Raw genomic sequence first — 72,089 nt, 5'->3', positions numbered from 1 at the left:
GTTAAGCTCAGGAAGAAGGGAGAGGTGGAGGGAAGGTGTTTTAAGATTTAGTTTTTATTTCTCATTATCCTACTCTCACTTGATTGGTAACAAATTAAGATAATTTCCTCAAGTCAAGTCTCTTTTGCTTATGATGGTAATTGGTGAGTGATCTCTCCCCGTCCTTATCTTGACCCAAGAGCCTTTCATTATATTTTGTATCCCCTGTCCAGCTGAGGAGGGGGAGTGATAGAGCAGTTTTGGTGGGCACCTGGTGTTCAGGCAGGGTCAACCCACCACAGGGACATGGGTATTATTTATTTAGTGAAAGAAAGGGATTTATTTATTATTATTGCAGATGAATAAATTTTCAGGTGAACTCCCACAAAAATTTTTTTTTCTTACCATTGCTTTCAGAGGAAGAGTTTTGTGCATGAAATTTGTAAGTGCTAAACATGTCATGCTAGAATATAAAATAAATTTCATGCTGTACTTGAACACAGATAACCTCTGAATATGTAATTTATTCATGGTTATTTTAATAAACCTAAATATAATTAGGATGCTTCTGTAACTAAGAGTTTGCTATTATGAACAAAGACATTTTTCTATGTTTCTGTGAACAGCTTTCTATGAGAATTATTCATCTTAGTGGTAGAGATACATATATCATACATAAGATACTGAGTTATTGAACAATAAATCTGACAAAATGAGCTGTCAAAACATAAGAAAAAGATGCCATTAGCCACAAGTATAATATTTACTGGAAGACAGCATAATGATAAAAATATTTTCAAATGCTGCATAATTAAGTAATATAATCACTAATTTTAGCAGATGGCTGCTTTAAATGGGAGACAAAGTATATTGGGGAGAGGAAGGAAAACAGAGGAGAGAAGATTGTTAGATATAGAAATTAAGACAAGTTATCTTTGAAATGTTTCCCATTACCATAGTAATGAAATTCCAGCCAAATGGTGTTCTATAACTGGATAAAACCCCCTAAGTTAAGTGTTTGCTCTTGTTTCTATATTAGCACTTTCCATATGTATTAGTGCCTTTTAGATGAGAATCTTTGAATGCCATGGCAATGACTTAATGAACTAATGTTTGGGAAAGTATCATTGCCCTCTAACACCTACAATAAGAATTATGCTGTTACATTCTAGTAACTCTAAGTTGCTAAGTAGTAAATTTCCTTCAAATTCAGGTATAATGCCTTTGCTTCTCCTGTGGAAGGATATAAATTCTCCTCATTCTGTAACTTTAATTTTTTTATTTTCTAAAGATACCACTGTATAATTAAATTTAAATACAAGATATTTCTTCACAAATATTTTTGTCAATTATCACCTCCTCCTTATAGTTCGAATTCCCACTGGATTGTTAGAGTTCCAGTATCTCTTCTGAGATATTAAAACCCTAAATACTTATGTTGTATTTACAGGTTCAGTGTCTTACTTCTAATTTCAAATAGACAGCATCTGATAAATCTGCAATGTTTATTCCAGCCTAAAAGTGCTGTTAAATATGAATAAAAAGAAACACATCATAATTCTCTCCACAGATATTAACAGAAAGTATCTTGTCATGAAGCCACCTATTTGGGCTGTGTCAAAACAAAAGAATTTGGAAGGGAGTTCTAAATTCCCAGTGTTCTAATAACCCATCTTATATCAAAAACTTCAATTTTGTGTCAGGACACAAGAAAAGAAACATTCCCTCTGGTAGAAAAATAAGAGTATGATTGTACCATGGTTACATTTCTTTCTTTCACAGTGAAAAAGCACTACCACAGACTTCACCATGAGCTAGTTACCCAATATATATGGTCTAGGGAAGATCAGTAAAGCACCAGCTAAAATCTATCTTACCCAGTTTTAGTGTTATTTTTTATATATATGCTTCTTGGATACACAGGAACTATAGAAGAATGTGTACTACAGAGAAGTTTTTTCCTATGACTGATAAGTAATATTTAGAATAATACAATTTTGATAGGATATCTTTTATTTCTCATAATATACTTTGGCTCAGCGGAAGCTCCAGAAAAGGAGGGCATATGTTTTTGATAGTGTGTGGCAGAACATGCATAAAGACAAAATATATGAGTTGGCCAGAATAGCTCATATAGCTTAAATTTCTGAGGAATATCACAGCTTGTGTATCCTTGAGTACACAAACACTCTTGCAAGTTTTGAGTCTCTTTCACTATGCCAAAGCCTGGCCTATCAGTGGAAGTTCACTAAAATTATATTGGACTACACAGACTTGCTTTTACTTCAACAGTCTGGTCGGTACATAGCACTTCCAGTCACACAGTAAAGAGTGTCTCTATCTGAGCATGACAGGACTTTGTGCAGGTTTTTTCCCCTATTTAGAATTCAGCAGTTTTGTTGTTTGGTTGTTTTTTTTTAAAGCACCTCACTGTTTCTACAGTTAAGCAAATATTGATCTAAAAAACTTATGTCAAATGATGTGGGGAGCATTAAGAGGCAAAAAACTGAGAAAGCAAAGGAGTTGAAAAGCACAGACTGACTAATAAATAGCTAAAATTTCTGTAGAAGTTCCTCCCAGACTTCTTCACCACTGTTCCTTGTCATGGCCACATGACAGCAACACATTTGTTACGTCACTACCAGAACAAGCCTTTTGAGATGAATGATTTAGTTTAGCATAGATTCATGATTACTAACAGATCAATAGCTTCACTAGCCTCACATAGAAGAACAAGAAAAAAAAAAAAAAGAAAAACCTTGTCAATCAAAAAAAAAAAAAAGTTAATGAAAAGTGGATAAGTATATAATAAAAATGTTCAAACTAGTGAAGAGGTGCCCTATACTTCTACAGTAAAAAAATCAAGTAGAAACAAATACAGTTTCTGCAGAGAACAGTACTATTGTCAGACCATACATTTATTAAAGTGATTCTTAGAACAAAATATTACATAGTACAGGTAAACTACAAAAGATATTTCAAAGTTTGCAACAGAGGGGATTAAAATCTGTTACATCTCTTCAGGATGCGTGACCCACAGAAACACAAGACAGACCATGGCAAACGTCATGTGAAGCTGAGTAAAGTTAAGGGAAAGAAACCCATCAATAATAATGGTATTTGGATATGGCCCAGCAATTCTAGGAAGTTAAAAACAGAATTCTTGCGAGCTTTCTACGTGCTTCAATACCATTGGAAAATACCTTTTATAATTTTAAAATTGCATCTTAGCATCTGGCCTTTCCATCTTCACTAATATTTACATACACCTTTGAATACTTCAAATTCATTACCCATGTCTGCTATATTAGGTAACTTCCACATACATTTCCATTTGAAGACCGAGACGTGCGCTTATTGTGTCAGTGTCCAGTGAGTGTGAAGCACAACTGATAGGCACAGTCATCTTCAAAGCTCTTTCTTTACATGTACCTTATAGAATGGTAATACACAGTAATAGTTTACTTGTATTATAATGTCTTATTATCAACAATTCCCTCATTTCATATGGTTATCAAATATCAACTCAGAGTGTAAAATTGCTCCCATTGCTTATCAAGGTATAAGATAAGGCATACAGAATTTAGACAGTTCGGAAATACACAGAACTATTCTTAAATATTTCAGGAGAACTTTATACCTTATAGGATTCTGAAAGCAGGGGGAAGGGGAAGGATGACCCACACAAAATTAAGCATTCAAACTCTGAGGAGTTTTAGTAGCAGACTTTATGTTCCCAACTTCAGTTTTCGTGTGAAAGCTTAACAAACCTGGCATTTCTGAAATTGTTTTCCAATTCTCTAGTCTCGCATAGAGTCTTGACGACTCTATGCCTCTGGAATAATGTCTTTCCATAAAATTACTCATGGTAATGTAAACCTGGGATCTGCTTCCAGCTTTCCAGCCATACTTTCTTGACAACTTCAAGCTTTTTGTAGAACCTTCCTTAAAAGTCTGACATCTAAAAACATTCTTGCATTCACAGAATCACAGAATAGTCTAGGTTGAAAAAGACCTTGGAGATCATCTAGTCCAACCATTAACCTAACATTGACTGTTCTCAACTACACCATATCCCTCAGCGCTATGTCAACGCAACTCTTAAACACCTCGAGGGATGGGGACTCCACCACTGCCCTGGGCAGCCCATTCCAATGCCTAAAAACCCGTTCTGTAAAGAAATACTTCCTAATATCCAGTCTAAACCTTCCCTGGCGCAACTTGAGGCCATTACCTCTTGTCCTAACGCTTGTTACTTGGTTAAAGAAGCTCATCCCCAGCTCTCTGCAACCTCCTTTCAGGTAGCTGTAGAGGGCGATGAGGTCTCCCCTCAGCCTCCTTTTCTTCAGACTAAACAACCCCAGTTCCCTCAGCCACTCCTCATACGACATGTGCTCCAGACCCTTCACCAGCTTCGTTGCCCTTCTCTGGACACGCTCGAGTAATTCAATGTCCTTTTTGTAGTGAGGGGCCCAAAACTGAACACAATAATCGAGCTGCAGCCTCACCAGTGCCGAGTACAGGGGTAAGATCACTTCCCTGTCCCTGCTGGCCACACTATTTCTGATACAAGCCAGGATACCATTGGCCTTCTTGGCCACCTGGGCACACTGCTGGCTCATGTTCAGCCGGCTGTCAATCAACACCCCCAGGTGCCTCTCTGACTGGCAGCTCTCCAGCCACTCCTCCCCAAGCCTGTAGCGCTGCTGGGGGTTGTTGTGGCCCAAGTGCAGCACCTGGCATTTGGCCTTATTGAAACTCCTACAGTTGGCCTTAGCCCATCGCTCCAGCCTGTCCAGGTCTCTCTGCAGAGCCTCCCTACCCTCGAGCAGATCAACACTCCCACCCAACTTGGTGTTGTCTGCAAACTTACTGAGGGTGCACTTGATCCCCTTGTCTAGATCATCAATAAAGATGTTAAACAGGAGTGGCCCCAAAACCGAGCCCTGGAGGACACCACTCGTGACCAGCCACCAACTGGATTTAACTCCATTCACCACAACTCTTTGGGCCCGGCCATCCAGCCAGTTTTTTACCGACCAAAGCCTGTGCCCATCCAAGCTTGAGCAGTGAGTTTTGCCAGGAGAATGCTGTGGGAAATGGTGTCAAAGGCCTTACTGAAATCAAGGTAGACAACATCCACAGCCTTTCCCTCATCCAATAAGGAGGTCGCCCTGTTGTAGAAGGAGATCAGGTTTGTCAAGCAGGACCTGCCTTTCATAAACCCATGCTGAGTGGGCCTGATCATCTGGTTGTCCCACATGTGTTGTATGATGGTACTCAGGATGAGCTGCTGCATCAGCTTCCCGGGCACCGAAGTCAAGCTGACAGGCCTGTAATTTCCCGGATCATCCTTCCGACCTTCTTATAGATGGGCGTCACATTGGCCAATTCCCAATCTGTCGGGACCTCCCCGGTCAGCCAGGACTGCTGGTAAATGATGGAAAGCGGCTTGATGAGCACCCCAGCCAGCTCTTTCAGCACCCTCGGGTGTATCCCGTCCGGTCCCATAGACTTGTGTGTGTCTATGGGATGCAGTAGGTCACTGACTATCTCGTCCTGGAATGTGGGGGGGTCGTTCTCCCAGTCTCTGTCTTCTGGCTGAGGAGGCTGGATTCCCTCAGTGCAACTAGTCTTGTCATTAAAGACTGAGGCAAAGAAGGCATTAAGCACCTCAGTCTTTTCCTTGTCGCTTGTTACCATGTTTCCTCCTGCGTCTAGCAGGGGATGGAGGCTCTCCGTGGTCTTTCTTTTGCTGTTGACATACTTATAGAAACATTTCTTTTTATCCTTGATTGCTGAAGCCAGATTAATTTCTAGCTGGGCTTTAGACCTCCTGATTTCTGCCCTGCATAGCCTCACAGCATCTTTGTAATCATTGTGAGTTGCTAGCCCCTTCTTCCAAAGGCTGTAAACTCTCCTTTTCTCCCCGAGTTGCAGTCAAAGCTCCCTGTTTAGCCAGGGTGGTCTTCTCTGTTGCCAGTTTCTCTTACAGCACCTGGGGACCACCTGCTCCTGTGCCATTAAGACTTCCTTCTTAAAGAGTGCCCAGCCTTCCTGGAACCCTATACCCTTCAGGATCATCTCCCAAGGGATCCTGTCAAGCAGGTGCCTAAACAAGACAAATTCAGCTCTTGGGAAGTCCAGGATGTCAGTTCTGCTTAGTCTTCTCCTGGCCTCCCTAAGGAATAGAGAACTCTATTATTTCATGATCACTGTGCCCTAGTCGGCCTCCAACCGCCACATCATAGACTCATAGAATCATAGACTCAATTAGGTTGGAAAAGACCTTTAAGATCGTCAAGTCCAACTGTAAACGTGGCACTGCCAAGTCCCACTAAACCATATCCCTAAGTGCGATATCTACATGTCTTTCAAGGGACCTCAAAAGAAAAGGAGATTTGCTATGTATTATTTGAAAAACACCACCTTCAGTAACATAGTGTTGTCTAAAACCATGCCAGGGCACTGTATATCTCAAAACAAATTGTGAGAAAATACAGTCCACTAAATTATGAAGTCAAATGCTCTAAGCATGCCAAGTCATCCATCCAAGGTTTCCTTTTTTAAAACCCTCATTACCTCCTCTTAGCACTGAAAAGTACAGTACAATTAATTCTTTTCTGCAACACCTTTTATTTTTTACACGAGTAAAAGAACGTAAAAAGTACATTGCTATCGAACCATGGTATAATAGTGTATGCTTTTACCATCACAGATCTCGAGTAATCCCTATTACTTGATTTTTTTTTTCCTTTCTAACATCAGTTTAGAAGCTGATGACACATTCAGTACTCCAGCAGTCCTTCCCTGTTCACAAAGAGGAGGTCCAGCAGGGCACCTTCTCTGGTCGGTTCACTCACCAGCTGCATCAGGAAGTTGTCTCCCACACATTCCAGGAATCTCCGGGACTGGTCCTGCTCTGCTGTGTTGTATTTCCAGCAGATGTCTGGGAAGTTAAAGTCTCCCACAAGAACAAGGGCAAGCGATCATGAGATTTCTCCGAAGTGCTTATAGAATATTTCATCCACCTCTCTGTCCTGGTTGAGTGGCCTATAGTAGACTCCTACTACAATATCTACCCTGTAAAATTCGAATTCTTCTGTAATGCACAGTAATCAGGATGAACTGTAATCAGGATCTATAACCACTAACAGGAACAAAAGGAGAGTTTATGACCTTTGGAAGAAGGGGCAGACCACTCAGGAGGACTACCAGGATGTCACAAGGTTATGTAGGGAGAAAATTAGAAGGGCCAAAGCTCAGCTAGAGCCTAATCTGGTTACTGACGTAAAAGACAATAAAAAATGTTTATATAAATACGTTAGCAACATAAGGAGCACTAAGGAGAATCTCCATCCTTTATTGCATGGGGGGGGGGGGGGGGGAGACATCGTGACAAAGAATGAGGAAAAGGCTGAGGTACTTAATGCCTTCTTTGTCTCAGTCTTTAATAGTAAGATCAGTTGTTCTTTGGGTAGTCAGTCCCCTGAGATAGAAGACAGGGATGGGGGGCAGAATGAAGCCCCCGTAATCCAAGGGGAAATGATTTAGTGGTCTGCTACACCACTTAGACACACACAGGTCTATGGGGCCGGATGGGATCCACCCAAAAGGTACTGAGGGAGCTGGTGGAAGTGCTCACCAAGACACTTTCCATCATTTATGAGCAGTCCTGGGTAACTGGGTAGGTCCCTGTTGACTGGAGGTTAGCAAATGTGACACCCATCTGGGGAACTACAGGCCTGTCAACCTGACCTCGGTGCCCAGGAGGGTTATGGAGCAGATCATCTTGAGTGCCATCATGCGGCACATACAGGTCAATCAGGTGATCAGGCCCAGTCAGCATGGGTTTATAAAAGGCAGGTCCTGCTTAACTAACCTGATCTCCTATGACAAGGTGACCCGCTTAGTAGATGAGGGCAAGGCTGTGGATGTTGTCTACCTAGACTTTAGTAAAGCCTTTGACACCATTTCCCACAGCATTCTCCTGGAGAAACTGGCTGCTCATGGCTTGGACAGGTATACTCTTCGCTGGGTAAAAAACTGGCTGGATGGCCAGGCCTGAAGAGTTGTGGTGGAGTTAAATCCAGTTGGCGGCCGGTCACGAGTGGTGTTCCTCAGGGCTCTAGTATTAGGGCCAGTCCTGTTTAATATCTTTATTAAGATTTATTAAGTTTATTAACTTAATTAATTTATTAATTTATAAATTAATTAATTTATTAAGTGCTAGGTTAACGGTTGGACTAGATGATCTTCAAGGTCCTTTCCAACCTAGATGATTCTGTGATTCTGTGCTTAATGATCTGGATGAGGGGACTGAGTGCACCATTAGTAAGTTTGCAGATGACACCAAGTTGGGCAGGAGTGTTGATCTGCTTGAGGGAAAGAAGGTTCTACAGAGGGATCTGGACAGGCTGGATCAATGGGCCGAGGATAGCTGTATGAGTTTCAACAAAGCAAATTGCCAGGTCCTGCACTTGGGTCACAACAACCCCATGCAACCCTACAGGCTTGGGGAACAGTGGCTGGAAAGCTGCCTGGCAGGAAAGGACCTGAGGGTGTTGATCAACAGTCAACTGAATAGAAGCTGGCAGTGTCCCCAGATGGCCAGTAAAGCCAGTGGCATCCTGGCTTGTATCAACAGTACTGTGGCCAGCAGGCCTAGGGAAGTTATCGTCCCCCTGTACTCAGCACTGGTGGGGCCACACCTCTAATACTGTGTTCACTTTTGAGCCCCTCACTACAAGAAAGACATTGAGGTGCTGGAGCATGTCTGAAGAAGAGCAACGAAGCTGGTGAAGGGTGTAGAGTACAAGTCTTATGAGGAGCAGCTGAAGGAAATGGCATTGTTTAGCCTGGAGAAAAGGAGGCTGAGGGGAGACCTTATCACTCTCTACAACTACCTGAATGGAGGTTGAAGAGAGGTGGGTGTTGGTCTCTTCTCCCAAGTAACAAGCGATAGGACAAAAGAAAATGGCCCCAAGTTGCACCAGGGGAGGTTTAGATTGGATATTAGGAAAAATTGCTTCACCAAAAGGGTTATCAAGCATTGGAACATGCTGCCCAGGGAAGTGGTTGAGTCACCATCCATGGAGATATTTACAAGACTTGTGGATGTGGTGTTTAGGGACATGATTTAGTGGTGGAGTTGGCAGACGATCGTAAAGGTCTTTCCCAACCTAAATGATTCTATGACTGTTTATCAGACTCTTGCCCAGACACATTCATCTGCTTTCAGAAAAGCACTCCCTAAGCACCAGTTATGGGCAAAACAGTCTAATGTCCGGGTATTCAGTGCTGCCAGCAACACAAACTTCCCAGCTCTGTTGAGGGGAAAAAAAAAAAAAAAAGAACACAAACCATTAGATTAAAACTTATCCTTTCCTCTCCCCAGTCTGAGCTTCCCTTATTTTCACAGCAGGGAACGCTCTTAACATTGCTCCCATCCAGGCAACTGATAGTGTGGGTGGGCAGGGTGGCCTGTGTAACTGTTACTGCTCTCCCGAGCACTACAGCTCCCACCATCCCCCTTCTCCAATGGACCCTGTGCTGACAGGGGGTCAACTCCTGACTGCAACTTCCCAAGATGTTCCAGCTCTTCCGTGGAAATGTGTGCCCCCTTCTCTGACCGGATGGAGTCTGTGGTACCTGGCAGGGTATCTCCGGCAGTGGTACTATCGCCTCAGGGCTGGCTGGAACTGGTTTCCACAGGCACAGGGAGGTCTGCAGTGCATGCGTGCTCCCCTACTGCTGGGCAGTTTTAGTTCCCACCTGTGACACCCATCCCTTATAAATTCAGCCCCTCACCACCACAAAGCATGTTTTTAAGGTGAAAGTGCTTGTAACAGTCTGAACATATGCTGATTAGACTGCCCTGCTACAACTCCTGACAGTGTAACCAAAGTCAAGCCATAAGATGACCTCCTTTTATCTCCTTTTAGCAACAAATATACAGAGGATTTTTTTTTCCCCGGGCAATATATAGTTTAACTGTACTGTAAGTAGTCTTTTCACATCCCTCACACCAATACTTTTGAGCTAGACTATGGCAAAATTTTATTATTTTTTCATAAGTGTCAGCACAATCAGAAGCATATTCAAGCAGGCCTTGTCTTACAGTAGTTACATTTCAAGACTATATTCAAATTCCAAATTGGAATTAAATTATTGTAAACAAGCTCCTTTCTTGGAAAGGCAGGCAACCAGGACAGTGAAGGGCTCTACCTCGGCATTGCAGGGTGGCTGTGTGGGATGTAGGAGGGTGGGAGGAGTTGAAGGGAAAGGAGGCTAACACAAAGCATCAGCTTCCTTTGGGCAGGCCTGAAGGGCAGAAACATAGATATATGTTCCAGCTTGACATAACAGGTAAATAAAAGGCACCTGTCAAAGACAAGCAAATGCAGGTTCAATGAGGAGATGGGGTAAAAATGAGATGAAGGGATCTTGTGGTTTCCATTTACATCTAGCTGAAAGTAAAATACTATCAGACCTCTGTAACTAAGACGTTTGGGAAGTTTTACAAGGTGAATATAAAATGCCTTTATTTTAAAAATTAATATAAGAATTTCTAGCATGGGCAGTAAAATAAACATAGGATAATGAGGTAGCTATTCTGATGGCAGAAGATGAAATGACTATCCATAAAGCAAAAATAAGAGATGGCTAAAAAGAAAGCATTAATGACTTGTTACATTCATGTACATCTATACTTAGCTCTCATTTGGTGGTAGAAGCAGCTGAGTAAAACTGGAGATTAAACTTATGTCAGATGACTGAGGACAATCTGTTTGAGTTATCCAAGAGCAATCTGCTATAAGCAAAAGCTATGCTTACAAAAATGACATTGAAACTAATTCTGGTTTTGTGAAAGAAATCACAAGGGGGAAAAAAAACCCATGTTTTCTTACTGTCCTCCTGATCATTTGGGATAGGAAATATTGCCTTGCTCTTGCAGGTGAACAAGTCCTTCAATGGTCTCTGCAGACGACAAGAATAACTAATGTATACCAAAAGTTGCCAGTAAGGTGCTTCTGGCCATAGTTGCATTGGAAGGTTTCTACTCTGAGACCTACAACTTCACTGTCAGAAGGAAGTTCATACTTCCTGTGGCAGCTGCATGCCAGTAAGCATGTTTATAATTTATGTCCTCCGACTGTACTGTAGCAATATTACAAGAAGGTAAGGGAACAGAGTGAAGACAAGTAATTCTTCCAGGTAAACCTCTTCTCTGATTAGGTAAATCCAAGTTCTACTAAAATGTCCTATGCCAAACATTTCGATATCAATCCCCAAATCTTACAGGCCTAGCATAACTTTCACAGGTTCATCTTGCCCTTCCATCTTCTTCAGATTAAAAAGAAATAGTAGTTCAGACTGAGAACTAGACAGAAAACATTTTGAAGTATCCAGTCAAATTAAGTTCAAGGAAAAATTAAACTTGCAAAGGCATGCATCAAAGACAAAAGCTGCACTGCATTGGTATATTCTAGGCAATGAGTTTGTATTGACTTGAGTTCAAGACTAGGACATTCTGACGTCTTTGCTTATAAAATAAAATAATCATGAAACTAACTTTCTGTCTTCCCTGCCAAGGCCTGTAACTATAATCACAGTGAATTTACCAAGGGAGAAAAAAAAAGGTAATGCATCTTAGACTGACACTAAGCTCTTCAGGCTAAGAGAGACGGATTATTTAAAAATAGACATTGAAAGCTAGTTGGCCTCACTGCTTCCTTTTGAATTCCAGAATGCACTGAACATTTTCCCAGTGGTGGGCTTTTAATAAGGTATAAGCATACTGAGTGGAATTTAATAGCAGGTAAATGAAGCAAATGAAATTTTAAGAGATCAAGCTAATGAAACATTAAAAAGAGTCCGGTTTTAGATGCAATGGCTTTCTAAAACTGTATGTTTTGATCCGCATGCACCCTGTTCTACAAATAGGTTCTGTACCGGGTGGAGCTGCCCAGGTGCTGGCTGCAGCAGCAACCGCAGCAGCAGCAGTGAAGGGGCTGCTGGGACTGATTTGCTCATAATGAGGAAGATTTTGTTTTAGAAGGTACCAGTGATTAGAAATACCACATTTTTCCCTTCTTTACAAACCTTTTCAATCCAAAATTATGTTGCATTGGGGGCCGGTGTAGCGGGGCTCTGCCGGGTGGGCCCCTGCGGGGAGCGGCCGGGGCTGCCCCGCGCCGGACACAGCCGGTTCCAGGCGGCTCCAACGGCCCCAGCGCAGGGCACAGCTGAGCCCCTCAGCCCCGGGCGGGCGCCTCGGGGAAAGCCTGGGTAAGGAAGGGCAAAGCGCTGCCCGGCAGCCAGGGCTGAGGGAAACAGGGGGAGAAACAGCCCTGCGAGCCCCGAGGGGAGAGCGGCAGGAGGGCAGGAGGGGCTCCAGGCAGAGCCCCGGCAGAGAGGCCCCTGCGGCCCCGGCAGAGACCCCGCTGGGGCGGGTGTTTCCCTGCAGCCCCTGGAGAGGCCCCGGGCTGGAGCAGGGAGAAGCGTGAGGAGGAAGGAGCGGCAGGGAGGAGCTGGGGGGGACTGACCGCAGCCCCCCATTCCCCATCCCCTTGCTCGACTCAGGGGGAGGAGGTAGATGAGGCAGGAATGATGAAGTAAAGTTGAGCCTGGGAAAAAGAGGAGTATGTGGGGGAACATTTTGTTTTCACATTTGTTAAGTTGAGCCTGTTTTGCCCAAGACGGTAACTGATAAGGGATGTCTGTATCTCTATCTCAACCCACGAGCTTTTTTACCTTGTTTCCCCCGGCCTGATGAGGTGGGGGTGTGAGAGAATGGCTGGGTGGGCATCTGGCAGCCAGCTAAGGTCAACCCTCCACAGGTTCAAATAAACAAGACCCTTAAAGCTTATAATTTTCAAGTTGATATCCATGTAAACTGACTTTTCATCATCAGTGTTAATCTCTTTTAAGACTCATACATGATCTTCACATTTCTGATTTGTCAGTGAAGAACCTTGGGGACCTAACCATGAGAACATCAAAAGAGAAGGTTTAGCAGGGAGAGGAGTGGATAAGGAGACACATCTACAGCTGAGAAATAAACCTCAAGATACCACTCTATTAAAGAACAAAATTGATTTACATGTGCACCATTTAAAGTATTTTGTTTGAAACTTTACCTGATATCCTTATATTAAATTTTGGGAAAAACTATTGCAGTAGTTCAGGCAAGCTTACATAAACAAGTACAAAAACCTTTACTGAAAAAAATTACAGCAATCAACTTTGATAACACTTGACATACAGAAGAAAACAATTGGGCTGTGGTAGCTAGTCTGTTCTGGACCAGCAGCAGAAGGGTAACTTTCTTAACACCCTTAGGAGGACACCAGAACTCCATCTTAGGCCTTTTCAGTCAAATGTCATACAACTTGTCATGATCATTAACTCCTTAAATATGTCGAGAAATACATCTATTTCTTGAACTCTGATTTCTGAACTCAATTTTCCTGAAAACTGGAACTACTTATTAAACAGATATACCTAACAAGAAAAGGAAGTACTGGGTGTCCCCCACCTTCCAGCAGTGATTCCTTGCGTGGAATTCTGTAGAACTGAAGATTTTTAGAGTAACACTCATCTGTCCAAATTAATCAGCAACATATAGTATCCCTAAAAATGCCTGTTTCTCTCCACTGATCATAAACAGAGCCTTGAATAATATACTAAGATGTTGTGGCTTACACTGTTTCCATATACTTTTATTTCTTTTGTTCTTGTTTACATTGTTTGCTTGGGCTTTTTTTTCTTTTTCTTTTTTTTTTTTTTTTTCTAAACCTGTTCTGTTCTTAAATCCCTTCTTCTGAGTCTTTTCTTTGCTGTTCTTGTCTGACATAAGCAAGTTTATCCTACAGCTAACTCCTCTATTTTTTTTGTCTATAATACAAGGACTGAATGAATTCTAAAATGCTTGGCAGTGGACACAGGCATTTTTCTCACAATATTAGAAACAGGTTTTGAACTTTTTATCATACTGTATTTGCTTCACAGTAGTGCCATAGGAAAGAGAAGGAAGATACTTTAAGTAGTGGAGAAAAAACATCAGGCCTCATTAATTTATCTGTTTTGTTTCCATTATTGCAGTATAAATATCATACACATGAAAGTCTTTCTTTACACAAAAATTATTTTGAGGCGCTATGCCACAGTAAGAATAGTAAATGTAATGGTCCAATGCACGACAAAGCTGGTATAACATCCTTGCTAATCTCTCAAGTTAAGAGGAGTTATTTTTTCCCCACACATTGAAACATGAAATGTGTGACCTTTAAAATCAGTGACAGATGCTTTAGAAGGGGGAAAATAGTAAGCATAATGTGTAAAGTTTGTTTTGCTGATAGAATTGCTATTTATATTCTGCAATCTGTCACAATCATGTTAAGATGGTTGAAAGAAATAAATGCAATGGTTTTGCTGGAAAATGCTGTTTTGTCAGTATTTGTCAGCATGTAAAACAAAGGAAAAAACTCTAAAGATTCTAACTGGCATGAGTATTTTTTTTTTAGTTCTTGTGTCATTCTAATAAAACTATTACTTAGTTTTAATATTAAATGCACCTGCTAAACAATATTTTGACATTGCTGAAAGTAAGCACTTACTGTTATTTCCCTAACAAATTACTTTTGAATTTTAGCTCTGTATTAAATTTAACCATATTTTAGATTACATTTCTGTTTCTTTCATTTCACTAGTTAAAAAGGAAAAGTTTCACAAGGTGACTGCCTGCTCTTGCTTTGCATTGGTCTGTCTAAAGCAATTTTCAAGAGTGTTAAATTTCATATCCTGGAACTTACAAGTTCACAACTTTAACAGTGTCCTGCAGAAGCCAGGAAACTGAAGAGGGGACAGAGATGTTTTCAAGTTCCCCACCAAGATTAAATAATTGGGCTTGTTTAGAACAGGGTCAACCAAGGTGTAATAGGTGTCTTTCTATTATGTGAAATGATAACAAATTACAGTAGCAGGTTTTTCTTGTCTGCCAGAAGATAAATCATGATTGCCTTAATTTGCAATAAAAGAGATTTAGGTTGTTTATTAAAAAACAACATCACAAGACTGGCAAGCACAAGAAGGTGTCACCTACGAACAAGTCATCAGAGGTTTATAACCCAGTAAGTAAAAAATCCAGTTAAATATGCTTGACACTGCTTCAGCACAGGAAGGTGAAATAGATTTTAAAAACCTCTCAAAATAGTGTGTGCATTACTGTAGCAAACATACTTTTGAATGTGGGAAACCCTTCTACTTTCATCATTCCACTCTCCAGGCTACTTCTAGTCTGACAATGCTACCATCATCCCTGTTGTTTGGTGGTGGCAGCAAGAGGAACAGAGGTCAAGAATGTTTACTTATTAAACTCAATACCTAAAGGGAACTCTGTGCAAGTACTCATCTTGATGAATCCTTTCTTTCTTTTACAGGGAGAGATTTTTAATTTAGTTTCTAGGCTGTACTTTACAATTCATCTTCCTGAGATGTTATAATCTGAACTAGAAGTTCTGCTCTTTGACACTTCTCTATGTATTCTTCACTAATCTTGTTTCAAGAAACAAGTTGAAAAGACCTGCAAGCCTGTGTAAGTGCTTCTGAAGTTCAGTTGAAGTGAGTAAAGTGTGCTGCTAGCTCAATTCACCAAGTCTTTATGATCTCTCTTTCACCTAATTTCATGAAAGAAGGAAAATGTACAGTTTTCTGTCTTAGCTGGGTGTGAAACCAGATGTTCTTTTACTTGTTCAGGACTTCCGTCAGTCATCTCTATAGACAGTTTACAAATGTATAATCTACTGATAGATGCGCATGCAATAGTACATCTGTTTTTTTCATCTCTTATAAATGTCACTGACTTTTACTGTAGCAGGAAGTTTTAATTCTTCTTTCTCATCAGTCTGCCTTTAGTTTCACTGGGGATCTACCTAGTGTTAAAAAGTCTTATTTTTAACTGGTATGAACTACTATATTACTTTTTAAAAAATAAGTCAATTTTCATTTACAATATGACCTTAAAATATTCTTAGAATCTTGCATGTCTGTTTGAGAAAGCCTTGTTTTTTTTCTTAATGCTTTCTGTGGAAATAGCACCTCTTTTTGTGAAATTGTTTAAGCAATTCAATAAATATTCATTTAGTTCCAATAAGAGACAGAGGTATGAATCTGAAAAGGAGACAAGTTACATGCAAGTTTTAACATCTACAGTTATCTTTGATATAGTGAGTACTTCTAAAATATTTTTTAAAGGAAGGCTAAAATGGTGTGTTAAAACATGTTAAAAAAAATCAAGAATTACATTAAAAATCACTTAAAGTAATAAAAAGAGCTGTAGCAGTTGAAGGTGATTACATCTGCAGATCAGATCACCATGACATACAAACTACATTTATTCAAGGTTTTTTTGTATGTGTGGTGGGTTGAGTCCATCCAGCAGGTAAGCCCCCACCCAATTGCTTGTTCACACCGTCTCGGCAGGATGGGAGAGAGAATAGGAAGGGCAAAAGCAAGAGAAAACTCATAGATGCAGATAAAAACAGTGTAATGATTGAAGGAAAAAGGAAAAAAAAAAACAAGTGGTCTAACAGCAGTCACTCACCACCATCAAACCAATGCCCAGCCCAGCCCCAAGCAATGGCTCATTTGGAAAAACTCCTGCCTCAGTTTTGTTGCTGAGCATGATGTATGGTATGGAGTATCTCTTTGGTTAGTTTGGGTCAGCTGTCCTGGCTTTGTCGTATCCCAGAATCTTGTCCACCACCATCCTACTCACGTGGGAAACAGAGGTGACCTTGGTGCCGTGCAAGCACTGCTCAGCAATAAGTAAACCATCAGTGTGTTATCAACACTCTTTTGGTCACCAGTCTAAAACCCAGAACCATGTGGACTGCCATGAAGAAAATTAACTCCATCCCAGACAGACTCAGTACAGTGTAACTATTCTTCATTAAATACTAACACTGAAAACTTACGCTGCCAAAGCTGTCTCCTAGCCCCATAAAATATTGTGCAAGATTTTTAAAATTGCCATTCGAGGAAATAACACAGTTTAATTGTGTCCTGCCCATACAGTCCACTTCACACTTCTCTTAATTTCCTTTGTTGTTCTGTGGACACTACCTTTATGTGAATAAATCTGTACCACCCAGGTTGACATAAGGTGATTAAGAGTAATATTTGAATAAAATCTCTCTTAAAAAAAAAAGTAGGTAAGTGTCCTGCTTGAAATGTAGACAGAAAGATGTACAAAGAAAGTGAGAAATGTATGCATTTTGTACACAAATACAATGGAGTGGAAGAGATAGAGCAGTAAGGGCTACAGTCTAGGTTATTTTCCTACGCTGCCCTTTTAAAAATATGTCCTTCTTCTTAAAAATAGCAAAACGGATGCTCCAAAACATGAATTTTAGAGAAAAGATGACTGAAATTTTTGATGTCACTAGAATGCAAGTGCTTGTCAATCATCTAGCAATTTCTAATTCATGTTTATAAATATACATACTATAATGATGTATTATTTTAGTACATTATATGCATCCTTCAGTCACTTTTATCTACCCTTACTTGCTTATACTTTTATCCCTATTTTCAATTTTCAGGATTTCTTGGGTAACCTGATCCCCTTTGCTAGTATAATAATGAACAAACAAAAATTGTAATGCTCCAAAGCACCTGGTATTGTTTTTCTTTTGAGGTAGAGAGATAATTGGAACCACTTCTGAAAAACCCAGGTTAGATGACAACACCACACACCTTTAATAAAAGATTTTCCAAAAGTAAATTTATCTCTTACTTGAAAAAGGTTTACAATATTTGTAGAAGGAATTTTAATAAAAGCATTTATAGGGTGTTAATCTGAGGCAGTCATCTATGAGGGCAAATATGGAAGGCCTTCTTTTGTGGTTTCTGTCCTCTGATAAGTGGTCCTTAGCATCATTACTTTTTGATCATGAATCGAGTGAATTTTTGCAACCTGAAAACAAATGCCTTATAAATTGGTTGGGAAATGTGATTATACCTGTACCAAACTTTTGTCTTGTTCTTGAAAATGACAGTTGTATGGCTTTTCTATTTTTGTATGAAAATAGTCTTTGAATTTATGACCTGCCACTTGCATTGTATTTGTAACAAACAGCTAGAGAATTAAATGTGTTATACAAAGCACAAATAACAATAGCTAGTGCTATTACTACACGTTTAAAAGCACAGAGTCTATAGTAAGTAAAAGCAAAAAAGGGGCAAATTGTAGAAGCTGCATTATGAAGTGTGTGCACATCAGGGTAATAAACATGGGTTTCCGTTCAGAGAGGTTATTTTCCCTGACATGTTGCTGTTCCCTTAGGAAAAAAGAAGAAAAGTATTGGAAAACCTTAGTAAACTTGTTCATCTCGCTTACTAAAGGAAGCAACATAGATACACAGGTGTTATTATCCTAACACCGTGCATGAAAACAGATGTTTTAATTCACTCAGTGTTCTACCAAGGATCCCTAAGCAATCTGCCTGTCTCCATAATGCTGGGTAACAGCAGTGTGTGTGTGCAGGTGAAGGTCCCAAAAGAGGCTGATCATGACAAATAATGCCCATGGGGCGTTCAGTGCCCTGACAAAGAGTCTGAGGTCTTATTGTAGTACTGTGGCCTGTGAACGTGAAATGGTGTTTTGCTGATCAGGGATATCAATTAAACTCAGACACCAGAGTGAAAAGAGCAGGCATATTTTACTAGAAATAGCTAAATAATAGAACAGAATAATACAGAAAACATACAGTAAGAAAAGACAGAATAGTGCACTTAAACAAATAGGAAAATACAGGGTAATGCATCAAATCATTACTGCCTGAGAGAGAGAGAATAGTGATTAAGAAAGATCCATCACCACTTGCATACGTTACCATCATCCAGATCCGCAGTCGCTGGGGAGCCCCGGTTACAGCGAGGATTTGGAGAGCCTGTCCCGGCAAGTGGGAAATCCTACGTGGTGCGTCCACCCGTAGGTGAGGCATCCAAAGTCGCTGTGAGCGGGTCCAGCCTTATATGCTAAAAATCCACAAGCCAGAATAGCTGGCACCATTGTTTTAAGCGGAAAAATCTGGTTTAAATTTCACATTAGGTTCCCCCGAGAGCCTGGCCAGGGCTCAAGGAAGAAACTAAGGGAATTTCTCTGCTTATCTAATCAGATTATGTGCAAGGTCTCACATCAGGCCTCAAGGACAGGCACCTGTCTCCATGACTGTTACCCTATTCATATACAAAGGAAGGGAAAGGTACATTCATCACATCAGGTCTTGGAGACAGACACCTGCCTCCATGACTCTGTTACTCTATTCATATGTGAAGGAAGGGAAAGATACATTCATCATAGCTACATCCTCCATCCATATTTCGTTAGGGATTACATACTGAGTTAACAGTTTCGGTTCAGGGCCTGTTGCTCAGGCTTCAACACTTCCACCTTTTACATCAGACTAGGTGGTTTGTTATAACTTAGAGTAATACCTGTTATCATAATGGTTATCAGTTATAAAATATACAGGATTCATCTATAGGTCAACTCTGGCTTGGGCCTTTTGTCCAAGCCTTAGCACTTCAAATGGGTATGTAGGAATGGGCTATTTCATTCTCTGAAGTAATACATTTACTGATTTGGACATGTGCGTGAACATAAATGTTGCAACTGATAGTGCATAATAAAGGACTTATTTGAGTCCTCTAGTCTTTCAGGTAGTTAAACTAAACTTCAGAGCAAAACTTCCTGGTTTCAGGGTAACAGCATTATAAAAACTACTGTTCTCACTAGACAAAATAATAAAATATGCTACATAGTTTCAGCCCCCAACAAGTAATAATTTGAAGAGTTTGATTTAAAATGTCCTTTTACAACTCTTAGACCCTACAAAAGGCAGGAATATTATTTTTGTTATGATGATTTCTCAAGAATTCTGGGCAGCTTTTTCCCCATAGAATCCCAGTTTAATCTGTCAATCAAGTGATAAGCTAAGTACTCTATAAATCACTGAGCCGTCATTTTGTCTTGTTTTCGGTGGAACACCTTGACTTTCTATCATGAAGAACTTTCAAATTTGGAATAAGACAAAAAAACTTTAGTATAGGTTAATTGCTACACTTGAAGTTAAAAACTAGGGTAATTTATTCTTTTTTCTGTTAAATCATTGTTAGTTACTGTAGTGCTAGGGCCTGAATAATAAGCCCTGAAACAAAGTTGACCTCTAGATGAACCTCACAACCAAACGCTATCCATTATTAGTATCTGCTAATTAGTAAAATCTCTATTACCATTAGCATTTATTAATTAGTATCTGATCATTAACGAAATATGTATGCTCACTAGTGAAAGATGTAGCTTAGACAAAATGTAATCAGTAGTGAGGATGAAATGCTGTGAGAATGTGTACCCAGCTTCCCTTGTTTAGCCTTGTTCAAGGCTGAGAACCCACGTATTTGGCCTTGTTAGAAACTCCCTTGGTTCTCCCCCGAGCCCTGGCCAGGCTTTGGGTGGAACCCAACAGGAGAATGAAACCAGATGTTTCCGCTCAAAGAAAAGTGCAAGTCATTCTGACTTACTGATTTTTTTGTATATATAAGGCTGGGCCCATTTGCAGCGACTTTGGATGCCTCACCTATGGGTGGACGCACCGCGTAGGATTTCCCACTTGCCGGGACAGGCTCTCCAAATCCTCGCTGTAACCGGGGCTCCCCAGCGACTGCGGATCTGGGTGATGGTAACATATGCAAGTGGTGATGTATCTTAATCACTATTCTCCCCATCGTGTAGTAATGATTAGGTGCATTACCTTGCTTGTTCTTATTTTCTATAATTAACTGTATGTAGTAATAATTAACTGTACTATTCTGTATTCTTCTTTTTGCTTATTTTCTGTGTTACTTGGTTATATCCTTTACTTATTAACAGTAAAATAAGCCTACTCTTTTCACTCTGGTGTCTGAGTTTAATTGGCATCCTCGATCAGCAAAATAGTTACTAGTGTTATGATACCTGTTTTGTAGAATTAGGAACTTCTTATGCTGCTCAGATAATGATTGTTGTCTTGCATTTGGGAATAGTGAACACTCTTGCAAAGATGAAGCCACCTCAACATTGGCTTAAAGGAAATAAAGGAGATAACAGAGCTAAGATATTCATAGAAAGTTCTACCCCTGTCTTTCAAATACAAATCTAAGTTTGCATTTAGCTTTTGGAATTGCCTGTCTTCAACTTTCTGATAGCCCATACGCATGATTCACTGTCAGGAGACCTTTTGACTAGCAATTGGCATGAATAAACAATCCTTTTTACATTTCCTGTGGATTTACTTTCCACTGGACTCCAGCCCAAGTAAACTGTCAAAAGTTTACACTATTCTCAACATATGTAAGTTGTTGGATGGTTCTTCATTTTGTAATGAGTCAGTGAGGTCTCCTCAGTGCCTCATTCCATGCTAATAACCAGGCAGCTTGCTTAAGGCATGAGCCACTAAGTTAAATGAAGATGTGAAAAATGGCAAAAGTGCTGTAGGTGACTAGGGGAAGGTTAAGCAAGTGCACATCAGAACAGAGGTGCTTCGCAGGCTAGAGAAGTTTCTTGCAGATTTGTATTCATGGGTTTCTTAGCCATAGCTCCACATCGCAATTCAGCACAAGCCAGAGAGCTTTCTGAACCTGAGCTAGAAAGGAGTTAGCTCTCATAATGCTTTCAAGTCTGAATACTGTATGTCTCAATTTGAAGCTAGCCAAGATCAAACAAAAAGAATATGGAGAAGAGGGTCTACCTGTCCATACTGCATTTTAGATTACTTAAAGTAGGTTTTGATCCTATTCAGTTTGTGCCAGTATCTGCAGAATTTGATCCATCCACCCCCTTAGGTTGCATGCTGACAACCTTCTTAAAGATACCATTCTTCCTTTAATATTTGACAGTCTCTTCCAAAGCCTGTGGTACCTCAGCCTTCATAAGTGTCTCAGCTCACTGGCCTCTTCCTTTTCACTGCATGTTAGCTATCCTGCTGATCCGTTTCCCCTCCTGAAAGCTCTTGTTTTGTATTTCTGCCAACAAGCTGCAGAACTTGAATGACAAAGGGACTTCTGACATATTGACCTTTTTGTCTTTACTGTTCACTGTGTTGCTACTGTGCTTCAGGATGCATTTCCTGCTTGTTTCAGAAATGCTTTTACTGCTCCATTTGATTCTAGAAATATTCCAAATGCACAGACTGGTTGTGCTGTTGTTGTTCATTTTAATAGAATTTATCCAGTCTGCTTCTGCTGTACTAAATGTTCCTGGTATCTGGTATCTGTCCCCACCTCTGAATTTCATTTTCGTGTTTGTGTATTGTCAAAAAATGCGTGCAGACTAGCTTCCTACTACAGTATTGCTTTCTTACATTTTACCTGTTTCCTCTCACTCTTAGTGGAAAAAAAGCAACATTCTCCTTCAAGTGAGGTAAACTGCCTGTGTATTTGATGCAACTGTTCTTCATTACTTCTACTTCAGAGGCTGCTCTAACACTTTCTTCCCAGAATCTCATTTTATCTCTCTCTTCCACTGCCCCTGAAGTTTCTTGTTCATCCATTTATGGCTGATCTTGTACCTGAATGTAGTAGACTGATCTACATGTTGGGAAAGAACAGGATATTATGTTCTAACTCTTTCAGCAATTTGCTTTCGAAAACTCAAACTTCCTCATTTATTAACGTATTCCTTTACTTGACTTATGTTGAGGCTGAAATGGTACGTTTTCCACCATCACTTCTATCTCTTGCCATTTTCACACTGTTTGAGTATTTCTTTCAGGTTTTTAAGAGCATTCATAATAAAACTCCACTCAAGCACCACTGAAAAGCATCACTTATTGACACCTATGTAAATTAACACCAGTAGCTACCACTAACCAGAAGGCAGTAACAATTTCTCAGCTGCCAACAATGAAAGCAGATACATCTCTGAAAAAAAACTTTTACCTCAGTAACATGTCTGCCTTTTTGAAAATCCCTACAGATTAAATAGATTTCAGAGCATGTTTGGAATATCATAAAATGAGAGGTATTTCAAATGAGCTGGGGAATGGCCCAACACCTACCTATTGAACTTTTCTGAAGGCTTTTCTCTTATTAGGAAACTTTTTTTTTCCTAACAATGTCTGTGACAATGACCGAGAAGTAGCTGTCAGAAGTAATTGCATGACTTCTGGCCTAACTAGGTGAGAGCAGCTTTTTCATGCCATGACCTTATTGCTTGTCAGAATATCTTGTTGTCAGCAGCTGATTCCTCACACTAAAGGCTACTCAGTGGTCAATCTCTGTATGTTTTCTTCTTTGCCAGGCAGGCTGGTTTAGGGCTGGTCTGTTTGAGCTTATCAATATTAACTTTCAATTGGTCTTTAAAAGTGTTTCCATGTTTGCCTTGGCAAGGTTTTTATTAATAATTGACTTCATTTTGCATCCTGAGATGGACATTTCAGTTAATGAGAGGTTTCAGAAAATCTTTTAAATTTTGAGTGTTATATAAGGTACTAAATAATCAGTTTATGATACACATTATCACCCATTTTTATTTCACTGTGTCTTTCTTTGAGCCACTGATATTTTATCCTTATGACCACGTTTAAACTTCATGCTCGTATGTCAGATTTTTGTTCAGTGGGAATCTGGATGCAGTTTAGGTACACCCAATATGTTCTTTCTGTAAAGATGTGACCTTTTAAATGGCATTTCCATTGATCTAGACTGGAGGGAATTGCACTCTGCTATTAAAAGCTGTATTTGTACAAGCTGAAAGCTTTCACCAGGTTTTATTTGTTAGCTATGGATTTTATTCTAGCAAAATCTCACTTAAATGATCACTTTTCAATACTGATCTCACTTTCAGCATAGCAAATTTCACACCCAAAGCATAAGGTTCTTGTTGTAATGCATACCTCTCATCATTCAGTCAGGAAAATAAATATGCAAGTTTCAATTACACTGATACTACCTGTTAGACTGTGTGACCTATTGTATCCATCTAAAGGAATAGGGCAAAAGACAATTGTTTCTCTAATTATGCAGAAAAGTTTCAAGACTTTCAAGCTTGCCTTATATTGGTGGATAGGACTGGAAGTTCTGAAGAAACTTTCTTCTCCGCTACTGCCTCTGTTGGAGTAGGGTACCTATTTGCTGACTAAGCTAATAACAAATGTTTGTTAACTACTCAATTTTGTCTGAGAGAGATGTCTTAGATGGATCTCCTGGGACACTTCCACCTAGCCTTTCAAACAAGATCCCTCCTTCCTCAGAGGGATCATACTGTGTTACTATTATATCAACGAGAGAGAATGATTGCTGAAGTTACTTTCTGCTGAAGTGTTCGATATAAATGGAAATAACATCTAGATAGCATTTGCCTGTTACTGTCAGTTTACCATGTATGTCAGCTGCAGTGTGAAAATTCTTTTTAAAACCACCTGGATTACTGCTACTGCTCACTTCTGTAATTTTGTTTTATAAATATGTTGAGACAAATTGGAACAGGACAGAGAAGGTTAAAATTGCGCAATAGAGATCATGTTACATGATGCAGTGAGAGTTTGTATATAGGAAAAGGGCAAGGAGAGGACCCAAAAATATGGTAAGGTTTTTCCTCATCACCTTTTCTCAGTAACCAACCACCTTACAGGTCTTTTTCTTGGATATCTAAATTTACTTTGAGTTTGATTTAGGGTTGCAGTAGATGACTATGAGGTGGATTACTTAATCATAGCTGGGTTTTGTGTTTTTTCCTCCTCAGATCCTGTTTCCTTCCCTCACAATGGGTTTTTGCCTCTGCATTTAACTGCTTGACACATCTTTTGGCTGCTTTATAAGAAAACAGGGAGAAGTGGTGGATCATGGCTACTGACATTGCTTGTGACTGACAGCTACTTGGCCTCTTTGCACTGTGTTGAGACTAGTTTGTTCTTTCTTAATAATTCTTTTAGCCTTTATACTTGACTAAGGTGACTTGCTGAAATACTATTTTCTATTAATTGATACTGTGACTCAGAATAAGATAGTGGTGACATCTTCCTTAAGCAAATGATACCCATCTTCTCGTTTTTATATATGTTGTATCAATTTCTTGGCTGCTAACAAGTATACTCTACAGTCTTAAATTATAAATGCTTTTTCTTTGTGTGAATTTTTGGAAGAGATATAAAAGCAAGTTATTTCAGACTACAGAAACAGAACTAGTAACATAGAGACAGCAGTCATATACAGGTGTGTGAGAGACGAGAAACCAGGCCTGTGAGAAACTAAGAAAAACAGCCTGAGAAAGCAAAAGTTGAGGCTGATCAAAGAAATGCCTCAAACACTCGCAAGACAAAACTATGAGTCACAGGGTGCATTCTGTGGAGGTTGAAGCTGATAAGGCTGCCCGAATAACACAAGATGGGACTGGAGGAGGGAGCCCTGTGAAGACAGGACGGCTCTGCTCTGGTGCACCTGGCCAAAACTTCAAGGGCCATCTGTCCGGTGAATGACCTTTGCTTCATTATCCACGAAATGCATATTAAAGTTAACACCCCTCAATATGCTAACGAGGGCTAACAGGATCATGTTAATTACATCATCCCATGAAACACCTCACCCCTCCCCGTACATGGGATACGTAGGTATGGGGGTCGACCTAGGGGATGGACCCAAGGAAAGTTGGTATAAATCAAGAAGGGAAGGGGGGGGGGGGGGGGCGCGGCCTGGGGAGAGAGAGTGCAGTGAAGCGAAGAAGACGGATGCCAGCGAAAAAGACGGATGTCTCCTGTGCCTCTCGGAACCCTCGTCGGCAGGATCAGCGCAGAAACTCAGACCAGTGATCTGTATTTCCCCATTCCCTCTATCTCCCTCTTTTCCCTTTCCTATTAAGAAATGCAAGGCATATTATATTGCTTGCCACAACTTGCTATATACTTAGCCAACTATCATGTGTTCAATTAGTACATTGTGAGTAGTTAATAAATGTTTAGACTTGGAGACTTGTTGTCCGCTCCATTGGGGATTTGCGAATCTGAGTCACTTGTCCCCCTCGTCTGAGCGGGACGTGACAAGGTGTTTATTGTTCAAAAACGAAGCAAGAGATGCATTTCTGGGAGGAAAATATTTAATGGGTTGAAAACCACACATATAATATTGTTATTAAATTTATTAAAAGCACTTGTCCATTTTCTCACAATACATGAATTTCAAATAAGTATGTTTTGTTCATGTTTACTCTGGCAGCCCTTGTTACTTTAAGTCTGTTACCTGAAGGCCATTCTCACTTTCTTGTTTCTCCTTAAGAGTACCATAATGGCATTGCATGATTGGACCCAGACTCTTGGCCAGAATCTGGAGATGCATGGGTTCCAGACTTTCTTAAATTGAAAATTCCACAAAACATGCAAGCTTATTATAAACTGGAAAAGTGGAAGGTGTTTGTTTGTTTGTTTTAAGACCACGTGGCCACTGCCTCTCCCCCACAAAGGGAGTGAAATACAAAGCCCCGGGGCTGAGATAAGGAAAGGTTTAATACAACGGAGCAACAGCAACACAACAAACAATAACAATAAGAATAACAGTGTATATACCGATACAGCAAAGAGAGAACCGGCTACGCCAACCCACGCGATCACCGATTCTTCCCGCACTCGCACCAGGATGTGACGTCAGCATGATATATGAATAACCCGGCTAGAGCTTCCCCCCACTGCTGGGGAAACTTAACCCTATCCTGGCTAAACCAGGACAACAAGAACAAGCTAATAAATTCATATATGTGAAAACAGATTCCTTCATTGTCTCTTCTGTAATTTTATAAGTTCTTTTCCTGAATCTTGTGATCAGATCAGTAAATGTTATTGGCTTTTCAATTTTCAACATAATTTGTAAAATACCTTTAAAAATCTTTCTGATTCGTAAGTTCAGGTGACTTGATGAAGGATCCCATAGCAGTGGAAAGTCATGAGTTGTGCATTTGAAAATACCTAAGCATAATATTTATGCAAGAAAGCTAATACACTTGCAATTTTCTTGTAGTCTAAGAGTTCAGCAGGGAAGAATGCTGAGTTTGTTTATATTATTTTACTGAGAATAGAAACAGAAGAGATGTACACGGCAACATTCAAGGAAGTTCCTCTGTCAATTTCTTTTTAAGACCAGATGCTAACCAAATTGGCAAGACACTTGCGGAAAAGCTAGACTAAAAGAAAAATTTCAGAGACCAGACTACTAATGGTGAGACAACCAAATAAAAAGCAAAGGGGTGTGATGGTCAAGGGCTGAAAAAATTAATAACAAGGGTTCTGGAGGAGAGCACCAAGCAGAGCATGCCTGACAGCACCCACTGCTTTCAGAAGGGGAGCAGGCAGCTGATAGAGTTCCACAGCATAGTGAGAGAGGCAGATCAGCAGATTCAAAGCCCAACTGGAACAATCACTGGATAAATCAATTTTTTTAATTTGTCAGTCCCAAGTTAATCTGAACACCTTCCTACAGTATGGGAAGCAACCAAATGAATAGGAGAGTAGAGAGTGAGTTTTGCTGAACAGTAACCAAGGCTCATAGGGAAAAGAAGGACCTCAGCCAAGACATTTTGAAAATAAAGCAGGCTGAAGTTGAAAAGAAAGGGGCTTAGCCTACGCATGGGAAAGCTGATCCCTGACAGCTATAAACAAGGCAGCACATAAAAGCTATGTTCTAAACTATAGGGAGGAATGGAGAAAAAACCCTTTATCTCCCATACTTGCAAACCATGAATTTGAGAAACTTTACTTAGATTAAGGAAAAACAAATGAACCTGACTGCAGGAAATCAGACATCCTGAAGATTTACAAATTAGAGAAACAAATGCAGCATTTGAGGGGCACAGAAACAGAAAATCGTTGTGTATCCTTGAATGACAGACCCAAAGAAGACTAGGGAGCTAATCAAAGTATTTTACCTCTAGAAACACTCCCCACCCCAGAAACCTGCTGTGTGTCAGCAGTCTATCTGAACTATATAACTGATAAAAGCAGTCCTCGAGGGAACTTAATTTGCTGGATACCATGTAAGATATGATATACTTAGGTAAGAGTGCTGGGAGGCAAGAAGGAAAAAGGTGGGCAGTTTTAATGAAGGTGGGAAAAAACAAGTGCTAGATTATTTTGTAGAGACATATCAGCCCTAGCAGTGTGAGTTAAATGTGTCTTTGCTCTCACTGGGATTGAATGCTGGAGATGTCACAGTAGGGACTGCTCCCTACTTCAGTCTGCAACTGGAGAGACAGTCAGAGGGAGGTGATGGAGACGAAAGACCTTCAAGCTGCTTCTGCGTTTCAGGACTGTGAAACTTAACAAGGTTCAGAGAAGATGAAAACTTAGAACTGTGCAGAAAAAACAGTCAGAAGAAGGAAGAGAATCACTGTGTGGGGATTGTGGCATACTTTATGCAGAAGTCTCCATTTTGTGTGTTATACAGAACAAGCAACCAGATTACCTTTTCTGAGAGAAATATTTTGGGGACTGTGCCTCTGTTGCATCACTACATAGCTCTGCAAGATGTTTTATTGCAGAGAAAAGATAGAAGATGGATGGTATAACTGCATGATGTATTTGCGCACAGTTAACCTGTGGATTGTGTGCCATGTTTAATAAAAGGTAGAGGCTGAGGAAAAGCTGCCTCTTGGTTTGTCCAAAGATGCCCACCAGGGGTGGAGTGAAAGTCTCGGAGGAGAGTCTGTCCCTTGGAGTCACTAAGCACACTGGGGTGGGGGTCACTTCTGGTGAACTCCTGAGAGGAGCAGTAGTAAAAAGTAAAGACCACCAAGTTTTGGGGATAGTGAGACAGTGAGACCTTACCTAAAAAGCCAAAGGGGTCACTGAGTGATGTCAGTTGCAATCCAGGAAGTCTCAGAAAACTTTTGTACTACCAGTAAGAACAGGGAAAGGACTGCTGTGTGTCAATGGAAGGGAAGTGAAGGACTCATTTTCAACACTTTTTGTTGTGATCTGGGACATACCAGAGCTAAGTTTCATTTATGGGATTGATCTGCTCTGTTTTGAAAGCTGATAAACCAACTGTGGGGATTTCATATCGCTTAGTGGGCTTTGTTATACAGAGCAAAGAAAGCAGTTTCTCTAAAAGGCATACCTGGGATTCACAATGCATGTCACTCAAGCCACAAATATACTAACCTTTGTGCCACAGATGGGCTGGAGAACTGAGGACTTTTGTAGCTTCTAGGGAAAAAATATCCCTCTCCTGAGTTGTCCAGTGCTCCCTCACTAAGTTCTTTTAGATACTCCATGCAAAGAGGGTGTAATGTTTAACATAAAAATTATTTATTTGACGATACCTGATGTACAGGATTTCTGATTTAGCAGAGCAATACAAAATATACTGAATACACAATACAAATGACAAATGTAAGTTATGCTTAGCAAAATATAGCAATTGCAACATACACTGTTCAGTCACAATGCTAATGTGATTCCCATTATTGGCCTCTGTAATATGCCTACCATCACTATACTGGGCATCCACAATTCCTGGGAAGGAATACATGGGTTGAAGCCAGCTCAAGCCCATTGTTTTCTTTGAAATATTTTTGCTAGTTGCCTGGCTTTTACACTCTACGTTGGGCTGAATCATGTATCCACCCCACCCCTCTATGATAGCCTGGCTAAATCAGGGAGACATTCACACTCTTTTAATGAACTCAAGGAACCATTAGTTGATCCACTCAGTTGTTGATAGGTGTTTACCTAAAACAAAGGCCACCTTCTGGTCCCCTTTGCCTTGAGATAAAGTCAACATATTTGCAAAAGCTGTGATCGGTCACACCCTGCCTTATTCCCTTAACTTTCATGGGCATGTTGCCCTTTCCCATGCCCTCTGAGCCTTCTTCCATTTGTAGGGTTTTATTGGTCAGTCACATGAGTTGAGGCACAAAACTGAAATAGCATGTACTTGTGAACTGTAAAGTAACAAAATGATTTGGATCAGCAGAAATTCTTAATTCTGAGAAATTTTGCAAAGGTTCATTTTAATGCTGACCTTTCTTTGATTGCTTTTAATATAAGTTCTGTAAAACTTAAAGGAAAAGGTCACACTGAATTTTTTTTATTTATTTATTTATTTTTTTTTTTTTTTGCTTTAAGAAATGTTAAAAGAAGTCACTTGGTGTCGTGGTTTAAACCCAGAGGGCAACTGAGCACCATGCAGCCACTCGCTCACTCCTTCCCCACTCCCCACCAACCAGTGGGATGGGGAAGGAAAAAACATAACAAAAGGCTCAGGGATCAAGACAAGGACAGGGAGAGATGACTCACTTATTACAGTCATGGGCAAAAGACAGACGCAATTTGGGAAGAAAGAACATCCATTTATTTTGAACACAATCAACACTAATTTACCAGTCAAACAAAGTAGGACAGTGAGAAATACAAGCACACCTTAAAAACACATTCTCCCTCTCCCTTTTTCCTGGGCTCAGCTTTGCTCCCAATTTCTCTACCTCCTCTCCCCGAGCAGCCCAGTGGGGCAGGGGATGGGTGGTGTGGTCAGTTCATCACCTGTTGTTTCTGCCACTTCTTCCTCCTAAGGGGGAGGACTCCTTACACTCTTTCCCTGCTCCAGCGTGGGGTGCCTCCCACAGGAGACAGTCCTTCACAGGCTCCTCTGTCATGAGTCCTTCCCATGGGCTGCAGCTCTTCCCAAGCTGTGTCAGCATGGGTCCCTCCCACAGGCTGCAGTCCTCCCAGCAACAGACAGCTCTGACACAGGCTTCCCTCAGAGTCCTGGTCTTCCTCAGGCAGACCCCACAGGCTGCAGGTGGGCATCTGCTCCACCGTGGACCTCCAGGGGCTGCAGAGGGGACTCTTCTCCGGTGCACCTCCTCCACCCTCCTCCTTTCTTCCACTGATCTCCGTGTTTGCAAAGGTATTTCCCTCACTCCTCCTCCTCCTCCTTTCAGCCTCCCTTCCTTAAATATGTTATCACAGAGGCACAGCCACTGTCACTAATTGTCTCGGCCTTGACCAGAGGCAGGTCCAGCTTGGAGCCGGAGGAGCTTCTAGCAGCTTCTCACAGGAGCCACCCCTGTAGCCTCTCCCCTGCTACCAAAACCCCATCACACACAAACCCAGCACACTTGGGTTATTGCCAGATATGTTCCTCTGATGCTATATTTAGGCCAGAAATGTAGTCCTTTCTAAAAAATTATTCTGCTTTTGTCCAATCAGAAATTTATTCCTAGTTGTCCTGTGCTCCAGGCAGCTGGAAAACTCCTAGTCAGATGAATTTAGAGTTAAAACAGAGAAAATGTGTTACTGGCACACACATAAAAGAGTCACCTTAGGCCAGTTACTTAATCAAAATTAATCAAATGCTATCTTTTGCTGTTCAAGAAATGAACAGTAACGTTAATTCTTTGAGATCGTATTTCATGTATTATGTTACCAATATATAGTATTTTTTTAAAAAAGTTGAAAAACTTGATGCAATTGATTAACACAGTAGACTTCAATTGAAATTCTGGCTTTCTGACATCTACACTGATTCTAATAAAGTAGCTAGGGTCTTAAATCTTATTCTCTTATGCATGACTAAGTCATATTTTTCACTGTTAAAGAGTTTGGATGATGGGGAAAAGTGGATCTTCATCTAATATAAAACATAGGCAGATCTCGCTTGCTTCAATTTATAAAATGACACACAAATAACATTAATGCTGTCACCGTGCCTGTCTCATTTCCTGGGAAATCTTCCATTACACGTAGGCATTCCTGTGAAAGCTGGAAGCTTTTTCTGTGTTGAAAAACAGCCCAGATCCTTGTGATGAGAGCAGCTACAGACTGTAGAGAAAGTCATCAAATGCCCCAAACAAAACACAGATCCTGATGTAGGTAGCACTGATCCAGAATACACCTACTCTCTGTTCAGTTAAGAAAATGAGAGTTGTAGAACATTTTACAGACGAATAGTACTTTTCTGTGCTTGGAACTGACTTAATCAAAATCAAACTTCCGTCAACCTCATAAGCAATTACATAAAATGTCAAATTCCTGATAACATCAAGGGAGTTGGCTGCTGTTACAATGTGTGCTAAGTAGCATACATGATAGATGGCAGTTTAATTAATATACTGGAAATCTTTCCTTGATTAATCTGTAGTATATAAATCACATTAATCAAGAAGGAGTCTTTCTCCTAAGTTTAATTTTATAGGCGTTATACTGTCAGAAGAGTTTATTAATGGATACATGCATCCTTGATTATCACAAATGCTCTCAAGGCCAAAGTGGAAAATTAATAGATTCTTTTTCCTTCATCTTAGATTTTTTGGCTTTCTGGCTGTACTGGGAGGAACATCAACTTTAACAAGACTTTGAGAGTAAAGGACATGTTCTCACTGAAAGCATGAGATAAAATTTACTTGTGGTGTCAGCTGATTCTCTATTGCATTGAGCTGCTGTGTAATGTTAGCTGACTAAATGATTGTTGTGGCAATATGTAGAATTTCTCTGTAAATGCTTTTACTCTTAAACAGTAGATAGAATTTCTGTATCATGTATTATGACCAAGAATAATATTTTTCTTGCTTTGGAAAGTATCATATTTCTACTTATTTAGTATGCATATAACCCAATATCACTGTTTCACACTAAAAGGGATATGTAGTCTTATGTATGCTCTGTTTGTGCAAATACTTAACTGTGCATTATTTTGAATTCTAGTTCATTAGTGGATATGGTGTTAATCACAGTATTTTAGAAAAATCTGTTCATAAAATGGATGTCTCCTTTTGCCTCTCCTGCTTGTAAGAGTAATGGTTGATTTGCTACTGTGTCTCTTGAAGGCTGATGTCAATTCCTCAAATGATAAATTAGTTTTAAATCTCCATTGTCTCTACTGGTTATGGCTTTCATTAGTATCTAAAATGATGTAATACAGACAATTGGACCATTTTCCAGGGACTGCATCTGAAACAGTTGTCTTCTCCATGGTATAGGCACTGTGGGCCATATTCAGGTGATCTAAATGCTACTGAGATGCCTGGGTCTCATGTGCTAGTCCCTACATTTTGTTCATCTCCGCTGAGAGCATGGGAATTTAGTTGACATGATGCGAGTGTATGATGTTCCTTAGTGAGACTGCACTCTTCTTTTCTACCAGTACTCACAGAATCTTTTGTGTCAGGGCAAAATTATATTCACTACTTCACCATATGAAAACTTTCCTAAGTGGAATATGGAGGTTTTGTAGTCCTTATCTTAGATAGAGGAATTAGTAAAATTTGAAAATCAAAATTGAAGGATGGCAACATTTTGACTGTTGAGTCTAGCTTTCCGAAATATCTTAACTGTTGAACTTTACCAGGCTGAATATTTTTAAAACTTTAAAATTTAGTCTTGAACACTAAACATGAATTTTGTGTTTCCCTCTTAAGATTTACAGCCCTTCCATGTTGGCTTATTTGTCACTGTCATCCAGTTAAAGAAGCCACATGTGACTTTCATAACTAACAAAAATCAGTCAGAAAGCAACTAATCATAACGCTCACCAGAGATCTGCATACCCAAATCTATTTATTCACGTATGACAACTTGGCATAATCCAAGAAGACAATCTGAAAAGCATGTGGTTTATTTTCCTGGAGGGTTTTCTTTTTGGTGCACTTGCCTCAAAACTGAGGCAGTTTATGACATTGTGGTTTGAAGACTTGGAAGCAGCTTCTAGATTCTCAAAATCAGTTAGTAGGATTGGTTCACTAAAAAAAATAAAAAAAAATTTGAGAAATCATTTGTGTAAAAAAACCCAACAAAACAACCCCCAAACCAAACAGAAAACCATCCTTTAATCTCTGTTCTGCAGTGTTTCCACAGTAGTGAAGAAACTAAAGACAGAGGCACAGTGCAGATGTTTTACCATGTTTTGGCATTTTGAAAGATCTTTTATTCTGTCAAACCTCATTTTGGAAAAGGCAAAATTCTTAAAAGGAAAAGGCTGGATCCCAGTGCACACAAGATGATATTTAAGTCTCCTTATCTTTTATCCCCTTACTGGTGGTGCTTTATAAGCAAGTTTGGTATGGGTTAAAACACTGCAGCTTTTAAGGTGAATACTAGAGAAGCTTAAAGCAAAAGAGCCTTAAGCATGCCTGTGGGGAGATTCATTTTAGCACAGAGAATGAGAACCTTCCACAGTGATATATTACAGTTCACAATGCTGTTATATCATAGGGGATCAAATCAGGAGTGGTTTCACTGAAGTCAGCAAGCAAAATTATGTGACATTTGAAGAGGGTCCTTAATTTTTTCTAGGATTTGGTTTGATGCATGTCTATATATGCTTATTTTTAAACTAGCGTCTTGCTTCTTTTCTGGCACTCACCAGGTAAACAGGCTTTTTTGATGACCTTAAAAAACTTACAGCCTCTCAAATATAATGGACATTTCAGGTTAATAAAAGCAACAACTCCTGCAATGGTGATCTGCTGAACAAGACACAGAAATAAATTATTCACATATGCTGTTGCCCAGAGGCAAGCAGGAGAAGTGAAAGTAGGGGATGAGCTCTTCAAAGGTTGCCTCCACTGATTGTCAGTTTTGTCCATTTCATACCTTCTTTCTGAGCACCACTTCAACACAAGGCAGGTGAGTATCACTCTCCCAGTGTAAAAAATATTGAGAGGCTACAGAAGCTTGTTTCAAGTGGAGCTGAAAATATAATTGTAATACAATGAACTGAATTTTCATCCATTCAGGCATAATGACTTTCAGAAGGAACCTAACAAATGCGTAGCTTGGATCCCCTCCCTTCATCTCTCTTAGTAAATATGTTCACATACCATTGAAATGCTCTTACTTTGATCCCTTCCCTCATGGATGAAAGGAGCCTTAACCTCATATCACACAGGACAAAGTTCCAGGATTTAAATACAGACGTACATGTTCCTTAGTGTCTGCACTTAAGGAAATATGTTTTCTGATTTTCTGTTTATATTTGTACTAACTGATTGATGGCCAATGTTAAGGCATTCAAGACAGTTTTATAAAAACAAATTTATCAAGAGTGAAATGACATTTACACAGTTGATAGAGGTATCTCACATTTCAGTCACTGATTGCATCTTTCAACCTTTTGATCAGACTGGTTCAGCTGAAAATCATAGCTCTTTATCTTGGATGGTAATAAAAAACAACCCTCAAAATAAACCCTTCCCTAAGGTGTGATTATCTGTCTGGCTGACACCAGTTACTTCAAGCTGTTATTACAGTCCATTTCCTTTGCATTTCAAAAAAAAAAAACAAACCAAAAAAACAAAAAACCAAAACTGAACAGAATAATTTTAGGGATACCCTTTAGGGAAGTGTTTTAGTAAGAACTAATTAATTTTTTTCACCATAAAAGTGAAAGAGAAAGTCCATACCATGATATTTTACTCTTGAACATGCTTATGCCAGTAACTGCTTGCTCAATGTCACTGTTCCATTAGTTCCTATGTCTCCGTGGCCAGTATGAGGACAGATGATAGATATGTACTTGAATCAATAATATCATTCTAAAGTACAGTGGTATATTCTGTCAGTCTGCTTCTAGCTGCTCCAGTCTTTCTCAGAGAGCATGGTCTCCCTCAGCCCTGACAACAGTTGACTCACTATCCAGACTGTTTAATTAGGACAGTGTTAAATTATCATTCAGAGATCAGGACAGTGGTCTCATCATCCAGCAGCTTCATTCGAAATAAAGCTGTCATTCTCCTTTCCAAGATTTAGTAAGTTCTTATACATTGTTTCTCATGTTCCCTTACTGGTTTTCATCCTCTTTAATAGATATAACCATTAAAAAAGAGTGTAACAACTATTATTATCAATTCACCAATTTCTCACACTCCAGTCATTAAGAAAATCTCAGTTCCTGCTTTATTTATCTTTAAAGACCCTTTAAGTATTTTACAATCTGTAAAAGGTATTTCTTATAAGTTTTCATCAGTCCTTTGATGAACCACATATATTTCTCCTCTTTTCATTTTATAGTCACTGTATCTTGGTACAGTATCTATGTACAGTCACATTCTAGAGCTTTACTTTTGTTTTACAGTTACAATAATTTACATATATATTTGACTTCAGTACCTCTTTGTAGCATTTTTTTCTTTGCACTAGATGTAGTGCAAAGCATAGAATTTTTGGAGAATTATGTGTTATAATAATGCTAATAATATTTTCTGATAATGATTTTTAAACAGCAGCATGGATACGGCTCATACTCAGGTGTTGAATGCTACTCACTGAAATGCTAATACAGTATATTTTTTGTTTGTTTTGTTAATATATACCTTACAAAAATAACATTAGGGATTAATATAACTGAATATCATGAATAGTCTGCATGAGTTTATAGGAGGAGGCTTACTTGACTAGTATTGAGTTACACCTGGTCTGAAGACGTACCCAACATAAGCAGAAAGCATCCTTTCCAATGCAGATATTCATAGTCATCTCAGATAAGGGTGATATTTGTTAGAGAAGGCCTGAAATTCATTGTTACAGCCTGCCTATTGAAGATATCTAAATCACGACAATGCTGTCCTTTCCAGGCAGATTTCCCAAGACTCAAAATTATGTGATTTGTTCAAATAATTATCATTTAACTGTGAATAATAAGGTGTCTGTAAGCAGATATACCGATTGGCTACATATCAATGTCAGTGGGAGGTATCTAAAACTACTGTGCTTCAGCATCTCAGTTGAAGCTGATATCTTTGTTTGATGTCCATGAAAATATTTCATAGTGTACTGGGTCTGGCTGAGCCAGAATTGTTTTTCCCCTGTAGCAGCCCTCATGGTGCTGTGTTTCATGCTGGGAGCTGGCAGGGTGTTGATAGCACACTGGTGGTGTGGCTACTGCTGAGTAGTGCTTACACAGCACCAAGGCTCTTTCTGACATTTCCCCCCCCACAGTGGGAGGGGGTGGCCAAGATCTTGGGAGGGGACACAACCAGGACAGCTGACCCGAACTGACCAAAGGGATATTCCATACCATATGACGTCTGCATAAAGCTGGGAGAAAGGAGGAAGAGGGTGGGGTCACCCTTGGTCCTCCGAGGTAACCACTACGCGTATTGGAGCCCTGCTTCCTGAGAAGGCCCGACATCGCCTGTTCGTAGGAAGTAGAGAATAAATCTGTTTTCTTTTTTATGCTTCCACGTGCGGACCTTTGCTTCGCTTTGCTTATATTAAAACTGCTGTTGTTTTACCCACAAGGGTTGGGTTTTTCTCCTATCTTATTTTCTTTCCCCTCTTTGCCCTGTTGAGAAAAAAAAAAGGGGAAGGGGGGGAAGTGATAGAGTGACTTGGTAGGTACCTGGCATTTAGCCAAGGTCAAACCACCACACATAGTAAAGAAAATCAGACCAAAGAAAGTATTTCATTCAAAAAGTGCTAGTATTTTGCTAGTATCAACACACTGTAGGAAGGTATATCAGTATTTGAGAAAATGCCTGACCTGATAGAATGCCCCAAACTAAATCAAATAGCCTACTGCTTATCAGAAAAACTACATATTACTTGAAAGAGCAAAAACCCCATTAATTTACAGTAATCTGAGACAAGGTTTCTAGTTTGTGTTTAAACAAATAAATTTGGTACCTAACATGACACTTCCACTTTCTTATTTGCATTCAACACACTTGCCAAACTTAAGGTAGGAAATAAACATTTTCCTTAAGACCATACTCTTAATAATTACATTTTCCAGATAGCATTTCCTTTCAACAAACCTGCCTTCTAATAAGAATAGTTTTTCCTATCACCTCTTTCATGTGTCTGATTCTGTAAAAGAAGCTAGGTTTTTAGTTTTGTTTTTTTGGGTTTGGTTGTTTGTTGTTTTTTTTTGTTGTTGGTTTTTTTTATTATTATTATTAATAGACCTTTTTTTCCCCTACTGTTCTCTCAAATTCTAGTATTGGACACATCTGTCCCTCTAATAGAAGATCTAACATAAGATGAAAGACATGAAGTAGATATGTAAACAAAACAGAATTTGTCATTGAATACACCTATTTTCTAGGCTGCTGGTGCAATTATATGCCTTATGCTGATTTTCTGCTTTGTCTCTCCTGAAACACACTGTGGCTTATTCTGTGGGTGATTGAATATTATATAAGCACTTCATTTCATTCCCATCTTTCTTCCCCCTCCACTGAACACATTCAAATAACTCATTATCTAAAAGTTACTGTGTTCACTTAAGGAACAGAAGTGATGTTCTGGAAAGCTACCACAGAAATGAAAAGGCTCGTTTTATCCACTGCACAAATTTACAAAATGTTTATCTACTAATAGTGAATGGCTATAGGAAGGAGACAACAAGTTCAAATATACACAAGAACTTTCAGGGGGGTAATAAATTTTAATAAATTAAAAGTTGAACTAATAAAATGAATTCTTAAAAGCTTTATCTTGTTATTGCCACCTGATATATAGCAGATTGAGTTAAATGTAGCAATGTGTTTGCAGTGAATATTTTGGTTTCTTAAATTTTGTGTACAGTTCTCAGCTGCTTCTTCTGTAATGTGTCCCTGGCACATAGAAGACTCTGACAGCTAGTGAAGTAGGCTATATATACTCTAAATATACCCTTCTGCTCAAAAAGTTGAATTGGCCCAAAACAAGAAAGTGAGAAGCTATGTATCTGTCTGAAAGTCGTTGCTATAGCTGTGGTTTTCATTGAGAGCCTAGATTCAGTTTTCTGAGTTCTGCTGCCCCACACTGGGATTACAAGAAACTACTTCACAAAAATCTGAAAGACAAAAAGCAGTGAGAAAAGCAAAGTGAAGGTATATGAAAGCCATGCATTTTGTCGTAGTTTCACGTGGTGTCTATAGTTCAACTATACTTCCTCTATCCTTAATTGTAGCAGAGCCACACTAACAGTTTTTGCACTTGTGAATTTGTGCTTTTAACTGTTTATCAGATCTTACTTAGTTCCTAGCTTCTTTCTTTCCCATTCCCATTTTCTCTTATACAGTGAACACTCAATTTTATTTGCCTCAGTTTTAAACTATTGTCTTTTTTAAATTAATTGATTTATTTTAGTCCTAATTTGCACAGGCTTGGACTCAGTCCTGTAGTTCTGTATTCATTCTGAATTGTATGTGTAAGTAGTTTAGGTAAGTCCAGCACTATTAGTTGCATTTTCTATTTCATTACACTCTGTGATTATCTAAGAATTTTTACATAGGATTGATGACTCAAAAAATACTGGGTTCTTCTGACAATTTGGGAAGGAAAGGATTGAATGACAGTAATGCCATTATCTATACAACACACCTCATTCCTTCTCTGTCAAATCATACATGCTTTCTGTTTTGAACTTTCCCCCTTTCTTGTGTCTGGAGTGCGGCATATTGTATAAATACTCAAAAGATTACATTTGTTAGTGGGTAGGTGTGACTATTACACTAATTGTATTCCTGAAAGTATATATTTTGAATTTGTCAAAGTATTGGCAGTGTTTTCTGAGTGAGGCACTACTAGCTAGGCATTCCTCAAGACATATGAGCTTAGGTGCCTAACAGACATATCAGTTTGTTTGTTTTACGGGCTCACATTAGACACTATACTGTTGACAGAATTGTCCAAACCTTAAGAACTTTTGCACAGGACTCTATCCCAGAAACAGTGCTTGTGCCACTGATAAAGTTATACCTCAGTCTGTGTTACACTCATGATCATTCAGACCTAAGCCCACTTCTGATGACCTGAATTTAGTTCAGGCATTGAGTTATGATGATGGCCAAATCTCTTGACTGGATGAGAGGACAAAATTGTGAGCTGGAGTTCCAGAAGACTTTACTCCTTGGTCAAAGTGAGTATAGCAGAGGCAATAATAGCACAGTGCTCAGCCTCAGGGCTGGATGTTTTCCTGAACAGCTCTCACAGGCTCTATTCATTGTCATTGTTCAGAATTCACAGGTATGGCCCAAAACACTCTGCTCAAGTGTTAAATCTGAACACAGGTTGAGCTAATGATGAAGGCTAATTGACTGAAGCAAAATCCAGACGGTACTGATGGACTGGTGCTAATGGAATAAAGAAATTAAATACTTGAAATTTAAGGGAAGGATTGCATCTTTCCCTATAAGTGAGGTCTTGAGATCATTACTTTCTGTCAATTTCAGATTCTTCTAATGGGATTCCTCCTCAGTTCTCAGTGGTTGTTACCAGGAGAGACAGTGACCAAGATACACACGTGTGCTTAACTAGAAGGCTGTAAAATTCTTTCCACTTAGAATATGGTAATGTTATTGATATATTTATATTTAGGATTAGAACATCAATGTCCTTCATGTAGAGTTAAATTTAAATCAATGTGCAGATGAAAAGTAGTGTAGCTGTGGTAGTTCCCTTATTATGTAAATGTCTCGCCCTGAATACCTATCAGATCTCTATGATCCTTCTACCAAATGGTGAAATGGGATAGGTAAGGACCTGCTTATTTCTGAGACTGTGTTTTAGTATTAAACTGTTGATTAAAATGAGAGGAGAATTTTATGTTTGTCCATACATTTTTAGGTAAGCTTTCTCTTCTCTATCTGTGCTGGTTTTCTCTGGGATAGAGTTAATTTTCTTCATAGTAGCTGGTATGGAGCTATGTTTTGGATTTGTGCTGGAAACAGTGTTGATAACAGAGGGATGTTTTCATTACTGCTGAGCAGTGCTTACACAGAGTCAAGGCCTTTTCTGCTTCTCACCCCACCCCACCAGCAAGTAGGCTGGGGGTGCACAAAAGATTGGGAGGGAACACAGCTGGGACAGTTGACCCCAACTGTCAGAAGGGATATCCCGCACCATATGACGTTATGCTCAGCATAAAAATGCTGGGGAAGAAGAATGAAGGGAGGGACATTTGGAATGATGGTGTTTTGTCTTCCCAAGTTATGCGTGATGGAGCCCTGCTTTCATGGAGATGGGTGAGTACCTGCCTGCCCATGGGAAGTGGTGAATGAATTCCTTGCTTTGCTTTGCTTGTCCGTGCTGCTTTTTCTTTTCCTATTAAACTGTATTTATCTCAACCCACAAGTTTTCTCACTTTTACCCTTAAATTCTCTCTCCCATCCCACTGGGGGTGAGTGAGCGAGTGGCTGGATGGGGCTTAGTTGCCAGCTGGGGATTAAACCATGACACCATCTTTGATTTAGAAATTTTCTGAAGGTATGGCTTTTATGAATGTATGGATATCCTGAAGACAGATTGGTTTTTTTTACCCACTGACATTGTAGAGATAGCAGTGATTTCAATTGATAACTTAAGTCCCTGCAATAAGACACCTTGATAATCATGCTTCTAATGTCTGCATCAGTGAAATAAAATATATGCTTCTACTGCATTACTTAAGTAATGTATTCAGTTTTATCTGAAAGAAAAACCTTTTTCCTTGTTCTGTTCATCTCCCTGGTTTTACATGATTCTAATGACAAGTAATGAAAAGATGTATTTATATCAAGCTGCAACCTTATAACTAATACTGCTTCTTGCAAGAGTTCACCCAGAGACAAGAGTGAAGGCAAGCCCACAAGATGTTTCACACATTTTGATGATTTTACATGGGACAAAATAAGATTTGCTTGTCATTAGCACAGTATAAAAGCTTGTAAACAAAATGCTGTTCTTTTAAATTCCATTGGTATCTCACACCACTAAAAATAATAAACATGGAGAGGGAAAAAAAATGAATTATCTAAAGGAACTTCTTATTCTTTAGTGCAGGAGTTAATATCTGGACTAAAAGTCTGTTCCAGTTAAGATCTCTGTCTGATCTCTGGAGAGTACATGTTTAATTACAGGTAGCTATTTTATTGACTGCAGTAGTCAACATTTCCTGTTTTCATATTCTCAAGAATATAAAATCAAAGATTAACAGTGAAGTGGAAATTATTTTTTACATATAGGCTTTAAATGTCTTCAAAATTAGGTTAGCATAGGCTTTGAAATCTACTGGTGGCTCTATACTGTATGAATCCTAAGTATTAAGTTAATGCAAAATTAGAAATATCTCAAATTCACTGTTTATACTGGTTTACCAGTGCTTTGCCAGTAGTTATGATTTAAATAATAGATCTTAATGTTTAAATTTTTTTTTTTTTTTTTTTTTTTTGGGGGGGGGGATGTTATTATTAAACTGAGAGTTCTAAAATTCATTTTAATATGAGAGAAGATCTTGATAAATGTAAGTATACAAACTCCAGTAAGGGAAAGATCTTAGGTAGAACTTAATTAAAACCTTTATTGCTTATGAAATCCTACTTGCATCTTTGGATTTGCTCTGCCGTTGGTTCCATTGCTGTTCTCCAGTACATCAAGGAATACCTTTTGTTGCCAGAGGCAGGTGTCTGACCATTGTTACTGAGCATTTTGACCTTTCCACTACATAGGCAGGGATTGATTTTCATCCATAGATTTGCTGGTCAGTTTCTCAGTTGCTTGGGTTGTGAAATAGCAGGTCCTTGGAGGAGAAGGTACTTGTCCTCCCAGGCCATTCCTGGAGACAGCTACCACTGCAGCACATCCTCTATGGAGTCTGCCTGAAATCTAATGACTTGGCTGCCATGAAGCCCTTTGAGATTTTGCTTCTGCTCTTGCTTTCTTTCATCCTCCTTCTGTTTCAAAAATATCAGAATGAGCATGTCTCAATCTTCATTTTCACTAGATTTTGTGACAAATGTGACACTTGACTTTCTTAGATGGTCTTCTTCTACAAGTATATTTTAAAATAAAACTTATAAAAGAGATGTCTTTGTTATCAGGGACATATCTTTATGGGAGTGAACTTGCACAGTCTTAAAGATTTTTTTTTTTTACCTTTTAACAAATTTCCTAGGCTTTAAGCTTGGCCTTTTTTGTGCTCTGGAGAAATGAAAATGGTTGTTTGGACACAGCACAAATAAGTCTATCAGATAAGTTCACTCCTCAGTCTGACAATTTATGTGGGTTTTGTTGTGTTTTTTGGTTTGCTGGTTTGTTGTTTTGGGTTTTTTGGGGTTTTTTTTTGTTTTTGATTTTTTTTTTTAACTAACACTGCAGTTAATAAACCTGTGTATTAAATTTTAATACATTTTTTAAGAATTTAATTTCTCTCTACCAACTGAACAGGGGAGGGAGCAAAAGTACTGTTCTGATTTTCCTCATCATTAATTCACAATGACCTAATACATGGGGAAAATCAACTCAGGATTGCTATTTAGACCCACTTTGAAAAGAAACCAAATTCTTCTTCTTACTCTTAACTTTTAAAACCCCACTTTTTATCCCAATGTCTATTTCAGCTTAGAACTTAGCCATCATCTTTCCCAGCAAGCTAAGATAGTTTCAGTTTAAAGAACTTACATTTTATTTGGATTTATACCTCAATTTTTATCACAAGAACAAGCTTACCAGTTTGACTATATCATCCCTGTGGTCTAAGTCCTTGTCCTCATGACTCACTGTAAAGTTTAGAATGCTCAGCCTTTCCAATGAAACTCAAACTTCTACAAATTGAAAAACATCTACACTTTCTAGTCATTTGCACAAAATATTATAATTGGTATTTGGAGTATAACAGTCTAGCCAGGGAAGAGCTATTTCTTGATTGCTGCTCAGAAGACAACTGTTTAGCTAATGATGAACTTGGCTGGGCTATAAGAAGGAAAAAGACAGGCTAATTATACCTACCCTGTACTGTACATGTCAGGGAGGATAGTTTCATAAGCATTTTTGCCTCCTCACAAATTGGAATCCCAATTAGAATTAGTGTAAGACATCCCATAAATAAAGTGGAGAACAAAGCCAAGAGCTTGTAATGTCTCATACAATGACATAAGCATGCCAATGTATAAGCATTTTATGTAACTATGAGCAACATGACCTTGAAAGGGGCAAACAAAAACATATGTAGTTGCACTTGAATGCAAGTAAAATGCATCAAACAAGTAAAAATTCAGAAGATAAAAACCAAGATAAACACAAGTGAAATGGGAAGAATATTTTGCTGAATACAAAAAAAAGAATGGTTGGCAAAACTATAAACAAGATAAGCAGCATCAGAAGCAGGGTTGGGAGATGGGTAGGTAGCACAAAAACATTGTGCATGAGAATGGAAAAGAAAGAAGACAAGCCTGCTTCAGTTTAGACTTCTCTTGCTCAAGAGCTCTCAAGTTTGATTACCTCAACCTCTGCAGCCAAGGCTACCAAAGGCAGTATATGTCATTGCTAAGTGTATAGCATCAGCTCTCTTGTCTTTATATCCTCACAGCTAATTAATGTTCTGTGTTAAAGACACTTTTGTACAGAGAGTGTGTGCTGATAATGTATAAGAAATAAACTTTAGCATGAAGTGTGTTGATAATGAATTAATATAGTAAATTTTTGTTTTAAAATTTAAAACTGGTGTGATTTATCAGTTTTCTAAAAGCTCCCATCACACAGATCTGTAATTTCCTTTCTGATGAGCAAATACATGCACAAAAACTGTTGTTGCAGAAGATCTGTGACCAAGCATGAGTTGTCACTAAGATAAACCTTTTAAATCTTGTGGCTTTTTAGTGCATTTTTTCTTAAAGGCTTCTATCAAGTGAGCTGAAGAATGGATGACTCTGGTCAGTAAATGAAAGCTAATTTATGAAGCTTATAATATACTTGGAAAATGATCATGTCTTTCGCTTCTGGGAATTACACTGACCGTTAAAATGCCTTTTCTCACCTGACAAAATAGTGAAGATCATAATTTGCAGTGTGTTTGTACTGTCTCAAAAATCACGTTGAAATGTTCCATAGCAAGACAGTTCTCAGACATCAAGCTGTCACTATCGTAGTAGTTTTTGACTATATATAGTTGCCTATTACTAACAAGTAAAGACAATCTAAAGTTTACAGTCTACAGTGTTTCCACAAACTTTCTTGGATGATAGAGATAAAAAATCAGCTATGAGGTTGTCATTAGGGTTTTATTTTTTCCTCTTTATAACAGGCACTTTCTGGAGAAGCCACCTCCATTCTCATTTGTGTAAAATAGAAGTCTGTCTTCCTCACTTCTCTGTATCACTTTGAAACTGCTTATAAAATCATTTAGGTGTACTGGTTTGAAACTCCGAAGCAGAAACACTAGATGAGTGTCTGTTCTGCACCATGGCGTGGAATGGTGGCAGTGGTGGTGATGAGAGTGAGTGAGCAAGATTCTGGTGCAGGGTTCTTTCTGGATCTCAATAAGGAAAGGCCAACAACAAATGGATTAATAAGATAATTGCTTTAATAAGACAGAATGAGAAGAGAAATACAGATCTTGCATTTCGTCAGATGCTGAGCACCCCACATTTGTGCAGCCTGGATGGATTTTTTCTATGGTGCTGTGGAGAGCTGATGCTGTCTGTGGAGAGTAGCTCTCCCTTTTGGTCATCTGAGATATCATGTAATATCCTCACAAAAAACCAACTCTGTTTCTAAAGGATGTTCTCATGAGAATTTCCTGCTGCACAGTTAGATAAAGGCAAAGCCAGGCAGGTGCTCAAATCACAGGTACCAGGTGGGAGCTGCCTCCAGGACCCTCCATTAAAATGAGTTGGCTGAGTTTGTCCTGCAGCCAAGGGCTTGTGCAGCACAGCCCAGCTGGAAGCCATGCTGAACAGGCAGCACAGCCTGCTCAGGTTAACTGTTGTGTGGATCACTGACTCCTAAAAGTGCAACATTTCCTCAGTCAGGATCAATACGCTCTTAGAGTGGAATAGTATAAAGGATGGATTTCCATTAGTATACACTGAAATTTATTAAAGGGCCAAATTAAGAAGAAAAGACATGAAGAAAAAGAAGAAGACAATATGAAGAAGAAAAGGCAGGCATCTAAATCTGATCGAGAGATTTTTTTGGACTATATTTTCTTCAACTTTAGCCATTGGGTGGCGCAGGCATCCTCCCTGCTTAATATCCTGTGAATGTTAAAAATCCTAGTCAGAGGTATTCAAAGGTGCACCTAACACTGTGTTTCTCAGACAGGTAAGAACTTTCTGCCTATATTTCAAGCTACATGATGCAAGCCAGCTCTTAAAGGAAAACTGTATAACTGTGTCAGTTTTAGCTATGCTGTGATAGAGCTGAAATTTTATTCTCCTCTGCTGGAAGAATAAAATGATAATACAGCTTTTGGAGTGAAGCTGATTTGTGCCTGACTAGTGTGGAGCTGGACAGAATGGTCTTGGGTTTGTTTGTGAATCATTTTGTAATTTTGCAGTTACTGAAGTATAACAGCTTGTTTCCATAGTCTTTCCCTCTCTCTTCTCTGCTCTTTCTTCCCTGCTCCTGGCCAGCCATACTGTCCTACCCCTTCATTGTGCTACTCTAGAGCTTGCTTCATCCCGCAGTTGGCTGTCCACTTGGTGCTAAATTAGTCTTTGAGAATACTGGTTTGTTCAAGCATCTCACAGGAGATCCAAAACAAGGTAAAAGGAAACAACAAGGTAGGAGCTGGATGGGGACAGGAGAATGGTGCATAACTTCACCCTCTCAGTGTATCAGTGAGTTTAGTCATCAAACTCATATTTAAGAATGTCGGTCCTAGAGCCAGATACTGCAATCTAACATGGCTGCTATTAGTATCTTCCCCAAAATATTTACCATAAATGCAAGAAGTTTATGCTTTACTAGGAAAAAAAAAAAAAAGGGGGGGGGGGGGGGAAGGGGGGGGCAGGGGAGGGGGGAAGAGGGGGGAAAAAAAGGAGTCAGGAGACCTGTCTTTTGAGGATAGCTTTTCAAAGAGTTGGAAGACATCTGTTGTTCTTGGTGAGGGGGATGGGCAATAAGAGACACCAATTCTTTTGAAGTCAGTGTATTTATTTAGCCTATATACATGATGTATTAAACTATCCATACCAGATGTATTTAATACCCACACATTTTCCCTCTTCTAAGGTGGGATGTATCTATGGAGGAATTTAATCAGTCGCATTAATACAAGATTATCCCAAGCCCTTTGTCAAGCCGTTTATCAAGCCTTAGCATCCAAGTTGATGTAAAAGCCTATTGAGGCTGAAAGAGGCTTTTTCTTTTATTTTCTTTCTTCCCCTCTGCATCCTATGCTGATGAGCCTTTCCTTTTTGTTAGATCAAGAACTTATCAAACACTTTGAGTGTTTAGAGTATTTAACTTATTTAATTGGCAGTAACCCCTTTCTTTTATTTTTTGCAGCTCACTTAATTTTCTGTCATCTTAATGAATTAAAATTCCTCACAGGGGGCTTTGATAAAGGCACAGTAATAAGCACAAAGTAAGCGGTGGAAGCATACCATGAGGTACGAGGAGTGGAGATGGAGCAGAAGAGTTGCTTACCACTGCCAAGAGGGAGAGATCTTCCTGTATTGGTCCACTGGATTTGATGAAACTATGTTATTCAAAGAGATGAGAATAACTTCTGCTGATTAATGTCTTGAAAATAATTATTCAGTGAATAGAGGTGGACGGTGCATAATAATTTTCACCAATTAAGTACATTTTGGATGTTAGAACTGCTCAAGTTGAGGGCAGCTCCTACAGTGTTCTGGAAATATAAACCTGGAGAGCATTTCAAGGTATCTGCAGGTCTTATCTTCTGTACTGAAACAAGCTTAAATATAACTCCCATAACTGCCGTGTACTTTATTCTTTAAGTAATATGAACATGTTTGTGAGTGGCCTGCACAGAGAGACATTTCTTACGAGTAGTAATACTTTTGAGTTAATACTAAGATTTTCAGTGTAAATGCTGGTGTGTAAATACTTAGGAATCTAAATTGGTGTCCTGTTTTTGAAAGATTTGAATGCTTATCATATCCCAGTTTCTATTAAAACCTCCTCCCTTACCTTAAATACAACTATAGAAAATAATTTTTCACCTTCTCTCTAGATTTTACTTCGTTACTGGACCTAGAACTTCTCATATTAGCGATGTTAGACTTGGGCATAGAGGGTATCGTTTACTATCTGTTCTATAAACCCAGCAATGACTGAAGCTTTATCCTTGTCTCCAGAGCCTGACAGATTGATCCATTTAAATCGACACAAAGATCAGCACGTTTTTCACCCTTACTCTATTAATCTATGCTTCACTTGTCTCAACGTCTTGAAAGCTATACTGAGTTCTCAGAATGTCTCAATCCTGAGATTGAGACACTGCCACCACCATTGATCTTTTGAATTCATACAGTGTGGTTTATTGTCAGACCTTGAAAATCAAATTCTTTTGCAGATGCTAAAGGTCCCATAGTGTTTAATGGGACCACTCACTGAGTTGTCTCACAGTCCTTGGCCATAACTCTCTCGTGTCTCTAATTGTGTATACTTTTCAATGCATCAACTAATGTCCAGCCTGTTTAGAGGTGGCTGAATGTCACTGATGATGTATTGGTTTATGCATAGCTAGCAAGGACTTACAGCCCCTTTTAGGAGTAAGGAGTTTTATAAATATGAAATTTTACTAGTGACTGTTGCTTTTAGTTTGCATACAGATAAGCCTAACTGTTTTCAATGGATCTGTAAATATAGCCATTTTATTACAACTCTTTTAATTAAAAGAAAAGGAGATGTGGAGAAGTTGTTGTAAAATAGTACGCAGAATACAGAAATAAGCAATTATTTTGTAATTACATGGTACTGGATAGATGCAAGAAGGTCCTTTTTATGATTTCTCCAATACAATTTTCATGTAATTTTCAGAAAGCAAATACCCATGTCATTAAAATAATTGCATTGCTATTGTCAAAATAAACATTAAAAACTTTTTTTTCTGATTACTTTAAGACCTCTTCTGAAAGGACTAATGCAAAAGAAATAATAATAACATAAAAGACCCACTATCAAAACCTGAAGTAAATTACAGAGGAAAAATGGACAACTTAAAAAATAGAAGTTACAAAAATGAATTGGTTCATGTCTGTGTACTCATGTACGATAGAGTCAGAATATATTTGTGAAGTGCATTATGATCTGAGAATATTTTTCCACTCCAGTGTGTGTGGAATCAAAGGCATTCATCTGAGTGTCTTTTTGCAGGAAGATTTTTATTTACATTCACTGGGTAGATATGGTTTAATTATTTAGTGGTTATAGTTTTCTACTTCTGGCCTGGGTAGAACTTCTTTAGCATTTGCAAAACTGACAAGGATGCTCAGCAGGCTTAGATAGTGTAGATGTGGATCTACTGTCATTACAGAAAAATTTTAAGAACCTATACTGAAATGCTGTATTTAGAGAAATACGGGCCTGACCATTTATATTTAGTTGAATGAGCTTGGTGAATAATATACATATGATTTTATCACATCAGACTATCAAATCAGAGATCCCTTTTGTTTTGTGAACACCCATCTTCTATATCACAGATGTAAAATAGGTGCATGTATACTGTATGGATCATATGAAAGATTTCTAAAGGGCTTGACATTTTGTTACCATTATTAACAATGAAAAATTATTTGGCATCTTTCACTGTTAGGTGACCTGATAGGGTTGGATCTCTCCCAATTTAGCAGACACCATAACTCAAAATGGTGATAACAAAGCACTGGCTAACACAAGATACAGCTGCCGTTCTGTGGCTGATGCATTTGAGAAGTTAGCTTTTGAATACTGTTTAAAGGCTCACTGAGTTACAAAGACTTTCTGACCACCCAACACCAGGAAAGAATAATGCTATGATCTGTACTATCAGAAGCAGGTGGATGGATTCTTCTCCTCAACTGGTTTTTAAAGCAAATCAGAAAGATAATGTCTTCTGTGGGTTTCTTTCACACTTGTAAAGAATAACATATTTTAAGAAACTTGCATAAGTATTGTGCTGTGTAATTACCTTGCCATTCCTGTTGCTGTACATGTATTATGTCTCTTTCTCCACACTGGTTCTTTCCCAAACCTAGATTTTTATTAGCCTTGCAATGTTCCCATTGCTACTTTGTTCCCTTGTGACTCTTAGGACAAATTTCCTCTTTCCTCTTCTGACAGGAGGCTGCCCTGTTTCACTTTCTGCCAATGGAAGCATCTCACACTGTCACAGTCTAACTACCAAGCTTTCTGCTGCATGACATTCTCAAGGTTTGAATCTGTCACTTGAGTCTCAGCAGAGTATGCTACTAATTTTAAAACTTGCTGCTTTCTCTTTAGGCAAAGAAATGCTCAAGTAGCTCTTTTAAAGGTAGATTGCCATTGCACACAGTGGTAGATGTAATATTAGTAATTATCCTTTAGGAATTAGTCTAGTAAAACAGGAAAAATCTATACCCTTGTCTGCCCTCACTGGAGGCATTAAATATGCAGAAGACTATCTTCATCTTCCTTTTCTGAAGATTTAGTGACTAGGTTTAATTAATCTTTGAATGTGAAACAGAAATGAACTCTGAGCCCTCTCAATTCAAACTTCTGTGCCTGGTTTTATGAGGAATAGTAGCATACTAACAGGAAAGCTGAGACACTATATTGTTTAGGCAATTGTGGAGCATGCAAGCTCAGCTGTGGAAGAAAATGTTCTTTAGACTATTTCTTAAGAAAATGAGGCTTAGAAAAATCATATAACCATATAATTCCTCCCTATAAATTTTGAATCTCTTGGGCTAATTTCAAAGGAATTTGATGGAAGAATAGTAGTCCCAATTAACTGAGTTCCTGCAGGCTTTCTAAAAATAGCGGATGGAAGGAAAAGGAAAGAAATCAGTACCACCAGTCAAGTCTAACAGATAACTAGACACATGGCTGGCTAAAACCCATCAGCATAGAAATACTTGTCTGATATTGGCATGGAATTTAGCCCAGAGTTGGCTGCTGCTTGCCCAACCAGTAGATGGGCCTTTTGAGCGACAGAGAAGTCCATCACGGTCTGGAAGTCACAGAGCAACTGAAGGAAGAACCTGGGACTATTACACATTTATGAATATGAATCCAGATCTCCCCAGGCTTTATTTAGTTCTGCACTCCATGGAGTGGCTATATGCAGTACAAATTTGCAGGGAAGTTACTGGATTTCAAGAATATTTAGTGTGTTCTTGTTTGGTTTTGGGGGTTTTTTTTGTTGTTTTTTTTTGTTTGTTTTGTTTTTGGGTTTTTTTGTTTGGTTGGTTTTGGTTGTGGTTTGTTTTTTTTTTTTTTTTTTTTTTCCTGTAAAAGCATGTGCTATTCTGATGCTAAGATCTTTCATTGCCTCTAAAGTGAGCTGGATTTCTCACTCTCTCCTATGCCTTGCATAGACACTTCAGAGTCATTTGAGCTAAAAGGCAGGTTCCTCTTTTCATATAAAAAAAAAAAAAAAAAGAGTATCCAAAGTGTCTTACTGCTGCTGGATGCCAAATCTAAAGACATACTCAGGATCCAGTTAAATCAGTTAAATTCTGCCCTTTTTTTTTTTTTTTTTTTTTTTTTTTTACAGAGGTGCTTTTGACCATATTTATCAAAAAGAGATGTGGTAGGAATGCATTTATGAACACCTAAAAGAACTGGTTCGAAATGAGTCCCTTCTGCATACTTTCTTTCCCTGAAACAAGTTTTTCAAACACTGTTAAGTTAGAGGAAGAATTATTTTTTGACAGCAGAGCGAAGGATTAAACTACAGATTTCTCTCACCAGGAGAGGTAATATTTATTATGTTCATGCTGAATATAATAAAATTGACAAATTTTTAATTGTTTTAATTTCCTGTTATTCAGAAGCTGAGGAAGAAATAACATTGTGCTATCAGATAGAAGATAGGAGACTTAAATGATTTTTGCGATTTTCTCTAGATTTGCTATATATTTTTAGCCAATTTCCTTAATCACTCTGGAAAAAACTGAGTATGAATTTGTCACACTGCATGCCTGATTGGCAGCCTCATGTGACTACAGTATGAATTGGAATCTTGTTTACTAAATCATGACTCTGCCACATTTGCTTACATTTTCTGTGCAAGTAGCCAGACTGAAATGAAGTATGACTTCCCTTAATCAGAAGGGATTCTAGATCTAAAGAATTTACTATCACATATAAGTACAAGTAAAAATGAGGACTTTCCCTGCATGTGCTTTCAAAGTGTATTTTTGAGGGAAGCAGATAAATGTTTCTGCTGTTGTAGAAATTAGTCACAGTTCTGTTAGCCAGTTAGATGTCTCTGTAGACACTTACGTTGATATTTTCCTATGGAAACTGATAAACATCGTTAAGGAGTTAATTTAGATGGGGGAGGAAGAAAATAAATTTATTTCTCCTAACTGACATTAAGCACTAGCTTACTACAATAGGCCCAGAGGCAATCTAAGCTTTTGGTTGGTTTCTTTATTTAATATATATGAGTATAACAGATAACAGAGGGTTGTACAACATAGGATGCATTTAAAATATTTTTTAAAAGATTATATTCTCCACTTATTTTGCTGCATATAATAATTTTACTGTTATTCACTGTAAATAAAATAAAATGCTTGGATGCCTGATATATTGCTGAATAGCTAACCTACCATGATCATATAAAAAAGACATTAAACATTGCAATGAATTACATCTGAGTAACCTGGCAAACCCTAAATTATTGATGCTTTCTATGAGGGTCTGAAAAATACGGTTACTAATCCTGCTGTCTGCATGAATAGAAACTAGAATCAGATGAGTAGGGTGGCTGGGCAGAAGCATAGCTAGAGATGCTGGTTTCTTCCATTCAGTGAAGGAGGCAAGACAGGGAGCCAGAAAGCATGGAGTGTATCTCCTGAAAAGCTGAAGAAGCTGATATTCTTTAATAACTGTTTTCAGGGTAATAAGAAATGGCACAAGCAGTCTCAATGTATTTAGGTGAGATAATATGGGTCAATAAAAAAAAAGCACACAATGCTAACACAACTAAGCTCTTTGCCACAGCAGAAACAGAGATTTATCTGTTCATATTAATAAATAACTGCTGTAAAATAACTTTTTAACTCAGGTGCTGCCATATTAATACATCTCTACATCACATTGATTTTGTGTGAACAGAGGCCAAATACTTACTATGCAGTTGTTCAGTGGATTATGAAAACATGTAGTCCAAAATGACTACTTAAATGAAGGCTGGAAGCTTCTCCTACAGAAACTAGTTAGCAGTAGTATTAATGTTGTTTAAAAAATTAAACCCGGTAGCTCTGTAATGAGTAAAATGTAATTTCGACTTTTAAAATCAGATTAAAAAAAACGAAGTACAGTAGATAAGTAATGAGAATTTGTAAGAGGGAACTAATCTTCCCAAAGTAATTCTGAGAAATAAATTGCATTAAAGACTTTGAGTTAATTTCTTGTACTCTGCCTGTAATCACGGGAACATGATAATATTTCATGTTTTACCCAAGACTACTATCATTTGCTGATTATCTGGACAAAAAATGTCCTAATTTAGTGAAGAACTTAAGTATCTTCCTAAGCTTCTGCTACTTAATATAAAACTAGGAATTTAGACATTTGAGCTGTCAAGCATGCCGTGTAATAATTAGCCTCCTTGCCTTAGAAGTGTTGCTTTGTAGACACCTATAAGCATTTCATTTAAATAAGGATGGAATAAATGTTTGGCATTAAAGTCTTCAAACAAGGCAAGCTTTCTGGAAAAATGTGACTCAACAGAGATTCAATAAAACATCAGTTGCTATGTGTCTACTCATAAGTAGTCTTGCTCATAAAGCTTTTTGTTTGGAAAACTGTCCTGGTTTGCAGAAATGTCTCTCATATTTACAGTGGTAGAAAAAGAATTCCTCTTGTTATTTATTTTCCATTGTCCTTGGGATAGTCCAAGGACACTTAATTGGTCCTTTTTGTAGTAATTTGGACTTTTTGTCTGTATCATATGGAGTATACATGCAACTTGCACTTGTTTCTGATGAAATCAAGATGACTGTGGTTAATAAAAATGGCTCCATCTCCTCCTTTTCTGCATGGATCTCAGACAATAAATGGTGCAGGCCAGCAGTTACTGGACAGGAATATGCAAGGAACGTGGGAAGAAAGAGCACTGAGGGAAAGCTGAGGGAATGGAAAACATTATATATGGCTGATAAGAGAACGGAGCAATTTAGTAACTGTGTAGGAAATGGTTCAGAGGAAGACTAAAAAGCAAGAGAATGTGTGGAGAAAAACACTTCATTTACTTACAAAAAAGAGTGGCAAGGTGAAACCAATTTCATACTACTGAATCAGTCACAGTAGAGGTGCTATAGTAGTGGTTGTCAGAGACTCATTTATTTGAAAAAAAAAAAAAAATAAAAAAGATCAGAGATCAGTGGTTCCCCACAGTATGTGTTTCACTTTTCAAGCTAACCATATGGAAAATCTCACCTAGTTATAAAGACTGTTTAAATCAGCTTCTAATGTGTATACAACAAATGACATGCTCTTAGGGGCCAGGGACTTTGATTTAAATGATAGATGTAAAAATCTGTTGCTCAGCTACCACTTTTATATAAAATGAACCTGTAATTCTAGGCACTCTTACCATCTTTTGTCTGAGATGCATACAATAAGCAGTGAAGAAGACTCTTAAAGACTTTTAAGACTTTTTGTTGGAGTTTAAAGTTACCTAAAAATATGTAATGTATTGTTTAATCTGCTTTAATCTGTTCCTAAGCTTGTTAATATTTCTGGAAAAAAATGGGAAGTTTGGGATGATGTATTTCCCTAAAATTAATTTTATTCCTATTTTGAGTAAAAAAAAAAAAAAAAACAAAAATATTTTTATGAGAAATAAATTATTTAAAACCAAACAGAAATGTCATTTGTGTGGATAGTCTAAAAATATTAATGAAATACTGAATATATTTTAGATTTTTCTCTTTCTGTCATTTAAAATTTTATGTTTTGGAGGGATTTGCAGTGTTCCTTCCTTCCTTCCTTCCTTCCTTCCTTCCTTCCTTCCTTCCTTCCTTCCTTCCTTCCTTCCTTCCTTCCTTCCTTCCTTCCTTCCTTCCTTCCTTCCTTCCTTCCTTCCTTCCTTCCTTCCTTCCTTCCTTCCTTCCTTCCTTCCTTCCCCTCTCCCTCCCTCCCTCCTTTCCTTCTTTCCAGTTTTTGAACTTTAAGAATTACTTGGATCATACATTTTCTTTTTCCTCTATACCTTTGCTTCAGGATGTGACACTTATGGAAACACACCAATTACCATGAAACACTTCATGGAGTCACTAGAATTGACAGCACTGATGCTAGGTAGCATATTGAAAATGACAGTCATTGACGTAGTACTGGAGTGTTTCTGTATATTACAATAAAATGTTATTTTGGGAGATATTGTCAAGTGCTTCCGCCACAACATTTGCTCTTTTTCATTTTTATTGCGTTTGAATAGCCTCTCCAGTGCCTGTGAGTACTGCATTAGGGCATTCTGTTAGAAAATGCATAGTGACTGAAATTGGAAAGGAAACTCTCAATAGAGTAGTGCAGTTTCTTTAACCACAGGGAGTGGCATATAAAAGGCTGAATACGAATCTCAATAAATTTTTATTTTCTGTCTTTTCTAGGAGCTGAAGGATTGAATCTGTCATAATACTCAGAATAATTAACTTAAATAAGATGTGACAATTTAAATAAAAGAACATATGTATTGTTACTGAATATTAATGTTAATATGTCTGACTGGTCAAGAAAGGAATAGTTGAACAAAATAAAGAGTTTCAAATGTTTACCAACAACATGGTTACTGAAAAATAAATTCTGTAATATTCATGCTGGTTTTCTTAACTTCTGCTCTGAATCTGGACTGTAGTGATCTGGTGCAGTTCCATGCTGAGGTCGATGATTCATCAGAGCAACACTACACAGTTTTTTCAGTAACTTTTGATGCAGAGTGATCTGCAGAAATGTTCATTATTGAGAATGTTCCTTTAGGACAAAAGGCTTGGAATCATTGACTTTGAATATAATCTGCAAAAGACCAACTGCATCATTAGCACCCAGTTGCGCTACTGATTTCAAAGAGTCCATGCTTGCTTTTCTACCATATGATTTAGCAGTGTTTGACTGACCTTGCTCAAACATGCTGGTGTTATGAGGATTTTTTTTTTTTCTTTTTTTTTTTTTTTTTTTAAATGAACAGTGATTCTGTGTTGTACGGGTTTTACCTGAACAGGGCTTTAAAATGAAGGGTGAACTAGGTGCCATCTCTTTCCAGCTCGTTGCATTAATGCTGGCCAGGGTAATAATTCGAGTTATGTAATAGAGTTCTCCCCATTTTAAAATCAATAATCATAGAATTACAGAATAGAATCATAGAATAGTTTAGGTTGGAAGGGACCTTTAAAGGTCACCTAGTCCAACACCCCCTGCGATGAGCAGGGACACCTCGCACAGACCAGGTTGCTCAGAGCCCCGTCCAACCTGGCGTTGAACATATCCAGGGATGGGGCATCCACCACCTCTCTGGGCAACCCGTTCCAGTGTTTCACCATCCTCATTGTAAAAAAAATCTTCCTTATATCTAGCCTGACTCTACCCTCTTTTAGTTTAAAACCGTTACCCCTTGTCCTATTGCAACAGGCCCTGTTAAAAGGCCCTGCTTGAGAGAATAATAGCCTAACATAGTGAGAGTTTTACTTTCAGTAACATTTAGTTATGTGGTTTTTAAACAGCATATGTTGTCATGGACAATGGAGCAGAAGACTGGGCTGCTTCTCTTTATTTTTTTCCTTCCTCCTTTTAATTATAAACTAAGAAAAAAAAAAAAAAGTAGTTAAGTAGTTGCATTTAACACCCACGTACCCCTGTTGAGTTAAGAAGGGTGCTTTGGTGCACCTAAGGGGCACAACAATTTTGTGAAGTTGGTAACTTCTGAAATACAAGGTCACTTGAGTTAACATTTACAAATGTAAATGTGTTGGTTTAAAAACAGTGCACACAGTGTTGATAGATCACACACTGTATCAAATGATGCAGTGCCTCTTCATTGCGATAAAGGCAAATTATTGCTGCAGGAGCACAGAAGCACTTAATTGATTCAGGTGGCTTCGTATGTCTGACATGTCAAAACAACAGCTGTAATGTATCAGATTGAGAGAAGAATACAATGTCAAGAGAAAACTGAGATTCAAAAAAGGCAGACAATACAATGAAAAGTTAAAATAAAAAGTCAAGCAAGGCTGTGAAGCTTCAATTTAGAAAGAAATCTGAATTATAGGAGCCTCAGGACTTAAATTTGTATAAAGATATTAATCATAGCCTAACGTTTAATTGATCACAAAATAAAAAATATGCATGTGTGTATGCTGAAACTTCATGCTTTGTCTCTGCTCATGTAAGCTTCTTACAAGTCTGAGGAAAATAAGTTGAGGTTTTTGGTTTGCAAGAAGGTTTTTGCTTGACAGAATAATACAAGTATGTTTGTTAGCACACTGGCTCGCTCTCATTTAGATGTAGAGAAATTGCAGATCTTTAAATTTTTTAAAAAATTTAAATGTAGCCTCAAAATAAACTAGACTATCTTAAGGTCTCTCTTTTTTAACAATTTTAAAGTCATGTCCTTGACATACAGTATGTTTGGAGGGCATGCTGCGCAATACATGCATGTGCATTGTGAGTGCGTGAAAAATCTGTTTGGGCTTATTTTGCAAAAGTCTGCAGGATTTGTGAAGTAGTTCTTCCGCACTGCTAAGCAAGGTTAAAGCCTCAGATGGGATACTCAGTTGGTTTTAGACACTTCACTTTGAGGAAGATATGGATCAATTGTAAAGAGTCCCAGGGAGATTAAGGAGAATAATCAGAGGTCTAGAAAATATGGCATCATTACAAAATGTGAAATAACTGGAGATAGATAGAAGCCCAGGCATCAGGATGGAAGAGAGGGCAGGGTTACAAATGGGGAGCTGAATTTAGTGACAGTTTTTGGACACATTTAAAACTGTTCACAGCAGGCAGAAAAAGCAAATAAAACAGGTTATCAACACCCATGTACAAGGACTAGTGAAATTAACACCATCAAGGAAAATTCACATTAGACATAAACAGAATTTTTTAATGGCAACAATATAGATACACTGACACTTACTACTTTAGGAGGTTTTAGAATATCCATCACTGTAAACTGTTTTCTCTGAGACAGACCAATATTGTTTGAAGATAACATTGAATAGTAGATGGTCCTTTGGCGACGGGGAGGAAGGATAAGATAGACTATATGAGTTTATAGATGACCTCACGGTTAGAATCTGACAGTTGTTAATGTAAGAGTAATGTTGTAGGCAGGAAAAATGTTTTGTGACTTCTTAAAGTGTGTACTTTCTAGATTTCTCATAGCTGAGAAGAAAACAACCAAATAAAACTGTGTATTTGGGACTTTTTTCAACATAATTTTTAAAAGTAATTTTCAAAACACTGACTATCATGGTTTGTAAAAGAAATGCCTGTTGTCTATGCCTATGTTTTCCAAGCTTTCTTGATAAAACAGGTTATGGCTGCATGATTTCTCATAACAGGTGAGCCATATAGTTGTGTTGATATAGTGCGTGGAAAAAGCTTATCCATTCCTTTCAAGACATTTTTAATTGAACTGCAGCACATATACTTGGGATTATAATCCATTAATATCTGGTTGTTTTGCTCTTGTCTTCTCGTTTGCTTGTTTTTGTTTTGTTTTCTTTTCTTTTCTTTTTTAGAGGATGCCAATGGATAATGAATGCATAGGAGAGTTTACTTTGGTACCTGTTTATGTTGAAGACTATTTCATATATCAACTTCCCACAAAGATTCTGCAGACTTGGAACCTAAGTTTTTATTTTTCTATAATACTATTATATGTAAAATATAGATTAAAATTATATTGATTAAAACAACATAATATCTTGAAGAATGTTAGTGTGGCTTTTGTTTTTGTTCTTCAATAAACTAAAAATACAAGGATGAGCTAAAGAATGGGCTTGGGGCATAGTCATATCCTTTTGACTTTTGATTCTGAGTTGTTTGGGATATTTTTGTAAAAAAGACAGTTGAAATATGTGGGAGATAGGACCTAAGATGTGAAAGTGACAAATCTAATTATAAGGTGATTCAGAAAATGTCAGTGAAGGAAAATTGCACTTCTATTTACATAATTCATTGCTTTTTTTGTCCTTCTATTATGGAGAAAGGGAATAAACTGAAGTTCTTTGAGTGCCATTTAGAATCATAGAATCATAGAACGGTTTGGGTAGGAAGGGACCTTGAGATCATCTAGTTCCAACCCTCCTGCCATGGGCAGGGACACCTTCCACTAGACCAGGTTGCTCAAAGCCCCGTCCAGCCTGGCTTGAACACTTCCAGGGAGGGGACATCCACATTTCTCTGGGTGACATGTTCCAGTGTCTCACCATCCTCACAGGAAAGAATTTCTCCCTTACATCTAATTTAAATGTACCCTCTTTCAGTTTAAAACCCTTACCTCTCATCCTATTAATACACTCCCTTCTCTTCTTCAGGCTGAACAAGCCCAACTCTCTCAGTCTGTCCTCATAGGGAAGGTGCTCCAGCCCCCTGATCATCTTCATGTCCCCCTATGGACTCATTCAAGCAGGTCCATGTCCTTCTTAAGTTGGGAGCCCCACAGCTGGACACAGTACTCCAGGTGGGGTCTCACAAGAGCAGAGCAGTGTCTCATTCCACGCGGTGGGTTACGAGGAGGCTGCAGGGTGGGCCAAATCATCACAATGACTCAGAGGAACAATTGTGCTCGTGACTTTATTAACTGACCACTTTGAATGAATGGAGACAAGTTGGCAACAATCAACTGATAACCCTCCGGGAATGAATAAAGGCACTTTGACAATGAGACTATTTTCCTGATAACCCATCAACAATCAACCCATCGCCATTCAGTTTATACAAAATTTATATACATGAATATATGTAAGAAAGAGAGAGAGATCAAAAAGAGGAAGGAGAGAAGAGAGGAGGAGGGGATAGGAAAAGGGGAATCACCACGCTTGGATCCCGCGTTGTCGCAGAGTAGTGACCTTGGTCTGTAGGTGGTGGGTCAACAAAGACACACGTGGGGTGTTGCCTTTATAGAGTCTTTCTTATGCATGCGCAATAGGCTGTTACAGAAGTTCATAATTTTCTCGGGCTTGTACCTGAGCAGTTAGGCAAGTTCTGTCTCTGGGCAACAACAGGAGGGAGGGGGAAACGGTCCACTACCCCACCTCCACAGAGCTCACTCTGCTTCTCCCTCCCAGGGCATCCCACTTGAGTTGTTTGAGACATCCTCTCTACAAACAGTTTCTTGTTTACGAACAGTTTGTGACAAGCAGAGGGGGAGAATCACCTCCCTCGACCTGCTGGCCACACTTCTCTTGATACAGCCCAGGGTACAGTTGGCTTTCTGGGCTGTGAGGGCACATTGCTGGCTCATAGTCAGTTTTCCATCCACTACTACCCCCAAGTCCTTCTCCACAGGACTGCTCTCAATCCACTCATCACCCAGCCTGTATCTGTGCTTGGGATTGCCTCGGACCATGTGCAGGACCTTGCACTTGCCCTTGTTGATTTTCATGAGATTAGCATGGGCCCTTAAGCCTGTCAAGGTCCCTCTGGATGACATCCCTTTCCTCCAGCATGTCGACTGCACCACACAGCTTCGTGTCATCAGAAAACTTGCTGAGCATGCACTCAATCCCACTGTCCATGTCACTGACAAAGATGTTTAACAGCACTGGTCCCAGTACGAACCCCTGAGGAATGCCACTTGTCACTGCTCTCCACTTGGACATTGAGCCATTGATCGCAACTCTTTGAGTGTGACCATCCAGCCAATTCTTTATCCATTGAGTGGTCCATCTGTCAAATCCATGTCTCTCCAATTTAGAGACAAGGATGTCATGTGGGTCAGTGTCAAGTGCTTTACACAAGTCCAGGTAGATGACATGAGTTGCTCTTTCCTTATCCACCAAGACTGTAACCCTGTCGTAGCAGGCCACCAAAGTTGTCAGGCACGATTTGCCCTTAGTGAAACCATGTTGACTGTCACCAATCACCTCCTTAATTTCCATATGCCTGGGAACCACGCTACAGGCATTCACACCATGCCGATATCTCAGTGTATATTCATTACAAACTTTAGACTTTGTCCCTGCAAAACGAGTAACTGAGAACATAATTATGAGGTATTTCTCAAAACTTCTTTTCTTCTCTGTCAGGGCCCTGAGGGCACTAATAGACCACCTTAATAACCCTGACCAACCTCACGTGGGGCCTCCCACCCACATGCCGTGCCTGTGGACCCAGGAGTCCTATTTAAGCTCAGCTGTGCTGTAACTCTGATTCCAGCTCAGTCATAGCCATGCTTATATCCAGCCAGTGACCCTGCTGATTGTGACTCTGACCTGTGGGCTGGCTTCTTAACCTCAGACCTCTCTTGTTATACACTTGCTGAGTGGTCACTGGGCTGTGTCTGATTCCAGTTACCCTCACCAGACCTGATCCTGAATGTAACCCTCAGACTGACTTCCCACCTTACTGCTATGTTTGGTCATCTGGGGTCTTGGTTGAACCTGGCTACCATCTCTGACTCTGACTTACCTCATTTAGGTACTGTGGGATGGGGTCATGCCCTGCTGGCTGCGTTATCACACTTTGCTCCCAGCTTCACTTGTACTTTCTGGCTGTGCCGTGTTGTTTCATAGATATTGTTTCATAGATATTGCGACCTGCTTATTGGATGAGGGAAAGGCTGTGGATGTTGTCTATCTTGACTTCAATAAAGCCTTTGACACCGTTTCCCACAGCATTCTCCTGGCAAAACTGGCTGCTCATGGCTTGGATGGACATAGGCTTTGCTGGGTAAAACACTGGCTGGATGGCCGGGCCCAAAGAGTTGTGGTGAATGGAGTTAAATCCAGCTGGCGGCCGGTCATGAGCGGTGTCCCCCAGGGCTCGGTTTTGGGGCCACTCCTGTTTAACATCTTTATTGATGATCTAGATGAGGGGATCGAGTGCACCCTCAGTAAGTTTGCAGATGACACCAAGTTGGGTGGGAGTGTTGATCTGCTCGAGGGTAGGGAGGCTCTGCAGAGAGACCTGGACAGGCTGGAGCGATGGGCTAAGGCCAACTGTAGGAGTTTCAATAAGGCCAAATGCCCGGTGCTGCACTTGGGCCACAACAACCCCCAGCAGCGCTACAGGCTTGGGGAGGAGTGGCTGGAGAGCTGCCAGTCAGAGAGGGACCTGGGGGTGTTGACTGACAGCCGGCTGAACAGCAGTGTGCCCAGGTGGCCAAGAAGGCCAATGGTATCCTGGCTTGTATCAGAAATAGTGTGGCCAGCAGGGACAGGAAAGTGATCTTACCCCTGTACTCGGCACTGGTGAGGCTGCACCTCTATTACTGTGTTCAGTTTTGGGCCCCTCACTACAAAAAAGACATGGAATTACTCAAGCGTGTCCAGAGAAGGGCAACGAAGCTGGTGAAGGGTCTGGAGCACATGTCGTATGAGGAGCGGCTGAGGGAACTGGGGTTGTTTAGTCTGGAGAAGAGGAGGCTGAGGGGAGACCTCATCACCCTCTACAACTACCTGAAAGGAGGTTGCAGAGAGCTGGGGATGAGTCTCTTTAACCAAGTAATAAGCGAAAGAACAAGAGGGAATGGCCTCAAGTTGCGTCAGGGAAGGTTTAGACTGGATATTAGGAAGCATTTCTTTCCAGAAGAGGTTGTTAAGCATTGGAATGGGCTGCCCAGGGAGGTGGTGGAGTCCCCATCCCTGGAGGTGTTTAAGAGTAGGTTGACATAGCACTTAGGGATACAGTGCAGTTGAGAACTGTTAATGTTGGGTTAGTGGTTGGACTAGATGATCTTCAAGGTCTTTTCCAACCTAGATGATTCTGTGATTCTGTCTGACTGCTTGTATTATGACTTTCTGAGAGAAGTTCAAGTTGCATTTGCTGCCCCAGTAGGAAGTCTGATTCCTCCTAGAATGCACAGCATTTTCCTGAGCCTACCTGGCTAAAAATAGACTTCCTTTATGCTCCCATCCCGAGTCTATGATGGTAAGTCAGTCTAGCTGGTCAGTCTTATTGGTGTGTTTCTCTTCTTGAGTTCCCTTTGCATTTGGGATATATGCATTAACAAGACTTATTAAAGTAGACCTCTTCTTAGTAGCTGTTGTGTTATTTTCCATTGTTCTGCCCAAAAAGCTTTTCCTCTCTGCTGGCTGTTACCATGAGTCCCATCATTGATCTGTTTTCACAGTCTATTAACTACTACCCAAAAGTTGGTACAGACACAGTCAGGGCAACTGATGCTCCTGAGCATGTTCAAAGGCTATTTTCAAGGTCATTAATTTTGCAAACTGACTGGAGTGTCCAGGCCTTTTGCAGATGCCAGCTTCCCTTCTGGAGGGGTTCCAAGAAATAGCTTATCACCTCCTGTTTCCTGCTTTGATTTTACAGGATCTGTCAGTAGACCAACTTCATTTATTTTCAGCATTTAATTCATCACGCACTGGGGCTTCAATAGCCCAAGGAGGTTGGTCTTCCTCAGATTGTTGATCTCTTAACCATTGATTAACAGGATCACCTGGTCTGGGACTTCAACCAATACATGTTTCTGTCCATCTTGCCAGTACACACCTAAAGCCTGTGTTTCTTCAGCAGGCCCTCTTACTTTGGAGTGTTTAATAACAAATCTAACATTAAAAAGGTACTGATTACCTACTGTATTTTATTCAGTACTTTGGTGTTGATCCTCTAATCAATACGTTACTAGTACAGTAGTAAGGTTCTATGGAAACCAGTTGTTTAAAGTTTGGTGGATGATACCATTGCAGATGGTAGGATGTGTTTCCAGCCCTAGGGCAGAAAGTTCCATGTGTAGTATCTTTGGCTATATCTTGTGCTGTTCTTTCAGCATGTTCCCTCTGCTATGGTAGGTATAGATCTCTCCTTGACCAACAGGGAGTCCTCACAGGTTATCTGCGATACCAGAGGCGTGTTAGTAACTGTGGTGTCAGAGCTTTTGGGCCCTAGCGTCAGAAATCACCACCTTGAGGTCTTTCCTCACTGTCCTGTAAACACACTGCAGCCACCCAAGCAACTCCAGTCTATTACCCACTTTCCTTGTTCCTTCCATGGGTGTATTTCATCCCTGAAGAACTGCAAGTCCCGTTGGCCTATTGCTCCAGCCTGTCTTGCTCCCTCTGCATGATATTCCCTCCCTTAAGCATGTGCTTCTTCTTCCAACTGGGTATCAACTGCAAATGTGACAACAGTGCACTCCGTTGCCTCATCTCAGGACCAACCTCTGTGGTACTTCACTTCTTGCTGATCTCCAGGTAGAGTACAAGCTATTAACTACTATCCTCTGAGCCTGATTGTCCAGCCACATTTTTACTGATCAGGTTGTCCACCTATCCAGGTTCTTGTGTCTACTGTCCCTAAATCACCTGCTACATTCAACAACAGACCCACATTTTCCTTGTTCAGCCTTTGAACATTGATGTAGTGGTAGAAGCTCTACTTGTTGCCCCTGATATCCTCAATTTCTTCTTTGCTAGAGAGGAAAAAATTCTAACCATTTGGAAGTTTGGTTCAATGAGTGGCACATGGTCCTAGACATGGATACACATCGGATGAAAGAATGTTATATTTGGAGTAATTGAGAAAATCTATTCAACAATATGACTGTTCATAAAACTATGTTCATAATGAGAACTACATCTGTTGTTATCATTTAAGTGCCGCAAGCCATAAATTTTCCTCTCAAAAGTTTATGGGAGTAATTATAGTGTTTTCATGAACCTATTAGTATTACATGGGTGAGAAAAAACAGGTTTTCTGCTATATTTCACACAGTCACAAAATTCTTGTAAGTATATTTGTTTTTCTTAAACTTTTCTAGAGACAAAAGTGACCGAGAAAAGGTATTTTCTGTAGACTTACATGTTTTGATATTAGCTTCTGAAGCTGAGTGAAAACTTACCAGCAACACATGAATAGATGGAAAATTCAAGTTATGACAGATAAGACTTCTTGCTGAAATTTGACATTTCAACTGAGTTTTCAGTTATGTTTTTGTTCTTCAATATTACTGGGTTGGTATTACCTTCTCCTCTTCCACCCCTCTCCCAATCCTCAGTTAGTATTTTGTCTGAAATTTGGGTGAAAAGCCTTGAGCTGTGATTTCTTGTCAATTTTCAAGAAAAAAATAAAGCTTTTATTCCTCATTCCCCTCCTTCACTTTTCTGCCTTTTGCAACTATTGCTCTCCAATTTGTTGTTATTTTACTTTATTTTTCACTCATATACGAACTGGTAACATTCTACCCATCCTAAAAATTGCTGTATTATTATCTGAAGCATTCATGTGTTGTGCAGTTATAATCAAGAAAGTGCTTAATGACTGAAGACTATATTCTATGCTTAAGACAAATTCTTAAGACTTTCTATTTTTTTAGAGAGTAGTATACTTGGATATGCTAGAAGAAATTATTGGGGTTTTTTGAATGGATACTGCTTTGGCTTTGAAAACAGTAGGGAAAACTTCCATTCTTGCTGAAAATACCCTAGACTTTTAAGCGTTAATCTCTCAGTTTATAAACTATCCTGCAAAGTAATCTGTTTATCTGATGAAGTGACTAAAATACTTTAGATATTCATTGTTGGATCTATAAATATTGTCTTCAGATAATAGCCTTTTGGGGGTACATGGCTTTTTCTTTTGCCTTCATTTATGTTTACTTGCTTTAAGACTTTGAGAATATTATGGAAAATTAAGGGACATCTCTCTTTACAGGATTTTTTTTTTTTTTTAAACAGGAAACAGTCCATTACGTCTGGAAATGAGTTGGAAGAACTGCAAAATCAGATGCTTTCCCACCATTCTAGATGCTGGCAAGTAAAAGAAACTGTATTGCTTCTACATATAAATTAATCTAGATGTGCAGTAAATGAATCTTCATGCAGTACAAACTTATTAATGAAAAAAAAGAAAAGATCTACAGAGCAGAGTAATAGTTTGATCCATTTTTTTCCTGCTGCCTCCATTGTGTTCAGTTGGAAATGTTTTGTTTTGTTTATCATTGTCTTTCTAGTCTAGCTTGTTTTTGGTTTAGCATAGTTGCATTTTTGCCTTTCGAATGCTATGAAAGCTATGATCCTTGCTTTTAATAAATCAATATTTAATCAGAAAGATAAAATGATGACATCTCTTGGAAATAAGAAGAAAAAGTAATTTTGGCTCTGAAACCCAAATGTTTACGAGGTTTCCTTCCCTGTCAATAGAAGAGAACTTTGAGGATCTTTCTGTAGGGATAGGTCTGGAGGTGGGGAGGGTGTGGAGAGAGCAGAAATTTCAGTTTTAACCCTTCCATGCCCTGGGGTAGTGAATGGAAGCCTGTCCTAATTCAAAAATAGTGTGTTGTGCTACTATATCATTGTGCTGGAGCTTTAATGTTAGGTTATGAAACCATAACTGGCTTATATCAGGGCAAAAAAGGAATTTAGACTATGTGTAGTTGCTCATTTGGTATGCCTTTCCCAGTAGCCACCTTGCGTCACTAGCAAGCAGTGTCCCATCACTGTAATTCTAGGGACCCCAAACCTCCCATTCTCATCTATTAGCTGCAGAGTTGCACAAGAGCCTGTTTCAGACCCTGCATTTCCAAGGGCCATAACATTCTACTGCAAAATAACGCTCATCTCAGAACAGGTTTGATCAGCCGGGTTCCTACATTCAGCTGTTACATCAGATAATAATCAGCCCATTGCAATATTTTGCTTAATCAGCTTACAGTGTGGATTTGGTGCTGTGATTCTCTTTACACTTGTTTTCTGCACATTGAATGGCATTGTGGTCAATGGCCAATAAGAAAACTGCCGTATGTTACATAAGAGTTTAGATGTTTCATCATGCTAAGCCTGCAGATGTTATTGATGATTGATTATATGCTCAGGTCCTGTTTAATGCGATATTTGGATGTTTCCTGCTGCATATATGTATTTTTCAGTAATTTTTACACAGCTGAAAAAAGGTGGATGGCAGTTACCCTGTTATGCTTAACCTCAGCTGCCTGCTGAGTTTTTGTGAATGTTATTAATGTTATGCATTCAGTTCATGTTTATTCCTATATTTGATATTACCTGGTCTGCATGCATTTATTTTTCAGTAGCATCTATTTGACCAAAGAAGACTGAACTGCATATATCCTGTCATGACTAAACTGGACTCAGCTGCCTGCCTCGCTCTCTAAAGTAACTTGAATGCAGGTAAACTCTTTTCCAGATATCCATTTCTGAGCTGCACACCTTATCAGCTATCCCACGTATGCTTTACAGCTGAGACAGCTGGTCTATTTTTCTAGTTTTTGAGATGGCTCATCACTGTAAATGGCAGCCTTAACTTTGTTATAATACTGTTTGAATCTGTCTACATATAATCACTGATCATGTAAACATACGGTTATCCATAGAGAAACATAGAAGACCTACTTGCCCCCGAAGCAAAAGGTGCTGCATAACTTCTGTCAATATTAATGTTAATTCCTAAGGGTTTATTTGGATATTTCAATTAAGTTTCAGAAGCTTCTTTCCCAATATATGCGAACAGTTATCAAATGAAGATAGAAATTCTTCATGTATGATTAGTGAATCAGGGAAAAATCCCATTAACAAGATACTTAGGGCACACTGCCTATGGAAAAACTGTCCTCTGTGTGCCTGTCACAGGGTTGGGGATGAATAAATGTGACTTGTCAGCTGTGTGATATGATTTTCACAGATAGGATTCCTGAGTGTTCACCTTTCTCATTCATGATTCAGTCCTATTTATTTTTTCCATCAGAAATTACAGACATGAATTTTAAAACAGAGGAAAACAGGGTCTTGGTGCTGCCTATTAAGTAGCCAGGTACTTTGGGCTGTCTTGAATGTGCAGATTGAATGATCTAGATGCAACAGAAGGGGTTTTTTTTTTATAACTTGAAACATCCAGAACATAGTTTCAGTAAGATATTCAGGTAGTCATCAAGTGTCAGGTAGAAAAGATCAAGAAGAAACAGTGAATTCAGGTCCAGTTCAAGCTTGCACCTGAATGCAGCAGAATCTGTATGTGATTTTTAGGAAATCACATAGGATTGTAACCACAAAAGGAGTCCTGAAAACTACCACCTCAACTAGTATATCCTGTTGAATGTTCCTAAAATATTGAGACTGCTATAACTTTGTGTAAAATGTCTTAGCACTGCAAGGTCTAATTTGGAGCCTGCCCACAATTTCTTCCATGCCAGAACAGATGAGCATCCCAGGGAAGTTTACAAACTGGCTGTTACTCCATGGACTTTTTTTCCATGCTCCTGCACAAAATGTTTTTAAAACACTAATCTGAGATGTAGGATGTCAGAGGTCCAAACAGTAGCCCAGCTAAAGTGAATTTACATCAGGTAATTATTACATCAGTAACCAGGACACATTGTGTCTCTATTCTCACTTTTTATACACTAGTTGAAACTATAGGGTATCATGCTCAGATTCTGGCTTAATACATATTTAACAATACAGACTGAAACAAATTCATCAGTGGAAATCAGAGAAACTACACTGGTTTCACATAATCATAACGCAGTAGTTGAGCATACTTCTGTGGAAGATGAGGTAGAGTTTCAAATTCTCATCAAATAAAGAAACGAAATCCCAGCCTTCCATTATCTTTGCCTAGTACATTACAAGGCTTGATGGTGGCAGAGAGCTAACTATCTTTTCTGGAGTTACAGCTAGGAGGATGAAGGAGGAAAATTCTTACTGATTTCAAAGAATAAACTGAGTTATAATTTCTGTGTCTGGAGTCTAAACGTTGAATTTGAGGGGCTGCAGTTTTAGTGGCTAAGTATTATTTAAGAACATTAATGACATGAATGACTGGCTTTTGTAAGACAGATTCTAAAACTTATTTCCTATAATACAAATTAAGGAAACTTCAAAGCGAGTTATTTTTTCTGACCCACAAATTTACATTCTTCTGCCAGTTGCCACTTTAGCTGCCTTCATCTGCCATCTTGTGGTATGTTGGCTTAATCTCAAGTGTATAGAAATGCACGTACATTATTTATTCTATTTTATGAAATTTTCCTGCCTCAAATTAGTAATTACCAGAGTGATACAAACTGATTTTACTTCTGTGAGCTAATGCATACAGTAAATGAATTTTCATGCACTATTTTCTTTTCAATATCGGAAAAGTAAAGAAAGACTGAAAAATCAGACAATTGCAAAGCAGTTTTTGTTGACCATACTTCTGGTTTACTAGAAACCATACACATTAAATAGACTTTTGGAATTTACATTAGGTTCACATGTCTCAATAAATGAACACTTTTCAATTCAATAAAAAAAAAACAAGAATCATTTTTGTTGAATTTTTCAAAAACAGTTACTGGTAAAACCAGTAGAAAGGCATTGTGAACACACGTAAGCTTAAAAGTAGATCCTTCTCTCTCCCTGAATTGTTTGTAAGAGCCAGGTGCATTCACTGAAGAGAATTTATTATCATCATGTAGTAACTCCAAGATAGTGATGTATTTGTTAATATCTGTCAAACCTATTATCCTATTCCAGAAGTTTCACAGGAAAGGACAGGGTAACTTCTGGTGGAAAACCAGGATGAGATAAGCTTTCACATGAAATGAGGAATTGTTTTTGTAAACTCATTAGTACTGAGCTTCTGATAAATTTAGAGATATGTCTATGTAAAATATGTATTAAATATGCAGCTATAGTCAAGAATTTGGATTTTTTATTTTGCTAAGGAATAATACATGAGAGTTTTTTTAAAATAGAAAGATGAAGGGAAAGATGTAAAAGCCCTTTTAAAGCTTACCTAATTAAGAGACCCTTGATCCTGCAGTTGGTTTCAGGCTGAATTCTGTTAATTAAAATTATATGATGTTTATATATTCTGCTTATTTGGATTTATCTAAACTATTCACCTAGCTTAATTTATCAGAGCTAATTTTACAGTTAAAAGCTGCAACTTTCCTTCCCTGAATCTGCCACGTATATTGGTATATAGGACACATAAACTATATTGAAAAATACTTGTGAAAATATGTAATCATTACATGGTTTTTATTCAGTTTCTTAGGCTAACCTTGAGAAATACTACTTGAAAGCATATTATTGTGAGTTCTGTTGTACTTTTTCCCACTATGGAAAGATAAAAAAAACTTTTAACATGTTATTAACCAGTTTGGGTAAGTATAAAACATGATTACAATGCAACTTTTCAAGCATTAGCACTGTCATTTAAAAATATATATCTATGTACTAGCTGTGAACATACAGTGAAATTCATTTGAAAGGGTTTTTTGAGCCCATTCTGGTCTGTATTCATACTGTTAAGTCTCCTGATTTCTTGACAAGGAGATATACACAATAAGATTGACTATATTTGGTTGGTCTCCAAAAAGGAGCTTGGCTGACAGAGCTCTAAATCTAAGCATGTTCTTTCCCAAAATGTGGTCAAGCCAACAATGTAAGGCAACATGAGTTGAGCTTAAAAAACCCCATACTTTATAAATATTACAAAGCATGCAAAATCTCAATTATTAATTTTCAGTAAGGAGATACTTTATTCTGGAAGAGAGATAAAAAGAAATATTGTTTCCAACTACTTTTAACTATTCAAGTTAGCAGTTCATGTCTGTGAGTATTTGACAAAGGTCAATTCTGACACTAGTAACAGTAAGATTTAGTATTGGGATGCCAGGGCACAGACTAGGGAATCCAAATTTTACCAGTGTGGATGCTCACTTCATCTTAACACCCAGGAGTTTAGCCTTGTTAAACAATTATCTTTTTGTAAGTATTAGTAAAAGTCAAAATTACTGGTCATTGACCTTTTTTTTTTTTTTTCCAAAATACAAAACAGATTAATGAGACTTACTATTCTGATGTTTAAAGGTCACCACTCCTCAACTCTCCCCCTAGTTACCACCTCCATTCTCATATGGATGTGAAGTCAAAGGCAGGGCTCCTTTTGACTCCAGAAGGGCAAGAATTTCCTGTCTGGGCTCTATCCTCTGTGGAACAGTATCAAATTGGCCCAGGTGTATGAACTGTTTCCTGTCTCATATGCAAGATGATGAAAATTGTCATAGCAATGGCATTCAGATATCCCTGACTAAAAGTAAAAGATAGGTCATTATGACTCTGTGACTCATTCACTCTGCTGTGTTAAAACAATGTTTCTAGGAAAGATACTGTTTTGCTGTAAAATAGACAAGGTATTTCTACTTGTAGTGTTTGTGATAGCCATGTAAAAACATAAGAAGTCAACAGAAGTTGAGATGGGCACAAAAAGATACTAATATAGAACTCTTTATTATACTTTTTATTTTTTTTAAAAAGTAAATTTATATTAAACACCTATGTAAAGCATACATTTGGGCAACTTTCCATATTTCCTAATTAGAACAGCTACGTTATTCTTTAATACATTTGCAGTATTCAGATGATTTGGAAATCCTACTTTTACTGCTGTAAGTAAGTGATTTTCAATAAGAAGTTAGTACTAACTGAGCATTGTCAATGAAGTCTTAGTACTTAATTGTTCATTGATTTGGGCATGGAGAGATAAGGGAAATATTGTTTAGTTGTAATGGTGACTCTATTCCAGTGATACCAAGTGTCTCCTTGATATGGTTTAGAAAGGGCATTGAATCTGCTAGGTGAATAGAATTGTAAAATTGCAAGGATTTGTAGGAATGGGGGGATTTATTTAGCTTTGTTTTCTGTGTCTCCCTCTAGTATTACAAAAGTTCAGACAACAACCACCTTAAAGGAGATTATATGAAGTAGTTTTATAGAAAAATTTTTTAAAATTGACAGAGCTTTTTTTAGGGTTGCTAAAGTTGGACATAATCTGTCAAATGCAGTCATAGGCAAGATTTTTCTTGAACATATCTTGAATATTTTAAATCCCTTAAATGATGCAATATTTTACTTCTGTGGTTTGCACAGGGAAACAAGGTTAAAGAGGCTTTCTAGGAAAATGAAATCACAAGAAAATGAATCTTGTCTAAGGTTTTTTACAGTTTCAGTTTACTGAACATACAAATGTATTTGAGGAGTTTCAGTAGTGTTAAAAATGTTTCAAAGTCTGTGCCCAGAAGGGAAAGTAGATTACAGTCCTTGTGATGACATC

Source organism: Strix uralensis, chromosome 1 (genome assembly GCF_047716275.1).
Source record: "Strix uralensis isolate ZFMK-TIS-50842 chromosome 1, bStrUra1, whole genome shotgun sequence".
Classification (NCBI taxonomy): domain Eukaryota; kingdom Metazoa; phylum Chordata; class Aves; order Strigiformes; family Strigidae; genus Strix; species Strix uralensis.
This window is presented reverse-complemented; position numbering follows the sequence as displayed.